The 72,089-nt window shown below is 35.8% G+C and overlaps 2 protein-coding genes across 2 annotated transcripts; both read left to right on the forward strand.

The window, feature by feature from the left end:
• Nucleotides 1-24,979: 24,979 nt before the first annotated feature.
• Nucleotides 24,980-26,643, forward strand: LOC135122189 (uncharacterized). The gene is made up of 2 exons (XM_064046395.1): nucleotides 24,980-25,252; nucleotides 25,744-26,643. Exons 1-2 carry the CDS (start codon nucleotides 24,980-24,982, stop codon nucleotides 26,641-26,643), a joined length of 1,173 nt encoding a protein of 390 aa, XP_063902465.1.
• Nucleotides 26,644-45,995: 19,352 nt separating this feature from the next.
• Nucleotides 45,996-62,488, forward strand: LOC135122188 (piggyBac transposable element-derived protein 4-like). The gene is made up of 2 exons (XM_064046394.1): nucleotides 45,996-46,087; nucleotides 60,685-62,488. Exons 1-2 carry the CDS (start codon nucleotides 45,996-45,998, stop codon nucleotides 62,486-62,488), a joined length of 1,896 nt encoding a protein of 631 aa, XP_063902464.1.
• The last annotated feature ends 9,601 nt before the right edge of the window (nucleotides 62,489-72,089 follow it).

Raw genomic sequence — 72,089 nt, forward strand, 5'->3', positions numbered from 1 at the left:
CACTTTCCGAGCCCGTAGGGTATCTGAGTGGCTTAAAAGTACAAGAAAACACTTCAAAAGTGACGTTTCTGAAGAATTTTAACAGTTTTCTTGTATCTACGAACGCCAGAATGCATAAAATTGACCTAAACGTCTCCTTTTCCTATTCTGAGTCGATTCTGCATGCTTTAAGTGTGTTTGGTGGCTCAGAACCATCAAAAAACGTTGAAATATAGTTCAAATTCAATAAAAATCGACAAAAATACAGTTTCTAGCTATAATTTGATGGTTTCGTTGCACTTTCCGAGCCCGTAGGGTATCTGAGTGGCTTAAAAGTACAAGAAAACACTTCAAAAGTGACGTTTCTGAAGAATTTTAAAAGTTTTCTTGTATCTACGAACGCCAGAATGCATAAAATTGACCTAAACGTCTCCTTTTCCTATTCTGAGTCGATTCTGCATGCTTTAAGTGTGTTTGGTGGCTCAGAACCATCAAAAAAACGTTGAAATATAGTTCAAATTCAATAAAAATCGACAAAAATACAGTTTCTAGCTAAAATTTGATAGTTTCGTTGCACTTTCCGAGCCCGTAGGGTATCTGAGTGGCTTAAAAGTACAAGAAAACACTTCAAAAGTGACGTTTCTGAAGAATTTTAACAGTTTTCTTGTATCTACGAACGCCAGAATGCATAAAATTGACCTAAACATCTCCTTTTCCTATTCTGAGTCGATTCTGCATGCTTTAAGTGTGTTTGGTGGGTCAGAACCATCAAAAAACGTTGAAATATAGTTCAAATTCAATAAAAATCGACAAAAATACAGCTTCAAGCTAAAATTTGATGGTTTCGTTGCACTTTCCGAGCCCGTAGGGTATCTGAGTGGCTTAAAAGTACAAGAAAACACTCCAAAAGTGACGTTTCTGAAGAATTTTAACAGTTTTCTTGTATCTACGAACGCCAGAATGCATAAAATTGACCTAAACGTCTCCTTTTCCTATTCTGAGTCGATTCTGCATGCTTTAAGTGTGTTTGGTGGCTCAGAACCATCAAAAAACGTTGAAATATAGTTCAAATTCAATAAAAATCGACAAAAATACAGTTTCTAGCTAAAATTTGATGGTTTCGTTGCACTTTCCGAGCCCGCAGGGTATCTGAGTGGCTTAAAAGTACAAGAAAACACTTCAAAAGTGACGTTTCTGAAGAATTTTAACAGTTTTCCTGTATCTACGAACGCCAGAATGCATAAAATTGACCTAAACGTCTCCTTTTCCTATTCTGAGTCGATTCTGCATGCTTTAAGTGTGTTTGGTGGCTCAGAACCATCAAAAAACGTTGAAATATAGTTCAAATTCAATAAAAATCGACAAAAATACAGTTTCTAGCTAAAATTTGATGGTTTCGTTGCACTTTCCGAGCCCGTAGGGTATCTGAGTGGCTTAAAAGTACAAGAAAACACTTCAAAAGTGACATTTCTGAAGAATTTTAACAGTTTTCTTGTATCTACGAACGCCAGAATGCATAAAATTGACCTAAACGTCTCCTTTTCCTATTCTGAGTCGATTCTGCATGCTTTAAGTGTGTTTGGTGGCTCAGAACCATCAAAAAACGTTGAAATATAGTTCAAATTCAATAAAAATCGACAAAAATACAGTTTCTAGCTAAAATTTGATGGTTTCGTTGCACTTTCCGAGCCCGTAGGGTATCTGAGTGGGTTAAAAGTACAAGAAAACACTTCAAAAGTGACGTTTCTGAAGAATTTTAACAGTTTTCTTGTATCTACGAACGCCAGAATGCATAAAATTGACCTAAACGTCTACTTTTCCTATTCTGAGTCGATTCTGCATGCTTTAAGTGTGTTTGGTGGCTCAGAACCATAAAAAAACGTTGAAATATAGTTCAAATTCAATAAAAATCGACAAAAATACAGTTTCTAGCTAAAATTTGATGGTTTCGTTGCACTTTCCGAGCCCGTAGGGTATCTGAGTGGCTTAAAAGTACAAGAAAACACTTCAAAAGTGACGTTTCTGAAGAATTTTAACAGTTTTCTTGTATCTACGAACGCCAGAATGCATAAAATTGGCCTAAACGTCTCCTTTTCCTATTCTGAGTCGATTCTGCATGCTTTAAGTGTGTTTGGTGGCACAGAACCATCAAAAAACGTTGAAATATAGTTCAAATTCAATAAAAATCGACAAAAATACAGTTTCTAGCTAAAATTTGATGGTTTCGTTGCACTTTCCGAGCGCGTAGGGTATCTGAGTGGCTTAAAAGTACAAGAAAACACTTCAAAAGTGACGTTTCTGAAGAATTTTAACAGTTTTCTTGTATCTACGAACGCCAGAATGCATAAAATTGACCTAAACGTCTCCTTTTCCTATTCTGAGTCGATTCTGCATGCTTTAAGTGTGTTTGGTGGCTCAGAACCATCAAAAAACGTTGAAATACAGTTCAAATTCAATAAAAATCGACAAAAATACAGTTTCTAGCTAAAATTTGATGGTTTCGTTGCACTTTCCGAGCCCGTAGGGTATCTGAGTGGCTTAAAAGTACAAGAAAACACTTCAAAAGTGACGTTTCTGAAGAATTTTAACAGTTTTCTTGTATCTACGAACGCCAGAATGCATAAAATTGACCTAAACGTCTCCTTTTCCTATTCTGAGTCGATTCTGCATGCTTTAAGTGTGTTTGGTGGCTCAGAACCATCAAAAAACGTTGAAATTTAGTTCAAATTCAATAAAAATCGACAAAAATACAGTTTCTAGCTAAAATTTGATGGTTTCGTTGCACTTTCCGAGCCCGTAGGGTATCTGAGTGGCTTAAAAGTACAAGAAAACACTTCAAAAGTGACGTTTCTGAAGAAGTTTAACAGTTTTCTTGTATCTACGAACGCCAGAATGCATAAAATTGACCTAAACGTCTCCTTTTCCTATTCTGAGACGATTCTGCATGCTTTAAGTGTGTTTGGTGGCTCAGAACCATCAAAAAACGTTGAAATATAATTCAAATTCAATAAAAATCGACAAAAATACAGTTTCTAGCTAAAATTTGATGGTTTCGTTGCACTTTCCGAGCCCGTAGGGTATCTGAGTGGGTTAAAAGTACAAGAAAACACTTCAAAAGTGACGTTTCTGAAGAATTTTAACAGTTTTCTTGTATCTACGAACGCCAGAATGCATAAAATTGACCTAAACGTCTCCTTTTCCTATTCTGAGTCGATTCTGCATGCTTTAAGTGTGTTTGGTGGCTCAGAACCATCAAAAAACGTTGAAATATAGTTCAAATTCAATAAAAATCGACAAAAATGCAGTTTCTAGCTAAAATTTGATGGTTTCGTTGCACTTTCCGAGCCCGTAGGGTATCTGAGTGGCTTAAAAGTACAAGAAAACACTTCAAAAGTGACGTTTCTGAAGAATTTTAACAGTTTTCTTGTATCTACGAACGCCAGAATGCATAAAATTGACCTAAACGTCTCCTTTTCCTATTCTGAGTTGATTCTGCAGGCTTTAAGTGTGTTTGGTGGCTCAGAACCATCAAAAAACGTTGAAATATAGTTCAAATTCAATAAAAATCGACAAAAATACAGTTTCTAGCTAAAATTTGATGGTTTCGTTGCACTTTCCGAGCCCGTAGGGTATCTGAGTGGCTTAAAAGTACAAGAAAACACTTCAAAAGTGACGTTTCTGAAGAATTTTAACAGTTTTCTTGTATCTACGAACGCCAGAATGCATAAAATTGACCTAAACGTCTCCTTTTCCTATTCTGAGTCGATTCTGCATGCTTTAAGTGTGTTTGGTGGCTCAGAACCATCAAAAAACGTTGAAATATAGTTCAAATTCAATAAAAATCGACAAAAATACAGTTTCTAGCTAAAATTTGATGGTTTCGTTGCACTTTCCGAGCCCGTAGGGTATCTGAGTGGCTTAAAAGTACAAGAAAACACTTCAAAAGTGACGTTTCTGAAGAATTTTAACAGTTTTCTTGTATCTACGAACGCCAGAATGCATAAAATTGACCTAAACGTCTCCTTTTCCTATTCTGAGTCGATTCTGCATGCTTTAAGTGTGTTTGGTGGCTCAGAACCATCAAAAAACGTTGAAATATAGTTCAAATTCAATAAAAATCGACAAAAATACAGTTTCTAGCTAAAATTTGATGGTTTCGTTGCACTTTCCGAGCCCGTAGGGTATCTGAGTGGCTTAAAAGTACAAGAAAACACTTCAAAAGTGACGTTTCTGAAGAATTTTAACAGTTTTCTTGTATCTACGAACGCCAGAATGCATAAAATTGACCTAAACGTCTCCTTTTCCTATTCTGAGTCGATTCTGCATGCTTTAAGTGTGTTTGGTGGCTCAGAACCATCAAAAAACGTTGAAATATAGTTCAAATTCAATAAAAATCGACAAAAATACAGTTTCTAGCTAAAATTTGATGGTTTCGTTGCACTTTCCGAGCCCGTAGGGTATCTGAGTGGCTTAAAAGTACAAGAAAACACTTCAAAAGTGACGTTTCTGAAGAATTTTAACAGTTTTCTTGTATCTACGAACGCCAGAATGCATAAAATTGACCTAAACGTCTCCTTTTCCTATTCTGAGTCGATTCTGCATGCTTTAAGTGTGTTTGGTGGCTCAGAACCATCAAAAAACGTTGAAATATAGTTCAAATTCAATAAAAATCGACAAAAATACAGTTTCTAGCTAAAATTTGATGGTTTCGTTGCACTTTCCGAGCCCGTAGGGTATCTGAGTGGCTTAAAAGTACAAGAAAACACTTCAAAAGTGACGTTTCTGAAGAATTTTAACAGTTTTCTTGTATCTACGAACGCCAGAATGCATAAAATTGACCTAAACGTCTCCTTTTCCTATTCTGAGTCGATTCTGCATGCTTTAAGTGTGTTTGGTGGCTCAGAACCATCAAAAAACGTTGAAATATTATTATTATTATTATTATTATTATTATTATTAGCAAATACCCCAACAGATAAAAATCCAATTACTGGGGCATATATTACAAAACAGAGCAAAGAAAAACATAGTGATTAATGATTATTTTACATTACATTATTGCCTTTTTTATGATCCTTTTATTGCAGTAAAATATATCGAACTTATTTTGGTGTAGATTATAATTTTGACACATCCTGAGAATAGGAGAAAACATTTTAACGTTAGTCCTGGCCGTGCCGATATAGAAAGTATCTTGATTACGACTGTTTAAGCGTGGAATTCGTAGATTTATTTTTCCAAGTAAATCACTGCAATCTAATAGTCCATTCACTATTTTATGTAAAAAAGATATAGAGAAATAATTTCGTCTGCTCTCTAAAGTTTGAATCCCGAATAGTTTTAAAAGTTCGTCTTGCGGAAAGCCTTTTTGAGGGTACATACCAAATACTTTTAGGTGAAGAAATTTCAAAACCTTTCTTTGCAACTTTTCTATATTATTGATATAGACATTGTAACCTGGACTCCAGATTATGCATCCATATTCCAATTTGGTTCTTACAAGTGTAACATATAACATAAGGATAGTTTCCCAATTCTTAAAATGTTGACTATTTCGGAAAACAAAACCTATTGATTTAGAAGCAGAGATAAGCATAATTTCAATATGTTTACTAAAGGATAATTTTTTGTCGAAGATAATTCCCAGATCTTTTACTTCCTCAAAACGTTGAACGTAATTGTCATGGAGCTTGTAATTATATAAGAGATTGTTATGTTTTAGTGAAAAAGTCATAACTCCACATTTGTCGTGATTAAGAGAGAGACCGTTATTTATACACCATAGTTCAAATTTTATAATGTCTTTCTGTAATTGTAGACAATCATTCACACTAACAATTTTCCGAAATATCTTCAAATCATCAGCATATAGCAGACACTGAGATTCCAAAGTAGATGTGATGTCATTAACAAACAGTGAGAAGAGCAACGGGCCAAGTATCGAACCTTGTGGTACCCCAGATGTTACTTTTATTTCTTTAGATCTAAATCCACGATAGGTTACTATTTGTGTTCTATCTCTGAAATAGGAACGGAAGAGTTTTATAACATTAGCAGACAGTCCAAAAATGTTTAGTTTATCCAGCAACTTATAATGATCTATTCTGTCAAATGCTTTGGTGAAATCGGTGTACACCGAATCCACCTGATACCCTGCATCAAAAGCATCAGCCACAAACTGAGTGAAGACACATAAATTGGTGTCTATTGAACGCTTCTTAAAAAATCCATGCTGAGATGAACATATGTATGGGCTCACATGATTCATAATACTATCATGCAACAAGAACTCAAACACTTTGGAGAAATTACACAGTAAAGTTATAGTTATATATAAAAATATAGTTCAAATTCAATAAAAATCGACAAAAATACAGTTTCTAGCTAAAATTTGATGGTTTCGTTGCATTTTCCGAGCCCGTAGGGTATCTGAGTGGCTTAAAAGTACAAGAAAACACTTCAAAAGTGACGTTTCTGAAGAATTTTAACAGTTTTCTTGTATCTACGAACGCCAGAATGCATAAAATTGACCTAAACGTCTCCTTTTCCTATTCTGAGTCGATTCTGCATGCTTTAAGTGTGTTTGGTGGCTCAGAACCATCAAAAAACGTTGAAATATAGTTCAAATTCAATAAAAATCGACAAAAATACAGTTTCTAGCTAAAATTTGATGGTTTCGTTGCACTTTCCGAGCCCGTAGGGTATCTGAGTGGCTTAAAAGTACAAGAAAACACTTCAAAAGTGACGTTTCTGAAGAATTTTAACAGTTTTCTTGTATCTACGAACGCCAGAATGCATAAAATTGACCTAAACGTCTCCTTTTCCTATTCTGAGTCGATTCTGCATGCTTTAAGTGTGTTTGGTGGCTCAGAACCATCAAAAAACGTTGAAATATAGTTCAAATTCAATAAAAATCGACAAAAATACAGTTTCTAGCTAAAATTTGATGGTTTCGTTGCACTTTCCGAGCCCGTAGGGTATCTGAGTGGCTTAAAAGTACAAGAAAACACTTCAAAAGTGACGTTTCTGAAGAATTTTAACAGTTTTCTTGTATCTACGAACGCCAGAATGTATAAAATTGACCTAAACGTCTCCTTTTCCTATTCTGAGTCGATTCTGCATGCTTTAAGTGTGTTTGGTGGCTCAGAACCATCAAAAAACGTTGAAATATAGTTCAAATTCAATAAAAATCTACAAAAATACAGTTTCTAGCTAAAATTTGATGGTTTCGTTGCACTTTCCGAGCCCGTAGGGTATCTGAGTGGCTTAAAAGTACAAGAAAACACTTCAAAAGTGACGTTTCTGAAGAATTTTAACAGTTTTCTTGTATCTACGAACGCCAGAATGCATAAAATTGACCTAAACGTCTCCTTTTCCTATTCTGAGTCGATTCTGCATGCTTTAAGTGTGTTTGGTGGCTCAGAACCATCAAAAAACGTTGAAATATAGTTCAAATTCAATAAAAATCGACAAAAATACAGTTTCTAGCTAAAGTTTGATGGTTTCGTTGCATTTTCCGAGCCCGTAGGGTATCTGAGTGGCTTAAAAGTACAAGAAAACACTTCAAAAGTGACGTTTCTGAAGAATTTTAACAGTTTTCTTGTATCTACGAACGCCAGAATGCATAAAATTGACCTAAACGTCTCCTTTTCCTATTCTGAGTCGATTCTGCATGCTTTAAGTGTGTTTGGTGGCTCAGAACCATCAAAAAACGTTGAAATATAGTTCAAATTCAATAAAAATCGACAAAAATACAGTTTCTAGCTAAAATTTGATGGTTTCGTTGCACTTTCCGAGCCCGTTGGGTATCTGAGTGGCTTAAAAGTACAAGAAAACACTTCAAAAGTGACGTTTCTGAAGAATTTTAACAGTTTTCTTGTATCTACGAACGCCAGAATGCATAAAATTGACCTAAACGTCTCCTTTTCCTATTCTGAGTCGATTCTGCATGCTTTAAGTGTGTTTGGTGGCTCAGAACCATCAAAAAACGTTGAAATATAGTTCAAATTCAATAAAAATCGACAAAAATACAGTTTCTAGCTAAAATTTGATGGTTTCGTTGCACTTTCCGAGCCCGTAGGGTATCTGAGTGGCTTAAAAGTACAAGAAAACACTTCAAAAGTGACGTTTCTGAAGAGTTTTAACAGTTTTCTTGTATCTACGAACGCCAGAATGCATAAAATTGACCTAAACGTCTCCTTTTCCTATTCTGAGTCGATTCTGCATGCTTTAAGTGTGTTTGGTGGCTCAGAACCATCAAAAAACGTTGAAATATAGTTCAAATTCAATAAAAATCGACAAAAATACAGTTTCTAGCTAAAATTTGATGGTTTCGTTGCACTTTCCGAGCCCGTAGGGTATCTGAGTGGCTTAAAAGTACAAGAAAACACTTCAAAAGTGACGTTTCTGAAGAATTTTAACAGTTTTCTTGTATCTACGAACGCCAGAATGCATAAAATTGACCTAAACGTCTCCTTTTCCTATTCTGAGTCGATTCTGCATGCTTTAAGTGTGTTTGGTGGCTCAGAACCATCAAAAAACGTTGAAATATAGTTCAAATTCAATAAAAATCGACAAAAATACAGTTTCTAGCTAAAATTTGATGGTTTCGTTGCACTTTCCGAGCCCGTAGGGTATCTGAGTGGCTTAAAAGTACAAGAAAACACTTCAAAAGTGACGTTTCTGAAGAATTTTAACAGTTTTCTTGTATCTACGAACGCCAGAATGCATAAAATTGACCTAAACGTCTCCTTTTCCTATTCTGAGTCGATTCTGCATGCTTTAAGTGTGTTTGGTGGCTCAGAACCATCAAAAAACGTTGAAATATAGTTCAAATTCAATAAAAATCGACAAAAATACAGTTTCTAGCTAAAATTTGATGGTTTCGTTGCACTTTCCGAGCCCGTAAGGTATCTGAGTGGCTTAAAAGTACAAGAAAACACTTCAAAAGTGACGTTTCTGAAGAATTTTAACAGTTTTCTTGTATCTACGAACGCCAGAATGCATAAAATTGACCTAAACGTCTCCTTTTCCTATTCTGAGTCGATTCTGCATGCTTTAAGTGTGTTTGGTGGCTCAGAACCATCAAAAAACGTTGAAATATAGTTCAAATTCAATAAAAATCGACAAAAATACAGTTTCTAGCTAAAATTTGATGGTTTCGTTGCATTTTCCGAGCCCGTAGGGTATCTGAGTGGCTTAAAAGTACAAGAAAACACTTCAAAAGTGACGTTTCTGAAGAATTTTAACAGTTTTCTTGTATCTACGAACGCCAGAATGCATAAAATTGACCTAAACGTCTCCTTTTCCTATTCTGAGTCGATTCTGCATGCTTTAAGTGTGTTTGGTGGCTCAGAACCATCAAAAAACGTTGAAATATAGTTCAAATTCAATAAAAATCGACAAAAATACAGTTTCTAGCTAAAATTTGATGGTTTCGTTGCACTTTCCGAGCCCGTAGGGTATCTGAGTGGCTTAAAAGTACAAGAAAACACTTCAAAAGTGACGTTTCTGAAGAATTTTAACAGTTTTCTTGTATCTACGAACGCCAGAATGCATAAAATTGACCTAAACGTCTCCTTTTCCTATTCTGAGTCGATTCTGCATGCTTTAAGTGTGTTTGGTGGCTCAGAACCATCAAAAAACGTTGAAATATAGTTCAAATTCAATAAAAATCGACAAAAATACAGTTTCTAGCTAAAATTTGATGGTTTCGTTGCACTTTCCGAGCCCGTAGGGTATCTGAGTGGCTTAAAAGTACAAGAAAACACTTCAAAAGTGACGTTTCTGAAGAATTTTAACAGTTTTCTTGTATCTACGAACGCCAGAATGCATAAAATTGACCTAAACGTCTCCTTTTCCTATTCTGAGTCGATTCTGCATGCTTTAAGTGTGTTTGGTGGCTCAGAACCATCAAAAAACGTTGAAATATAGTTCAAATTCAATAAAAATCTACAAAAATACAGTTTCTAGCTAAAATTTGATGGTTTCGTTGCACTTTCCGAGCCCGTAGGGTATCTGAGTGGCTTAAAAGTACAAGAAAACACTTCAAAAGTGACGTTTCTGAAGAATTTTAACAGTTTTCTTGTATCTACGAACGCCAGAATGCATAAAATTGACCTAAACGTCTCCTTTTCCTATTCTGAGTCGATTCTGCATGCTTTAAGTGTGTTTGGTGGCTCAGAACCATCAAAAAACGTTGAAATATAGTTCAAATTCAATAAAAATCGACAAAAATACAGTTTCTAGCTAAAGTTTGATGGTTTCGTTGCATTTTCCGAGCCCGTAGGGTATCTGAGTGGCTTAAAAGTACAAGAAAACACTTCAAAAGTGACGTTTCTGAAGAATTTTAACAGTTTTCTTGTATCTACGAACGCCAGAATGCATAAAATTGACCTAAACGTCTCCTTTTCCTATTCTGAGTCGATTCTGCATGCTTTAAGTGTGTTTGGTGGCTCAGAACCATCAAAAAACGTTGAAATATAGTTCAAATTCAATAAAAATCGACAAAAATACAGTTTCTAGCTAAAATTTGATGGTTTCGTTGCACTTTCCGAGCCCGTAGGGTATCTGAGTGGCTTAAAAGTACAAGAAAACACTTCAAAAGTGACGTTTCTGAAGAATTTTAACAGTTTTCTTGTATCTACGAACGCCAGAATGCATAAAATTGACCTAAACGTCTCCTTTTCCTATTCTGAGTCGATTCTGCATGCTTTAAGTGTGTTTGGTGGCTCAGAACCATCAAAAAAACGTTGAAATATAGTTCAAATTCAATAAAAATCGACAAAAATACAGTTTCTAGCTAAAATTTGATGGTTTCGTTGCACTTTCCGAGCCCGTAGGGTATCTGAGTGGCTTAAAAGTACAAGAAAACACTTCAAAAGTGACGTTTCTGAAGAATTTTAACAGTTTTCTTGTATCTACGAACGCCAGAATGCATAAAATTGACCTAAACGTCTCCTTTTCCTATTCTGAGTCGATTCTGCATGCTTTAAGTGTGTTTGGTGGCTCAGAACCATCAAAAAACGTTGAAATATAGTTCAAATTCAATAAAAATCGACAAAAATACAGTTTCTAGCTAAAATTTGATGGTTTCGTTGCACTTTCCGAGCCCGTAGGGTATCTGAGTGGCTTAAAAGTACAAGAAAACACTTCAAAAGTGACGTTTCTGAAGAATTTTAACAGTTTTCTTGTATCTACGAACGCCAGAATGCATAAAATTGACCTAAACGTCTCCTTTTCCTATTCTGAGTCGATTCTGCATGCTTTAAGTGTGTTTGGTGGCTCAGAACCATCAAAAAACGTTGAAATATAGTTCAAATTCAATAAAAATCGACAAAAATACAGTTTCTAGCTAAAATTTGATGGTTTCGTTGCACTTTCCGAGCCCGTAAGGTATCTGAGTGGCTTAAAAGTACAAGAAAACACTTCAAAAGTGACGTTTCTGAAGAATTTTAACAGTTTCCTTGTATCTACGAACGCCAGAATGCATAAAATTGACCTAAACGTCTCCTTTTCCTATTCTGAGTCGATTCTGCATGCTTTAAGTGTGTTTGGTGGCTCAGAACCATCAAAAAACGTTGAAATATAGTTCAAATTCAATAAAAATCGACAAAAATACAGTTTCTAGCTAAAGTTTGATGGTTTCGTTGCATTTTCCGAGCCCGTAGGGTATCTGAGTGGCTTAAAAGTACAAGAAAACACTTCAAAAGTGACGTTTCTGAAGAATTTTAACAGTTTTCTTGTATCTACCAACGCCAGAATGCATAAAATTGACCTAAACGTCTCCTTTTCCTATTCTGAGTCGATTCTGCATGCTTTAAGTGTGTTTGGTGGCTCAGAACCATCAAAAAACGTTGAAATATAGTTCAAATTCAATAAAAATCGACAAAAATACAGTTTCTAGCTAAAATTTGATGGTTTCGTTGCACTTTCCGAGCCCGTAGGGTATCTGAGTGGCTTAAAAGTACAAGAAAACACTTCAAAAGTGACGTTTCTGAAGAATTTTAACAGTTTTCTTGTATCTACGAACGCCAGAATGCATAAAATTGACCTAAACGTCTCCTTTTCCTATTCTGAGTCGATTCTGCATGCTTTAAGTGTGTTTGGTGGCTCAGAACCATCAAAAAACGTTGAAATATAGTTCAAATTCAATAAAAATCGACAAAAAATACAGTTTCTAGCTAAAATTTGATGGTTTCGTTGCACTTTCCGAGCCCGTAGGGTATCTGAGTGGCTTAAAAGTACAAGAAAACACTTCAAAAGTGACGTTTCTGAAGAATTTTAACAGTTTTCTTGTATCTACGAACGCCAGAATGCATAAAATTGACCTAAACGTCTCCTTTTCCTATTCTGAGTCGATTCTGCATGCTTTAAGTGTGTTTGGTGGCTCAGAACCATCAAAAAACGTTGAAATATAGTTCAAATTCAATAAAAATCGACAAAAATACAGTTTCTAGCTAAAATTTGATGGTTTCGTTGCACTTTCCGAGTCCGTAGGGTATTTGAGTGGCTTAAAAGTACAAGAAAACACTTCAAAAGTGACGTTTCTGAAGAATTTTAACAGTTTTCTTGTATCTACGAACGCCAGAATGCATAAAATTGACCTAAACGTCTCCTTTTCCTATTCTGAGTCGATTCTGCATGCTTTAAGTGTGTTTGGTGGCTCAGAACCATCAAAAAACGTTGAAATATAGTTCAAATTCAATAAAAATCGACAAAAATACAGTTTCTAGCTAAAATTTGATGGTTTCGTTGCACTTTCCGAGCCCGTAGGGTATCTGAGTGGCTTAAAAGTACAAGAAAACACTTCAAAAGTGACGTTTCTGAAGAATTTTAACAGTTTTCTTGTATCTACGAACGCCAGAATGCATAAAATTGACCTAAACGTCTCCTTTTCCTATTCTGAGTCGATTCTGCATGCTTTAAGTGTGTTTGGTGGCTCAGAACCATCAAAAAACGTTGAAATATAGTTCAAATTCAATAAAAATCGACAAAAATACAGTTTCTAGCTAAAATTTGATGGTTTCGTTGCACTTTCCGAGCCCGTAAGGTATCTGAGTGGCTTAAAAGTACAAGAAAACACTTCAAAAGTGACGTTTCTGAAGAATTTTAACAGTTTCCTTGTATCTACGAACGCCAGAATGCATAAAATTGACCTAAACGTCTCCTTTTCCTATTCTGAGTCGATTCTGCATGCTTTAAGTGTGTTTGGTGGCTCAGAACCATCAAAAAACGTTGAAATATAGTTCAAATTCAATAAAAATCGACAAAAATACAGTTTCTAGCTAAAGTTTGATGGTTTCGTTGCATTTTCCGAGCCCGTAGGGTATCTGAGTGGCTTAAAAGTACAAGAAAACACTTCAAAAGTGACGTTTCTGAAGAATTTTAACAGTTTTCTTGTATCTACCAACGCCAGAATGCATAAAATTGACCTAAACGTCTCCTTTTCCTATTCTGAGTCGATTCTGCATGCTTTAAGTGTGTTTGGTGGCTCAGAACCATCAAAAAACGTTGAAATATAGTTCAAATTCAATAAAAATCGACAAAAATACAGTTTCTAGCTAAAATTTGATGGTTTCGTTGCACTTTCCGAGCCCGTAGGGTATCTGAGTGGCTTAAAAGTACAAGAAAACACTTCAAAAGTGACGTTTCTGAAGAATTTTAACAGTTTTCTTGTATCTACGAACGCCAGAATGCATAAAATTGACCTAAACGTCTCCTTTTCCTATTCTGAGTCGATTCTGCATGCTTTAAGTGTGTTTGGTGGCTCAGAACCATCAAAAAACGTTGAAATATAGTTCAAATTCAATAAAAATCGACAAAAATACAGTTTCTAGCTAAAATTTGATGGTTTCGTTGCACTTTCCGAGCCCGTAGGGTATCTGAGTGGCTTAAAAGTACAAGAAAACACTTCAAAAGTGACGTTTCTGAAGAATTTTAACAGTTTTCTTGTATCTACGAACGCCAGAATGCATAAAATTGACCTAAACGTCTCCTTTTCCTATTCTGAGTCGATTCTGCATGCTTTAAGTGTGTTTGGTGGCTCAGAACCATCAAAAAACGTTGAAATATAGTTCAAATTCAATAAAAATCGACAAAAATACAGTTTCTAGCTAAAATTTGATGGTTTCGTTGCACTTTCCGAGCCCGTAGGGTATCTGAGTGGCTTAAAAGTACAAGAAAACACTTCAAAAGTGACGTTTCTGAAGAATTTTAACAGTTTTCTTGTATCTACGAACGCCAGAATGCATAAAATTGACCTAAACGTCTCCTTTTCCTATTCTGAGTCGATTCTGCATGCTTTAAGTGTGTTTGGTGGCTCAGAACCATCAAAAAACGTTGAAATATAGTTCAAATTCAATAAAAATCGACAAAAATACAGTTTCTAGCTAAAATTTGATGGTTTCGTTGCACTTTCCGAGTCCGTAGGGTATTTGAGTGGCTTAAAAGTACAAGAAAACACTTCAAAAGTGACGTTTCTGAAGAATTTTAACAGTTTTCTTGTATCTACGAACGCCAGAATGCATAAAATTGACCTAAACGTCTCCTTTTCCTATTCTGAGTCGATTCTGCATGCTTTAAGTGTGTTTGGTGGCTCAGAACCATCAAAAAACGTTGAAATATAGTTCAAATTCAATAAAAATCTACAAAAATACAGTTTCTAGCTAAAATTTGATGGTTTCGTTGCACTTTCCGAGCCCGTAGGGTATCTGAGTGGCTTAAAAGTACAAGAAAACACTTCAAAAGTGACGTTTCTGAAGAATTTTAACAGTTTTCTTGTATCTACGAACGCCAGAATGCATAAAATTGACCTAAACGTCTCCTTTTCCTATTCTGAGTCGATTCTGCATGCTTTAAGTGTGTTTGGTGGCTCAGAACCATCAAAAAACGTTGAAATATAGTTCAAATTCAATAAAAATCTACAAAAATACAGTTTCTAGCTAAAATTTGATGGTTTCGTTGCACTTTCCGAGCCCGTAGGGTATCTGAGTGGCTTAAAAGTACAAGAAAACACTTCAAAAGTGACGTTTCTGAAGAATTTTAACAGTTTTCTTGTATCTACGAACGCCAGAATGCATAAAATTGACCTAAACGTCTCCTTTTCCTATTCTGAGTCGATTCTGCATGCTTTAAGTGTGTTTGGTGGCTCAGAACCATCAAAAAACGTTGAAATATAGTTCAAATTCAATAAAAATCGACAAAAATACAGTTCCTAGCTAAAATTTGATGGTTTCGTTGCATTTTCCGAGCCCGTTGGGTATCTGAGTGGCTTAAAAGTACAAGAAAACACTTCAAAAGTGACGTTTCTGAAGAATTTTAACAGTTTTCTTGTATCTACGAACGCCAGAATGCATAAAATTGACCTAAACGTCTCCTTTTCCTATTCTGAGTCGATTCTGCATGCTTTAAGTGTGTTTGGTGGCTCAGAACCATCAAAAAACGTTGAAATATAGTTCAAATTCAATAAAAATCGACAAAAATACAGTTCCTAGCTAAAATTTGATGGTTTCGTTGCATTTTCCGAGCCCGTAGGGTATCTGAGTGGCTTAAAAGTACAAGAAAACACTTCAAAAGTGATGTTTCTGAAGAATTTTAACAGTTTTCTTGTATCTACGAACGCCAGAATGCATAAAATTGACCTAAACGTCTCCTTTTCCTATTCTGAGTCGATTCTGCATGCTTTAAGTGTGTTTGGTGGCTCAGAACCATCAAAAAACGTTGAAATATAGTTCAAATTCAATAAAAATCGACAAAAATACAGTTTCTAGCTAAAATTTGATGGTTTCGTTGCACTTTCCGAGCCCGTAGGGTATCTGTGTGGCTTAAAAGTACAAGAAAACACTTCAAAAGTGACGTTTCTGAAGAATTTTAACAGTTTTCTTGTATCTACGAACGCCAGAATGCATAAAATTGACCTAAACGTCTCCTTTTCCTATTCTGAGTCGATTCTGCATGCTTTAAGTGTGTTTGGTGGCTCAGAACCATCAAAAAACGTTGAAATATAGTTCAAATTCAATAAAAATCCACAAAAATACAGTTTCTAGCTAAAATTTGATGGTTTCGTTGAACTTTCCGAGCCCGTAGGGTATCTGAGTGGCTTAAAAGTACAAGAAAACACTTCAAAAGTGACGTTTCTGAAGAATTTTAACAGTTTTCTTGTATCTACGAACGCCAGAATGCATAAAATTGACCTAAACGTCTCCTTTTCCTATTCTGAAACGATTCTGCATGCTTTAAGTGTGTTTGGTGGCTCAGAACCATCAAAAAACGTTGAAATATAGTTCAAATTCAATAAAAATCGACAAAAATACAGTTTCTAGCTAAAATTTGATGGTTTCGTTGCACTTTCCGAGCCCGTAGGGTATCTGAGTGGCTTAAAAGTACAAGAAAACACTTCAAAAGTGACGTTTCTGAAGAATTTTAACAGTTTTCTTGTATCTACGAACGCCAGAATGCATAAAATTGACCTAAACGTCTCCTTTTCCTATTCTGAGTCGATTCTGCATGCTTTAAGTGTGTTTGGTGGCTCAGAACCATCAAAAAACGTTGAAATATAGTTCAAATTCAATAAAAATCGACAAAAATACAGTTTCTAGCTAAAATTTGATGGTTTCGTTGCATTTTCCGAGACCGTAGTGTATCTGAGTGGCTTAAAAGTACAAGAAAACACTTCAAAAGTGACGTTTCTGAAGAATTTTAACAGTTTTCTTGTATCTACGAACGCCAGAATGCATAAAATTGACCTAAACGTCTCCTTTTCCTATTCTGAGTCGATTCTGCATGCTTTAAGTGTGTTTGGTGGCTCAGAACCATCAAAAAACGTTGAAATATAGTTCAAATTCAATAATAATCGACAAAAATACAGTTTCTAGCTAAAATTTGATGGTTTCGTTGCACTTTCCGAGCCCGTAGGGTATCTGAGTGGCTTAAAAGTACAAGAAAACACTTCAAAAGTGACGTTTCTGAAGAATTTTAACAGTTTTCTTGTATCTACGAACGCCAGAATGCATAAAATTGACCTAAACGTCTCCTTTTCCTATTCTGAGTCGATTCTGCATGCTTTAAGTGTGTTTGGTGGCTCAGAACCATCAAAAAACGTTGAAATATAGTTCAAATTCAATAAAAATCGACAAAAATACAGTTTCTAGCTAAAATTTGATGGTTTCGTTGCATTTTCCGAGCCCGTAGGGTATCTGAGTGGCTTAAAAGTACAAGAAAACACTTCAAAAGTGACGTTTCTGAAGAATTTTAACAGTTTTCTTGTATCTACGAACGCCAGAATGCATAAAATTGACCTAAACGTCTCCTTTTCCTATTCTGAGTCGATTCTGCATGCTTTAAGTGTGTTTGGTGGCTCAGAACCATCAAAAAACGTTGAAATATAGTTCAAATTCAATAAAAATCGACAAAAATACAGTTTCTAGCTAAAATTTGATGGTTTCGTTGCACTTTCCGAGCCCGTAGGGTATCTGAGTGGCTTAAAAGTACAAGAAAACACTTCAAAAGTGACGTTTCTGAAGAATTTTAACAGTTTTCTTGTATCTACGAACGCCAGAATGCATAAAATTGACCTAAACGTCTCCTTTTCCTATTCTGAGTCGATTCTGCATGCTTTAAGTGTGTTTGGTGGCTCAGAACCATCAAAAAACGTTGAAATATAGTTCAAATTCATTAAAAATCTACAAAAATACAGTTTCTAGCTAAAATTTGATGGTTTCGTTGCACTTTCCGAGCCCGTTGGGTATCTGAGTGGCTTAAAAGTACAAGAAAACACTTCAAAAGTGACGTTTCTGAAGAATTTTAACAGTTTTCTTGTATCTACGAACGCCAGAATGCATAAAATTGACCTAAACGTCTCCTTTTCCTATTCTGAGTCGATTCTGCATGCTTTAAGTGTGTTTGGTGGCTCAGAACCATCAAAAAACCTTGAAATATAGTTCAAATTCAATAAAAATCGACAAAAACACAGTTTCTAGCTAAAATTTGATGGTTTCGTTGCACTTTCCGAGCCCGTAGGATATCTGAGTGGCTTAAAAGTACAAGAAAACACTTCAAAAGTGACGTTTCTGAAGAATTTTAACAGTTTTCTTGTATCTACGAACGCCAGAATGCATAAAATTGACCTAAACGTCTCCTTTTCCTATTCTGAGTCGATTCTGCATGCTTTAAGTGTGTTTGGTGGCTCAGAACCATCAAAAAACGTTGAAATATAGTTCAAATTCAATAAAAATCGACAAAAATACAGTTTCTAGCTAAAATTTGATGGTTTCGTTGCACTTTCCGAGCCCGTAGGGTATCTGAGTGGCTTAAAAGTACAAGAAAACACTTCAAAAGTGACGTTTCTGAAGAATTTTAACAGTTTTCTTGTATCTACGAACGCCAGAATGCATAAAATTGACCTAAACGTCTCCTTTTCCTATTCTGAGTCGATTCTGCATGCTTTAAGTGTGTTTGGTGGCTCAGAACCATCAAAAAACGTTGAAATATAGTTCAAATTCAATAAAAATCGACAAAAATACAGTTTCTAGCTAAAATTTGATGGTTTCGTTGCACTTTCCGAGCCCGTAGGGTATCTGAGTGGCTTAAAAGTACAAGAAAACACTTCAAAAGTGACGTTTCTGAAGAATTTTAACAGTTTTCTTGTATCTACGAACGCCAGAATGCATAAAATTGACCTAAACGTCTCCTTTTCCTATTCTGAGTCGATTCTGCATGCTTTAAGTGTGTTTGGTGGGGCTCAGAACCATCAAAAAACATTGAAATATAGTTCAAATTCAATAAAAATCGACAAAAATACAGTTTCTAGCTAAAATTTGATGGTTTCGTTGCACTTTCCGAGCCCGTAGGGTATCTGAGTGGCTTAAAAGTACAAGAAAACACTTCAAAAGTGACGTTTCTGAAGAATTTTAACAGTTTTCTTGTATCTACGAACGCCAGAATGCATAAAATTGACCTAAACGTCTCCTTTTCCTATTCTGAGTCGATTCTGCATGCTTTAAGTGTGTTTGGTGGCTCAGAACCATCAAAAAACGTTGAAATATAGTTCAAATTCAATAAAAATCGACAAAAATACAGTTTCTAGCTAAAATTTGATGGTTTCGTTGCACTTTCCGAGCCCGTAGGGTATCTGAGTGGCTTAAAAGTACAAGAAAACACTTCAAAAGTGACGTTTCTGAAGAATTTTAACAGTTTTCTTGTATCTACGAACGCCAGAATGCATAAAATTGACCTAAACGTCTCCTTTTCCTATTCTGAGTCGATTCTGCATGCTTTAAGTGTGTTTGGTGGCTCAGAACCATCAAAAAACGTTGAAATATAGTTCAAATTCAATAAAAATCGACAAAAATACAGTTTCTAGCTAAAATTTGATGGTTTCGTTGCACTTTCCGAGCCCGTAGGGTATCTGAGTGGCTTAAAAGTACAAGAAAACACTTCAAAAGTGACGTTTCTGAAGAATTTTAACAGTTTTCTTGTATCTACGAACGCCAGAATGCATAAAATTGACCTAAACGTCTCCTTTTCCTATTCTGAGTCGATTCTGCATGCTTTAAGTGTGTTTGGTGGCTCAGAACCATCAAAAAACGTTGAAATATAGTTCAAATTCAATAAAAATCGACAAAAATACAGTTTCTAGCTAAAATTTGATGGTTTCGTTGCACTTTCCGAGCTCGTAGGGTATCTGAGTGGCTTAAAAGTACAAGAAAACACTTCAAAAGTGACGTTTCTGAAGAATTTTAACAGTTTTCTTGTATCTACGAACGCCAGAATGCATAAAATTGACCTAAACGTCTCCTTTTCCTATTCTGAGTCGATTCTGCATGCCTTAAGTGTGTTTGGTGGCTCAGAACCATCAAAAAACGTTGAAATATAGTTCAAATTCAATAAAAATCGACAAAAATACAGTTTCTAGCTAAAATTTGATGGTTTCGTTGCACTTTCCGAGCCCGTAGGGTATCTGAGTGGCTTAAAAGTACAAGAAAACACTTCAAAAGTGACGTTTCTGAAGAATTTTAACAGTTTTCTTGTATCTACGAACGCCAGAATGCATAAAATTGACCTAAACGTCTCCTTTTCCTATTCTGAGTCGATTCTGCATGCTTTAAGTGTGTTTGGTGGCTCAGAACCATCAAAAAACGTTGAAACATAGTTCAAATTCAATAAAAATCGACAAAAATACAGTTTCTAGCTAAAATTTGATGGTTTCGTTGCACTTTCCGAGCCCGTAGGGTATCTGAGTGGCTTAAAAGTACAAGAAAACACTTCAAAAGTGACGTTTCTGAAGAATTTTAACAGTTTTCTTGTATCTACGAACGCCAGAATGCATAAAATTGACCTAAACGTCTCCTTTTCCTATTCTGAGTCGATTCTGCATGCTTTAAGTATGTTTGGTGGCTCAGAACCATCAAAAAACGTTGAAATATAGTTCAAATTCAATAAAAATCGACAAAAATACAGTTTCTAGCTAAAATTTGATGGTTTCGTTGCACTTTCCGAGCCCGTAGGGTATCTGAGTGGCTTAAAATTACAAGAAAACACTTCAAAAGTGACGTTTCTGAAGAATTGTAACAGTTTTCTTGTATCTACGAACGCCAGAATGCATAAAATTGACCTAAACGTCTCCTTTTCCTATTCTGAGTCGATTCTGCATGCTTTAAGTGTGTTTGGTGGCTCAGAACCATCAAAAAACGTTGAAATATAGTTCAAATTCAATAAAAATCGACAAAAATACAGTTTCTAGCTAAAATTTGATGGTTTCGTTGCACTTTCCGAGCCCGTAGGGTATCTGAGTGGCTTAAAAGTACAAGAAAACACTTCAAAAGTGACGTTTCTGAAGAATTTTAACAGTTTTCTTGTATCTACGAACGCCAGAATGCATAAAATTGACCTAAACGTCTCCTTTTCCTATTCTGAGTCGATTCTGCATGCTTTAAGTGTGTTTGGTGGCTCAGAACCATCAAAAAACGTTGAAATATAGTTCAAATTCAATAAAAATCGACAAAAATACAGTTTCTAGCTAAAATTTGATGGTTTCGTTGCACTTTCCGAGCCCGTAGGGTATCTGAGTGGCTTAAAAGTACAAGAAAACACTTCAAAAGTGACGTTTCTGAAGAATTTTAACAGTTTTCTTGTATCTACGAACGCCAGAATGCATAAAATTGACCTAAACGTCTCCTTTTCCTATTCTGAGTCGATTCTGCATGCTTTAAGTGTGTTTGGTGGCTCAGAACCATCAAAAAACGTTGAAATATAGTTCAAATTCAATAAAAATCGACAAAAATACAGTTTCTAGCTAAAATTTGATGGTTTCGTTGCACTTTCCGAGCCCGTAGGGTATCTGAGTGGCTTAAAAGTACAAGAAAACACTTCAAAAGTGACGTTTCTGAAGAATTTTAACAGTTTTCTTGTATCTACGAACGCCAGAATGCATAAAATTGACCTAAACGTCTCCTTTTCCTATTCTGAGTCGATTCTGCATGCTTTAAGTGTGTTTGGTGGCTCAGAACCATCAAAAAACGTTGAAATATAGTTCAAATTCAATAAAAATCGACAAAAATACAGTTTCTAGCTAAAATTTGATGGTTTCGTTGCACTTTCCGAGCCCGTGGGGTATCTGAGTGGCTTAAAAGTACAAGAAAACACTTCAAAAGTGACGTTTCTGAAGAATTTTAACAGTTTTCTTGTATCTACGAACGCCAGAATGCATAAAATTGACCTAAACGTCTCCTTTTCCTATTCTGAGTCGATTCTGCATGCTTTAAGTGTGTTTGGTGGCTCAGAACCATCAAAAAACGTTGAAATATAGTTCAAATTCAATAAAAATCGACAAAAATACAGTTTCTAGCTAAAATTTGATGGTTTCGTTGCACTTTCCGAGCCCGTAGGGTATCTGAGTGGCTTAAAAGTACAAGAAAACACTTCAAAAGTGACGTTTCTGAAGAATTTTAACAGTTTTCTTGTATCTACGAACGCCAGAATGCATAAAATTGACCTAAACGTCTCCTTTTCCTATTCTGAGTCGATTCTGCATGCTTTAAGTGTGTTTGGTGGCTCAGAACCATCAAAAAACGTTGAAATATAGTTCAAATTCAATAAAAATCGACAAAAATACAGTTTCTAGCTAAAATTTGATGGTTTCGTTGCACTTTCCGAGCCCGTAGGGTATCTGAGTGGCTTAAAAGTACAAGAAAACACTTCAAAAGTGACGTTTCTGAAGAATTTTAACAGTTTTCTTGTATCTACGAACGCCAGAATGCATAAAATTGACCTAAACGTCTCCTTTTCCTATTCTGAGTCGATTCTGCATGCTTTAAGTGTGTTTGGTGGCTCAGAACCATCAAAAAACGTTGAAATATAGTTCAAATTCAATAAAAATCGACAAAAATACAGTTTCTAGCTAAAATTTGATGGTTTCGTTGCACTTTCCGAGCCCGTAGGGTATCTGAGTGGCTTAAAAGTACAAGAAAACACTTCAAAGGTGACGTTTCTGAAGAATTTTAACAGTTTTCTTGTATCTACGAACGCCAGAATGCATAAAATTGACCTAAACGTCTCCTTTTCCTATTCTGAGTCGATTCTGCATGCTTTAAGTGTGTTTGGTGGCTCAGAACCATCAAAAAACGTTGAAATATAGTTCAAATTCAATAAAAATCGACAAAAATACAGTTTCTAGCTAAAATTTGATGGTTTCGTTGCACTTTCCGAGCCCGTAGGGTATCTGAGTGGCTTAAAAGTACAAGAAAACACTTCAAAAGTGACGTTTCTGAAGAATTTTAACAGTTTTCTTGTATCTACGAACGCCAGAATGCATAAAATTGACCTAAACGTCTCCTTTTCCTATTCTGAGTCGATTCTGCATGCTTTAAGTGTGTTTGGTGGCTCATTACCATCAAAAAACGTTGAAATATAGTTCAAATTCAATAAAAATCGACAAAAATACAGTTTCTAGCTAAAATTTGATGGTTTCGTTGCACTTTCCGAGCCCGTAGGGTATCTGAGTGGCTTAAAAGTACAAGAAAACACTTCAAAAGTGACGTTTCTGAAGAACTTTAACAGTTTTCTTGTATCTACGAACGCCAGAATGCATAAAATTGACCTAAACGTCTCCTTTTCCTATTCTGAGTCGATTCTGCATGCTTTAAGTGTGTTTGGTGGCTCAGAACCATCAAAAAACGTTGAAATATAGTTCAAATTCAATAAAAATCGACAAAAATACAGTTTCTAGCTAAAATTTGATGGTTTCGTTGCACTTTCCGAGCCCGTAGGGTATCTGAGTGGCTTAAAAGTACAAGAAAACACTTCAAAAGTGACGTTTCTGAAGAATTTTAACAGTTTTCTTGTATCTACGAAAACCAGAATGCATAAAATTGACCTAAACGTCTCGTTTTCCTATTCTGAGTCGATTCTGCATGCTTTAAGTGTGTTTGGTGGCTCAGAACCATCAAAAAACGTTGAAATATAGTTCAAATTCAATAAAAATCGACAAAAATACAGTTTCTAGCTAAAATTTGATGGTTTCGTTGCACTTTCCGAGCCCGTAGGGTATCTGAGTGGCTTAAAAGTACAAGAAAACACTTCAAAAGTCGCAACTGATGAGATCCCGCTCATTCATATAAAAAATACTTTGCAGGGAAACTCTGAGAGTTTTAATTTTAAAAAATCTGAATCTACACTAATAACCATTAATGAAAGCTCGTTACTAAACTATAACAGACTTCTTAGCACATCTATAAGTAAACTTGGCCAAATATCGGAAACACTAAATGTAGACGATCAAATTATCCATTCAAGTCTAAAACAAAAATCTTTTAATTTGGGATCTGATGTAAATTTAGCACTTTACTATCAAAACGTGCGAGGTATGAATTCAAAATTGTCTAATATTTTGGTAAATTCCTTGGAGCTATTAGAATTTGATTTACTTGTCTTAACTGAAACCTGGCTTAATCCAAACGTTAGCAATGGTGAATTCTTAGACTTGAACACTTTCGATGTTATTCGGAAAGATCGGGACTTCTCTGCAACCTCAAGTAAGCGAGGTGGTGGTATATTAATTGCATTTAAAAAACATTTACAGGTATCGATTATTGCGCTTGAACTATTTAGTCAAAACTTTAATGATTTGAAACATATAGATATCTTAGCTATCAAGCTTAGAGTGGGATATCAGTATATCCATATTATCGTATTATACATACCACCTTCAACGACACTCAATGATTACACAGTTTTATTTGAGTCTCTGTTATTAATTAATATTTTGTATGATTCGAAAATCATAATTCTAGGAGATTTTAATATACCCGAATTCTATAATTGTGCAACAGGTATAACAAATCCATCAAATTTATTCACCACCTGTAAAGACTTTTCAAATTTTCTTGGTTTAACACAAAATAATGGCATAAGGAACAGTAATGGTCGCCTTTTAGATTTGGTTTTTTCCAATATTAAAATCCAGATTACTCACTCATCAGACTTATTGACTTCTGAAGATCGTCATCACCCAGCACTAAATATTACTATCGATATCCGCAGGAAGCAAATACCTTGTTTGCTGGCTAAAAGTAATAATGAATTTAATTTTAGGAAAGCAAACTTTCTTCATTTGTATGAAAATATGTGTTCTGCTGACTTTTCTCATATATATTGTGTATCTGAAGTTAACAATGCTGTGCGGTCTTTATATGACACTTTGTATTGCATTTTCAATTCCTGGGTACCACTAAAAAAATCGCAGCGTGGATGCTATCCGAAATGGTTTGACAGTGACATAATATACATTCTACGTGAAAAACATAAGGCCTGGACTCGATATAAAAGAAATCAGAGTAATGACAATTATAGCGCTTTTAAATCATTGAGGAGTAGAACAAAGATATTATTGAAAAATGCTTACAGTGTGTACTTAAAAAAAAATACTTCAGAGATTAGAACGGATCCAAAGAAATTCTGGGCCTTTATAAAAAACAAAAAAATGCAGTCGGGTATTCCTTCTACTATGTATTATGAAAATGTTGAGCTATCTTCTCCACAGGACATTGTCAATGGATTTTCGAAACATTTCAGACAATCGCTGTCTGTAAAGTCAAGTCAGTCAAATTCATTTGAATTTATTCTGGACAATATTAACACCTTTGACATTAAACAAATAACTGAAAGTGAGGTATATAATGCGTTAAGACAACTGAAGCCTACAGTGACAGCAGGTCCGGATGCTGTTCCTTCTTTTCTGGTTAAGGATTGTGCTGCTATTTTGACCAAGCCATTGTCTGTGATCTACAATTTAATAATAAAGCAGTCAATATTTCCGACTATCTGGAAGAATCACGAATTGTCCCAATTCATAAATCAGGCAGGAGACAGGAAATCACTAACTATCGACCCATTACATTGATAAATAATTTTGCCAAGGTTTTTGAGATTGTCTTGCATTCCCGTATGTACTCACATGTTGCTAACTACCTATCTCCGCGGCAGCACGGTTTTGTTAAGGGCAGATCGACAGTTACAAATTTGTTCTTAAAAACACAGTTTCTAGCAGATCGTCTTGATAGGGGAGGACAGGTCGACTGCGTTTATGTCGATTTTTCAAAGGCGTTCGACCGTATTAGTCATGAGTTGTTGCTGCATAAGATGATGAGTTTTGGTTTTTCCAAATCACTAATTCTTCTTTTCGATTCATATCTCTCAGATAGGTACCAATATGTATTTTACAACGGTCATTCATCTGACAGGTTTATTCAAATATCTGGTGTTCCACAGGGTTCGGTTTTGGGTCCTTTGTTTTTTAATATATATGTTAACGACATAGTAAAACAGGTCAATATAGAATGCCTATTATATGCGGATGACCTGAAGATATTTCTTGAAATTAAATCTCCTGACGATTGCCATGTTCTTCAGCGGAATTTAGATTTAATAAATGAGTGGTCCATCACCAACCAAATGCCGTTGAGCAAGGATAAATGTTGTGTTAAAACGTACTCCAGAAAGTTATCCCTAATTAGTTTCAATTATAGTTTGCAAGGAGTTGATTTAAAACGACCTGAATTCATTCGAGATCTTGGAGTTACATTTGACTCAAAACTTAGTTTTGTTGAACACATCAGGATAATAGAGGACTCAGCTAACAAATGTCTGGGATTTGTCATCCGCAACACCAAAGAATTTCAAGAAGTTCACATTGTGAAATTGTTGTATTTTGCTTATGTCCGCTCCCGACTTGAGTACTGTTCTGTGGTTTGGAGTCCTATTTATCAGGCTCATATCAGCACACTAGAGAGAATTCAGCGCCGTGCTTTAAAATATATGCTGTATAAAATTGACGGCTTATATCCTCTTAGAGGAGTGCCGAATCAAACTCTGTATGAACGTCTCAATGTCAAGAGCTTATTGTCTAGAAGAAGCAATGCCTACATTATAATGTTGCATAATATAATTAGTTACACAATTAAATGTGAAGATTTGATTGCTATGATTGGACTAAGAACACCTACTATGAATGTAAGAAATTACTTCTTATTTGAGCAAAAATTTCCTAGATCTAACGTGATGAAAGCATCCCCGTTTTATCAAATGCTAGAAAGCTATAAAAAATCTCAATGTAACATTGATATATTTAATTGCAAACTGAGAGAGCTAAAAACGGAAATTAAGAAATAAAAGAAATTTGCGAAATAACTGATCCGTACTAATTGTTGTATGTTGTTCTAGAATATTTTTGGTATGATTCATCTTTTTATTTAATCTCTTTTTTCTAGATATATTCCCCTTCAAATAATTTCAATTTCTTCAATTTTTTCTTTTTTCAAATTTTTTATTTTTTTTTCTAATTTTTTATTTTTTTTATTTTTTTTTCTCTCGCCTCTTCGTTATTGGGCACTCAGCCTGTTAAGAGGCGTAATCATAATAATAATAATAATAATAATAATAATAATAAGAAAACACTTCAAAAGTGACGTTTCTGAAGAATTTTAACAGTTTTCTTGTATCTACGAACGCCAGAATGCATAAAATTGACCTAAACGTCTCCTTTTCCTATTCTGAGTCGATTCTGCATGCTTTAAGTGTGTTTGGTGGCTCAGAACCATCAAAAAACGTTGAAATATAGTTCAGATTCAATAAAAATCGACAAAAATACAGTTTCTAGCTAAAATTTTATGGTTTCGTTGCACTTTCCGAGCCCGTAGGGTATCTGAGTGGCTTAAAAGTACAAGAAAACACTTCAAAAGTGACGTTTCTGAAGAATTTTTACAGTTTTCTTGTATCTACGAACGCCAGAATGCATAAAATTGACCTAAACGTCTCCTTTTCCTATTCTGAGTCGATTCTGCATGCTTTAAGTGTGTTTGGTGGCTCAGAACCATCAAAAAACGTTGAAATATAGTTCAAATTCAATAAAAATCGACAAAAATACAGTTTCTAGCTAAAATTTGATGGTTTCGTTGCACTTTCCGAGCCCGTAGGGTTTCTGAGTGGCTTAAAAGTACAAGAAAACACTTCAAAAGTGACGTTTCTGAAGAATTTTAACAGTTTTCTTGTATCTACGAACGCCAGAATGCATAAAATTGACCTAAACGTCTCCTTTTCCTATTCTGAGTCGATTCTGCATGCTTTAAGTGTGTTTGGTGGCTCAGAACCATCAAAAAACGTTGAAATATAGTTCAAATTCAATAAAAATCGACAAAAATACAGTTTCTAGCTAAAATTTGATGGTTTCGTTGCACTTTCCGAGCCCGTAGGGTATCTGAGTGGCTTAAAAGTACAAGAAAACACTTCAAAAGTGACGTTTCTGAAGAATTTTAACAGTTTTCTTGTATCTACGAACGCCAGAATGCATAAAATTGACCTAAACGTCTCCTTTTCCTATTCTGAGTCGATTCTGCATGCTTTAAGTGTGTTTGGTGGCTCAGAACCATCAAAAAACATTGAAATATAGTTCAAATTCAATAAAAATCGACAAAAATACAGTTTCTAGCTAAAATTTGATGGTTTCGTTGCACTTTCCGAGCCCGTAGGGTATCTGAGTGGCTTAAAAGTACAAGAAAACACTTCAAAAGTGACGATTCTGAAGAATTTTAACAATTTTCTTGTATCTACGAACGCCAGAATGCATAAAATTGACCTAAACGTCTCCTTTTCCTATTCTGAGACGATTCTGCATGCTTTAAGTGTGTTTGGCGGCTCAGAACCATCAAAAAACTTTGAAATATAGTTCAAATTCAATAAAAATCGACAAAAACACAGTTTCTAGCTAAAATTTGATGGTTTCGTTGCACTTTCCGAGCCCGTTGAGTATCTGAGTGGCTTAAAAGTACAAGAAAACACTTCAAAAGTGACGTTTCTGAAGAATTTTAAAAATTTTCTTGTATCTACGAACGCCAGAATGCATAAAATTGACCTAAACGTCTCCTTTTCCTATTCTGAGACGATTCTGCATGCTTTAAGTGTGTTTGGTGGCTCAGAACCATCAAAAAACGTTGAAATATAGTTCAGATTCAATAAAAATCGACAAAAATACAGTTTCTAGCTAAAATTTTATGGTTTCGTTGCACTTTCCGAGCCCATAGGATATCTGAGTGGCTTAAAAGCACAAGAAAACACTTCAAAAGCGACGTTTCTGAAGAATTTTAACAATTTTCTTGTACCTATGAACGCCAGAATGCATAAAATTGACCTAAACGTCTCCTTTTCCTATTCTGAGACGATTCTGCATGCTTTAAGTGTGTTTGGTGGTTCAGAACCATCAAAAAACGTTGAAATACAGTTGAAATTCAATAAAAATCGACAAAAATACAGTTTCTAGCTAAAATTTGATGGTTTCGTTGCACTTTCCGAGCCCGTAGGGTATCTGAGTGGCTTAAAAGTACAAGAAAATACTTCAAAAGTGACGTTTCTGCAGAATTTTCACAATCTTCTTGTATCTACGAACGCCAGAATGCATAAAATAGACCTAAACGTCTCCTTTTCCTATTCTGAGACGATTCTGCATGTTTTAAGTGTGTTTGGTGGCTCAGAATCATCAAAAAACGTTGAAATATAGTTCAAATTCAATAAAAATCGACAAAAATACAGTTTCTAGCTAAAATTTGATGGTTTCGTTGCACTTTCCGAGCCCGTTGGGTATCTGAGTGGCTTAAAAGTACAACGAAAACACTTCAAAAGTGACGTTTCTGAAGAATTTTAACAATTTTCTTGTATCTACGAAAGCCAGAATGCATAAAATCGACCCAAACGTCTCCTTTTCCTATTCTGAGATGATTCTGCATGTTTTAAGTGTGTTTGGTGGCTCAGAATCATCAAAAAACTTTGAAACATAGTTCAAATTTAATAAAAATCGACAAAAATACAGTTTTTAGCCAAAATTTGATGGTTTCGTTGCACTTTCCGAGCCCGTAGGGTATCTGAGTTTCTTAAAAGTACAAGAAAATACATCAAAAGTGACGTTTCTGCAGAATTTTCACAATTTTCTTGTGTCTACGAACGCCAGAATGCATAAAATTGACCTAAACCTCTCCTTTTCCTACTCTGAGACGATTCTGCATGCTTTAAGTGTGTTTGGTGGCTCAGAACCATCAAAAAACGTTGAAATATAGTTCAAATTCAATAAAAATCGACAAAAATACAGTTTCTAGCCAAAATTTGATGGTTTCGTTGCACTTTCCGAGCCCGTAGTGTATCTGAGTGGCTAAAAAGTACAAGAAAACACTTCAAAAGTGACGTTTCTGAAAAATTTTAACAATTTTCTTGTATCTACGAACGCCAGAATGCATAAAATTGACCTAAACGTCTCCTTTTCCTATTCTGAGACGATTCTGTATGCTTTAAGTGTGTTTGGTGGCTCAGAACCATCAAAAAACTTTGAAATACAGTTCAAATTCAATAAAAATCGACAAAAATACAGTTTCGAGCTAAAATTTGTAGGTTTCGTTGCACTTTCCGAGCCCGTAGGGTATCTGAGTGGCTTAAAAGTACAAGAAAACACTTCAAAAGTGACGTTTCTGAAGAATTTTTACAGTTTTCTTGTATCTACGAAAGCCAGAATGCATAAAATTGACCTAAACTTCTCCTTTTCCTATTCTGATACGATTCTGCATGCTTTAAGTGGGTTTGGTAGGTCAGAACCATCAAAAAACGTTGAAATATTGTTCAAATTCAATAAAAATCGACAAAAATACAGTTTCTACCTAAAATTTGATGGTTTCGTTGCACTTTCCGAGCCCGTAGGGTATCTGAGTGGCTTAAAAGTACAAGAAAACACTTCAAAAGTGACGTTTCTGAAGAATTTTAACAATTTTCTTTTATCAACGAACGCCAGAATGCATAAAATTGACCTAAACGTCTCCTTTTCCTATTCTGAGACGATTCTGCATGCTTTAAATGTGTTTGGTGGCTCAGAACCATCAAAAAACTTTGAAATATAGTTCAAATTCAATAAAAATCGACAAAAATACAGTTTCTAGCTAAAATTTGATGGTTTCGTTGCACTTTCCGAGCCCGTAGGGTATCTGAGTGGCTTAAAAGTACAAGAAAACACTTCAAAAGTGACGATTCTGAAGAATTTTAACAATTTTCTTGTATCTACGAACGCCAGAATGCATAAAATTGACCTAAACGTCTCCTTTTCCTATTCTGAGACGATTCTGCATGCTTTAAGTGTGTTTGGTGGCTCAGAACCATCAAAAAACTTTGAAATATAGTTCAAATTCAATAAAAATCGACAAAAACACAGTTTCTAGCTAAAATTTGATGGTTTCGTTGCACTTTCCGAGCCCGTTGAGTATCTGAGTGGCTTAAAAGTACAAGAAAACACTTCAAAAGTGACGTTTCTGAAGAATTTTAAAAATTTTCTTGCATCTACGAACGCCAGAATGCATAAAATTGACCTAAACGTCTCCTTTTCCTATTCTGAGACGATTCTGCATGCTTTAAGTGTGTTTGGTGGCTCAGAACCATCAAAAAACGTTGAAATATAGTTCAGATTCAATAAAAATCGACAAAAATACAGTTTCTAGCTAAAATTTGATGGTTTCGTTGCACTTTCCGAGCCCGTAGGATATCTGAGTGGCTTAAAAGTACAAGAAAACACTTCAAAAGTGACGTTTCTGAAGAATTTTAACAATTTTCTTGTATCTACGAACGCCAGAATGCTTAAAATTGACCTAAACGTCTCCTTTTCCTATTCTGAGACGATTCTGCATGCTTTAAGTGTGTTTGGTGGCTCAGAACCATCAAAAAACTTTGAAAAATAGTTCAAATTCAATAAAAATCGACAAAAATACAGTTTCTAGCTAAAATTTCATGGTTTCTTTTCACTTTCCTAGCCCGTTGGGTATCTGAGTGGCTTAAAAGTACAAGAAAACACTTCAAAAGTGACGTTTCTGAAGAATTTTAACAATTTTCTTGTATCTACGAACGCCAGAATGCATAAAATTGACCTAAACGTCTACTTTTCCTATTCTGAGACGATTCTGCATGCTTTAAATGTATTTGGTGGCTCAGAACCATCAAAAAACGTTGAAATATAGTTCAAATTCAATAAAAATCGACAAAAATACAGTTTCTAGCTAAAATTTGATGGTTTCGTTGCACTTTCCGAGCCCGTAGGGTATCTGAGTGGCTTAAAAGTACAAGAAAACACTTCAAAAGTGACGTTTCTGAAGAATTTTAACAATTTTCTTGTATCTACGAACGCCAGAATGCATAAAATTGATCTAAACGTCGCCTTTTCCTATTCTGAGACGATTCTGCATGCTTTAAGTGTGTTTGGTGGCTCAGAACCATCAAAAAACGTTGAAAAATAGTTCAAATTCAATAAAAATCGACAAAAATACAGTTTCTAGCTAAAATTTCATGGTTTCGTTTCACTTTCCTAGCCCGTAGGGTATCTGAGTGGCTTAAAAGTTCAAGAAAACACTTCAAAAGTGACGTTTCTGAAGAATTTTAACAATTTTCTTGTATCTACGAACGCCAGAAAGCATAAATTTTACCTAAACGTCTCCTTTTCCTATTCCGAGACGATTCTGCATGCTTTAAGTGTGTTTGGTGGCTCAGAACCATCAAAAAACGTTGAAATATAGTTTAAATTCAATAAAAATCCACCAAAATACAGTTTCTAGCTAAAATTTTATGGTTTCGTTGCACTTTCCGAGCCCGTAGGGTATCTGAGTGGCTTAAAAGTACAAGAAAACACTTCAAAAGTGACGTTTCTGAAGAATTTTTACAGTTTTCTTGTATCTACGAAAGCCAGAATGCATAAAATTGACCTAAACTTCTCCTTTTCCTATTCTGATACGATTCTGCATGCTTTAAGTGGGTTTGGTAGCTCAGAACCATCAAAAAACGTTGAAATATTGTTCAAATTCAATAAAAATCGACAAAAATACAGTTTCTACCTAAAATTTGATGGTTTCGTTACACTTTCCGAGCCCGTTGGGTATCTGAGTGGCTTAAAAGTACAAGAAAACACTTCAAAAGTGACGTTTCTGAAGAATTTTAACAATTTTCTTTTATCAACGAACGCCAGAATGCATAAAATTGACCTAAACGTCTCCTTTTCCTATTCTGAGACGATTCTGCATGCTTTAAATGTGTTTGGTGGCTCAGAACCATTAAAAAACGTTGAAATATAGTTCAAATTCAATAAAAATCGGCAAAAATACAGTTTCTAGCTAAAATTTGATGGTTTCGTTGCACTTTCCGAGCCCGTTCGGTATCTGAGTGGCTTAAAAGTACAAGAAAACACTTCAAAAGTGACGTTTCTGAAGAATTTTAACCATTTTCTTGTATCTACGAACGCCAGAATGCATAAAATTGACCTAAACGTCTCCTTTTCCTATTCTGAGACGATTCTGCATGCTTTAAGTGTGTTTGGTGGCTCAGAACCATCAAAAAACGTTGAAATATAGTCAAATTCAATAAAAATCGACAAAAATACAGTTTCTAGCTAAAATTTGATGGTTTCGTTGCACTTTCCGAGCACGTTGGGTATCTGAGTGGCTTAAAAGTACAAGAAAACACTTCAAAAGTGATGTTCCTGAAGAATTTTAACAATTTTCTTGTATCTACGAATGCCATAATGCATAAAATTGACCTAAACGTCTCCTTTTGCTATTCTGAGACGATTCTGCATGCTTTAAGTGTGTTTGGTGGCTCAGAACCATCAAAAAACGTTGAAATATAGTTCAAATTCAATAAAAATCGACAAAAATACAGTTTCTAGCTAAAATTTGATGGTTTCGTTGCGCTTTCCGAGCCCGTAGGGTATCTGAGTGGCTTAAAAGTACAAGAAAACACTTCAAAAGTGACGTTTCTGAAGAATTTTAACAATTTTCTTGTATCTACGAACGCCAGAATGCATAAAATTGACCCAAACGTCTCCTTTTCCTATTCTGAGACGATTCTGCAATCTTTAAGTGTGTTTGGTGGCTCAGAACCCTCAAAAAACGTTGAAATATAATTTGATGGTTTCGTTGCACTTTCCGAGCCCGTAGGGTATCTGAGTGGCTTAAAAGTACAAGAAAACACTTCAAAAGTGACGTTTCTGAAGAATTTTAACAATTTTCTTGTATCTACGAACGCCAGAATGCATAAAATTGACCCAAACGTCTCCTTTTCCTATTCTGAGACGATTCTGCAATCTTTAAGTGTGTTTGGTGGCTCAGAACCATCAAAAAACGTTGAAATATAGTTCAAATTCAATAAAAATCGACAAAAATACAGTTTCTAGCTAAAATTTGATGGTTTCGTTGCACTTTCCGAGCCCGTCGGGTATCTCAGTGGCTTAAAAGTACAAGAAAACACTTCAAAAGTGACGTTTCTGAAGAATTTTAACAATTTTCTTGTATCTACGAACGCCAGAATGCATAAAATTGACCCAAACGTCTCCTTTTCCTATTCTGAGACGATTCTGCAATCTTTAAGTGTGTTTGGTGGCTCAGAACCATCAAAAAACGTTGAAATATAGTCCAAATTCAATAAAAATCGACAAAAATACGGTTTCTAGCTAAAATTTGATGGTTTCGTTGCACTTTCCGAGCCCGTTGGGTATCTGAGTGGCTTAAAAGTACAAGAAAACACTTCAAAAGTGACGTTTTTGAAGAATTTTAACAATTTTCTTGTATCTACGAACGCCAGAATGCATAAAATTGACCTAAACGTCTCCTTTTCCTATTCTGAGACGATTCTGCATGCTTTAAGTGTGTTTGGTGGCTCAGAACCATCAAAAAACGTTGAAATATAGTTCAAATTCAATAAAAATCGACAAAAATACAGTTTCTAGCTAAAATTTGATGGTTTCGTTGCACTTTCCGAGCCCGTTAAGTATCTGAGTGGCTTAAAAGTACAAGAAAACACTTCAAAAGTGACGTTTCTGAAGAATTTTAACAATTTTCTTGTATCTACGAACGCCAGAATGCATAAATTTGACCCAAACGTCTCCTTTTCCTATTCTGAGACGATTCTGCAATCTTTAAGTGTGTTTGGTGGCTCAGAACCCTCAAAAAACGTTGAAATATAGTTCAAATTCAATAAAAATCGACAAAAATACAGTTTCTAGCTAAAATTTGATGGTTTCGTTGCACTTTCCGAGCCCGTAGGGTATCTGAGTGGCTTAAAAGTACAAGAAAACACTTCAAAAGTGACGTTTCTGAAGAATTTTAACAATTTTCTTGTATCTACGAACGCCAGAATGCATAAAATTGACCCAAACGTCTCCTTTTCCTATTCTGAGACGATTCTGCAATCTTTAAGTGTGTTTGGTGGCTCAGAACCATCAAAAAACGTTGAAATATAGTTCAAATTCAATAAAAATCGACAAAAATACAGTTTCTAGCTAAAATTTGATGGTTTCGTTGCACTTTCCGAGCCCGTAGGGTATCTCAGTGGCTTAAAAGTACAAGAAAACACTTCAAAAGTGACGTTTCTGAAGAATTTTAACAATTTTCTTGTATCTACGAACGCCAGAATGCATAAAATTGACCCAAACGTCTCCTTTTCCTATTCTGAGACGATTCTGCAATCTTTAAGTGTGTTTGGTGGCTCAGAACCATCAAAAAACGTTGAAATATAGTCCAAATTCAATAAAAATCGACAAAAATACGGTTTCTAGCTAAAATTTGATGGTTTCCTTGCAGTCTCCGAGCCCGTAGGGTATCTGAGTGGCTTAAAAGTACAAGAAAACACTTCAAAAGTGACGTTTCTGAAGAATTTTAACAATTTTCTTGTATCTACGAACGCCAGAATGCATAAAATTGACCCAAACGTCTCCTTTTCCTATTCTGAGACGATTCTGCAATCTTTAAGTGTGTTTGGTGGCTCAGAACCCTCAAAAAACGTTGAAATATAGTTCAAATTCAATAAAAATCGACAAAAATACAGTTTCTAGCTAAAATTTGATGGTTTCGTTGCACTTTCCGAGCCCGTAGGGTATCTGAGTGGCTTAAAAGTACAAGAAAACACTTCAAAAGTGATGTTCCTGAAGAATTTTAACAATTTTCTTGTATCTACGAATGCCATAATGCATAAAATTGACCTAAACGTCTCCTTTTGCTATTCTGAGACGATTCTGCATGCTTTAAGTGTGTTTGGTGGCTCAGAACCATCAAAAAACGTTGAAATATAGTTCAAATTCAATAAAAATCGACAAAAATACAGTTACTAGCTAAAATTTGATGGTTTCGTTGCGCTTTCCGAGCCCGTAGGGTATCTGAGTGGCTTAAAAGTACAAGAAAACACTTCAAAAGTGACGTTTCTGAAGAATTTTAACAATTTTCTTGTATCTACGAACGCCAGAATGCATAAAATTGACCCAAACGTCTCCTTTTCCTATTCTGAGACGATTCTGCAATCTTTAAGTGTGTTTGGTGGCTCAGAACCCTCAAAAAACGTTGAAATATAATTTGATGGTTTCGTTGCACTTTCCGAGCCCGTAGGGTATCTGAGTGGCTTAAAAGTACAAGAAAACACTTCAAAAGTGACGTTTCTGAAGAATTTTAACAATTTTCTTGTATCTACGAACGCCAGAATGCATAAAATTGACCCAAACGTCTCCTTTTCCTATTCTGAGACGATTCTGCAATCTTTAAGTGTGTTTGGTGGCTCAGAACCATCAAAAAACGTTGAAATATAGTTCAAATTCAATAAAAATCGACAAAAATACAGTTTCTAGCTAAAATTTGATGGTTTCGTTGCACTTTCCGAGCCCGTCGGGTATCTCAGTGGCTTAAAAGTACAAGAAAACACTTCAAAAGTGAAGTTTCTGAAGAATTTTAACAATTTTCTTGTATCTACGAACGCCAGAATGCATAAAATTGACCCAAACGTCTCCTTTTCCTATTCTGAGACGATTCTGCAATCTTTAAGTGTGTTTGGTGGCTCAGAACCATCAAAAAACGTTGAAATATAGTCCAAATTCAATAAAAATCGACAAAAATACGGTTTCTAGCTAAAATTTGATGGTTTCGTTGCACTTTCCGAGCCCGTTGGGTATCTGAGTGGCTTAAAAGTACAAGAAAACACTTCAAAAGTGACGTTTTTGAAGAATTTTAACAATTTTCTTGTATCTACGAACGCCAGAATGCATAAAATTGACCTAAACGTCTCCTTTTCCTATTCTGAGACGATTCTGCATGCTTTAAGTGTGTTTGGTGGCTCAGAACCATCAAAAAACGTTGAAATATAGTTCAAATTCAATAAAAATCGACAAAAATACAGTTTCTAGCTAAAATTTGATGGTTTCGTTGCACTTTCCGAGCCCGTTAAGTATCTGAGTGGCTTAAAAGTACAAGAAAACACTTCAAAAGTGACGTTTCTGAAGAATTTTAACAATTTTCTTGTATCTACGAACGCCAGAATGCATAAATTTGACCCAAACGTCTCCTTTTCCTATTCTGAGACGATTCTGCAATCTTTAAGTGTGTTTGGTGGCTCAGAACCCTCAAAAAACGTTGAAATATAGTTCAAATTCAATAAAAATCGACAAAAATACAGTTTCTAGCTAAAATTTGATGGTTTCGTTGCACTTTCCGAGCCCGTAGAGTATCTGAGTGGCTTAAAAGTACAAGAAAACACTTCAAAAGTGACGTTTCTGAAGAATTTTAACAATTTTCTTGTATCTACGAACGCCAGAATGCATAAAATTGACCCAAACGTCTCCTTTTCCTATTCTGAGACGATTCTGCAATCTTTAAGTGTGTTTGGTGGCTGAGAACCATCAAAAAACGTTGAAATATAGTTCAAATTCAATAAAAATCGACAAAAATACAGTTTCTAGCTAAAATTTGATGGTTTCGTTGCACTTTCCGAGCCCGTAGGGTATCTCAGTGGCTTAAAAGTACAAGAAAACACTTCAAAAGTGACGTTTCTGAAGAATTTTAACAATTTTCTTGTATCTACGAACGCCAGAATGCATAAAATTGACCCAAACGTCTCCTTTTCCTATTCTGAGACGATTCTGCAATCTTTAAGTGTGTTTGGTGGCTCAGAACCATCAAAAAACGTTGAAATATAGTCCAAATTCAATAAAAATCGACAAAAATACGGTTTCTAGCTAAAATTTGATGGTTTCCTTGCAGTCTCCGAGCCCGTAGGGTATCTGAGTGGCTTAAAAGTACAAGAAAACACTTCAAAAGTGACGTTTCTGAAGAATTTTAACAATTTTCTTGTATCTACGAACGCCAGAATGCATAAAATTGACCCAAACGTCTCCTTTTCCTATTCTGAGACGATTCTGCAATCTTTAAGTGTGTTTGGTGGCTCAGAACCCTCAAAAAACGTTGAAATATAGTTCAAATTCAATAAAAATCGACAAAAATACAGTTTCTAGCTAAAATTTGATGGTTTCGTTGCACTTTCCGAGCCCGTAGGGTATCTGAGTGGCTTAAAAGTACAAGAAAACACTTCAAAAGTGACGTTTCTGAAGAATTTTAACAATTTTCTTGTATCTACGAACGCCAGAATGCATAAAATTGACCCAAACGTCTCCTTTTCCTATTCTGAGACGATTCTGCAATCTTTAAGTGTGTTTGGTGGCTCAGAACCATCAAAAAACGTTGAAATATAGTTCAAATTCAATAAAAATCGACAAAAATACAGTTTCTAGCTAAAATTTGATGGTTTCGTTGCACTTTCCGAGCCCGTAGGGTATCTCAGTGGCTTAAAAGTACAAGAAAACACTTCAAAAGTGACGTTTCTGAAGAATTTTAACAATTTTCTTGTATCTACGAACGCCAGAATGCATAAAATTGACCCAAACGTCTCCTTTTCCTATTCTGAGACGATTCTGCAATCTTTAAGTGTGTTTGGTGGCTCAGAACCATCAAAAAACGTTGAAATATAGTCCAAATTCAATAAAAATCGACAAAAATACGGTTTCTAGCTAAAATTTGATGGTTTCGTTGCACTCTCCGAGCCCGTAGGGTATCTGAGTGGCTTAAAAGTACAAGAAAACACTTCAAAAGTGACGTTTCTGAAGAATTTTTACAATTTTCTTATATCTACGAACGCCAGAATGCATAAAATTAACCTAAACGTCTCCTTTTCCTATTCTGAGACGATTCTGCATGCTTTAAGTGTGTTTGGTGGCTCGGAAACATCAAAAAACTTTGAAACATAGTTCAAATTCAATAAAAATCGACAAAAATACAGTTTCTAGCTAAAATTTGATGGTTTCGTTGCACTTTCCGAGCCCGTTGGGTATCTGAGTGGCTTAAAAGTACAAGAAAACACTTCAAAAGTGACGTTTCTGAAGAATTTTAACAATTTTCTTGTATCTACGTACGCCAGAATGCATAAAATTGACCTAAACATCTCCTTTTCCTATTCTGGGACGATTCTGCATGCTTTAAGTGTGTTTGGTGGCTCAGAAACATCAAAAAACGTTGAAATATAGTTCAAATTCAATAAAAATCGACAAAAATACAGTTTCTAGCTAAAATTTGATGATTTCGTTGCAATTTCCCAGCCCGTGGGGAATCTGAGTGGCTTAAAAGTACAAGAAAACACTTCAAAAGTGACGTTTCTGAAGAATTTTAACAATTTTCTTGTATCTACGAACGCCAGAATGCATAAAATTGACCTAAGTCTCCTTTTCCTATTCTGAGACGATTCTGCATGCTTTAAGTGTGTTTGGTGGCTCAGAACCATCAAAAAGCGTTGAAATATTGTTCAAATTCAATAAAAATCGACAAAAGTACAGTTTCTTGCTAAAATTTGATGGTTTCATTGCACTTTCCGAGCCCGTAGGTTATCTGAGTGGCTTAAAAGTACAAGAAATCACTTCAAAAGTGTGCGGCCGTGCCTGAGAGCCCCAAGAACCCGGAATAATAACACTTAGGGGTAGCTGCTTTTTATTATCACTCCTAACTGTCTAACCTCTATCTCACAATCACCAGCGCGCACTCGCTTAGTGCCCGCGCTGCCAACTTAACATATCAAGCATCCCTACATCCCCCCTCTTTTGTATTATTCTTTACTTTAAACTAGATTTACAAAACTAAGATATAACTATTAAAATAACAACGTATCTAAATAATATAATACTAGAAAGTGGTTCAATTTATCACAAAATCTTTAAATCTGCCTGGTGGTTTTTTCGTGCGGTTTGGTCTCGCAGAGACGGGAGGTGTTGGCGTTTTTGGTTGTTTGTTGGTTGGTGAAGACATGATCTCTGGCTCAGAATTTCTTGGGGGATTTTCACCCAGCTCTGGTAGTTTTTGCAAATGTTGTCGGTTTCTTCTGACCTGGCCATGAGGAGTCTTTACCCAGTATGATCTTGGTGTTTCATGTGGCGTCTGCACCATTCCCTCTTCTTTTCGATGAATAAGCCACACTCGATCACCAGCCTTCAGCTCCGCATTATCTTTCGTGCGATGCCGTCTATCGTAGTGATGTTTTTGTCGTTGTTTTTCTGCCTCCATTTCTCTCCTAATTGCTTGATGGTTTGGCAGCTTTGGTACCAATCTTCTGCTTATTGCTGGCACCCTGTCCCGTAACTGCCTGCCAAACAACAGCTGGGCTGGGGAGGCTCCGCAGGATAAGGGAGTATTTCTGTAGGCCAGCATGCCCAGAAATGGATCCTCGTTCTTCTTCAAGATGGTTTTCAATAGTTTGACTGCACTTTCTGCTTGTCCATTACTCTGCTGGAATTCCGGGCTGCTGCTCACCCATCGAAATCCGTAGTCCTTGGCAAAAGTTCTGAACTCGAGGCTGTCGAACTGTTTACCGTTATCGCTTCTTAATTCTTCCGGAATTCCATGGTGCGAGAATATGTCCTTGAGATATTCTATTGTTTCTAAGCTAGTCAGTTTTTTCAGCTTGCGAATTTCAGGGTATTTCGAGTAATAGTCCTGCACCACTAGGTAATTCTTTCCATTGTAGTAGGCGAGGTCCGCACCTAGGACTTTCCACGGACGGGATGGTACTGTGGAAGGGATCATTGGCTCGACTACAGGCTGGCGGTGCTTGATACAAGTCTCGCAGTTTTCAACCATATCCTTCAGATGTCGGCGTATTTCAGGCCACCAAACTGTTGTCTTCGCTTTTTCCAGACATTTGGGCGTGCCCAGGTGTCCATCGTGTAGTACTCGCAAACATTGCTTGCGGAGGGCCCTGGGGATTACTAAGCGATCTCTATAACAGATTAGGTTATTGTGGATTTTTAATTCGTTACGAAATTTAAAGTATGGTGTCACGGCAGTAGGTGGTTTTCCTGGCCATGTTTCTACTACAAATTTCTTCAATAGTTGCATTTCTTGATCTTCCTCCTGATGTTTCCGTACCACCTCTTCTGAGCAGGAACTCGATGATAGTTCTGTCAACACTGCGTTTTATTTCCTGGTCCTTAAGCGCTGAATCGCCGTCGCGGACGCCTTCGTGTAGAGGTGCGCGAGATAACGCGTCGGGTACATGGAATGTTTTTCCCGGGACATATTGCACATCATAATTAAACTTTAACAACCGCATTCTTAGTCTTTGTAATCGGTTGGAGAGTTTATTAATTTCTTTCGTCGTTAATATCACTAACAGCGGTTTGTGGTCCGTTAGCACTAAAAAACGCGATCCTATGAGAAATTGCTCTAACCGTTCGCATGCCCACGTGGCTGCGAGTGCTTCTTTTTCGATCTGAGCATACCGTTGCTCCGCGTCACTTAAGGTTTTGGAACAAAAGTACACTGGTTTCCAGTTGTCGTCATTTTGCTGTTGTTCCAACACAGCTCCAATTCCAAATGCTGAGGCGTCGGCTGCGACTCGTCTTGGTTTGTCGACGTCATATTTTGCTAATACGGGAGCTGATGCTATAGTTTCCTTTAAATTCTGGAATTCTTCCTCGTGTTTTTCTGTCCATACAAATGACGTGCTGTTTTTTATCGTCTCTCGTAGATACTTGGTTTTCTCGGCAACATTGCTAATAAATTTCGCGACATAATTTACCATACCAAGAAATCGTTTGACTTCTGTTGGGTTGTTGGGTGCTGGATAGTCACGAATAGCTGCTATGCTTTTTGGGTCAATTTTGATATCTTCCGCTCCAACCACATATCCCAAGTAAGAGGTTTCTGATTTGTTGAATTCACATTTGTCTTTGTTGAGCGTTAAACCGTGTTTCTTCACTACTGTTAGCACTTTGTCCAAATTTTCATTGTGTTCTTGACTGTTTCTGCCCGTGACTAGAATATCGTCAGCATGCACGTGTATCCAGTCAGACTGAAGTTCTTGTATTATTCCATACAGTGTTTTTTGAAATATTTCTGGAGCCGATGTTATACCGAAAGGTATTCTTCGATACATGTATCTTCCAAAAGGTGTTATGAACGTGGTGTATTTTCGTGATTCCGGTGTAATTTCCAGTTGCCAAAACCCGGAAGAGAAATCTAATTTCGAAAATAACTTGGCTTCCCTCAATTTGGCAAGCGTTTCGTCCACTGATGGGAGCTGATACCGTTCGCGTCTCACGAACTGATTTAATTGCGTGAAGTCTGCACACACACGTACTTTACCGTTTTTCTTTTGTGCTACCACCATAGGTGCACACCACTCTGTTGGACTGTCCACACGTTCGATCACTTTTTGTGTTACCATTTTGTTTATTTCTTTTTCCACTTGCTTCATTAACGGAAGGGGTATTCTTCCCCAAACCTTTGAATACTTCAGGCCATTTTGCGAGAATTTCTTCTTTGGTTGATCGCTTATTTTCTAGCCTCACTTGATCGATCATTTTTATCTCGTTTCCCAACCGCTGTACGATCTGTAGTTTCAGCAAAGCTGGTTCTCCCAGAAGGTTTTCGTTCGTGTCAGCGACGTAGGCTTTAATGACTTCTTGTCTCCCACCTATTTCTAAGGGAATTTTTATTTTGCCCAGTACGGGACATCTGTTTTGGCCCAAACCTGCTAATACTGTTCGAGTAGGTTTCAATCTGTAATGATTTTTTAATTTCTCTTCATAGTCTTTTGAGGTTATGACCGATACCTCAGCCCCTGTGTCAAGTTTAAAGACTAATTTTATTTCACCACAGTTGAGAGTCATGCGAAACCGGCTGGATCGCTGCACTCTGTTCACCTTAATAACTCGATAAAGCTCATAGTCACTGTTGTCAGTGCTACTTTGATCTGCTTGTACATTTTCATTAATTCGTTTCGTTCGGCACTCAGACCCATAGTGACCAATCAGTCGACATTTTCTGCATTTTTGGTTGTTGGCTGGACATTCTGTTCTGGGATGGCTTGGTTCTTTACCACAGCGCATACATTTGTTTCTGTTTTTCTTTTTTTTCTGGTCGATTCCTTTGTTCTCGACTACTTTTCTGCTTTTGTGGCTTTTTGTTCTTGACAGCGCCTATATGCACCCCCTCTCTGAGCTCTTGGTTTTCTGTTTTGATCGTCTCAGCTTGCATAATTTCATTTACCGTCATTTCTAGGGTTAATTTTTCAGTCAATTGTAGTGACTCGGATAATTTTTGATCCCGTATGCCCACTACAAGTCGGTCACGAACCAATTCGTCCTCTAACTGTCCGTATTTACAGTCTTTACCTAGAGCAACAATGGCAGTAATATATTCTTGTGCGGACTCACCTTCTTTTTGGTTTCTCCGATTGAACTTGGCTCTTGCATAAATTATATTTGTAGTTCCAACAAAGTAGCCAGTAAAAAATTGTTTCGCCTCTGCGTACGTGTCGAATGAATACTCCTCTTTCTTTTTCGTTTCGAGAATCTTCGTGACTTTCTGGCCCATGTGGAGCAAAAGACTATTTATTTGTACTTTCTCGTCTGCTGTGTCCAAATTTGTCGTTATTCTGTAGCGTTCATTATGCGTTAGCCATGCCGTCCATTCGTTTTTGTCGAAACTAAATGCTTCGGGAGCCGGCACTGAATTAATTACGCTTGGTTTTGCAGTTGAGTGCAGATTCTGGAGCATTTGTTGTAGGACGTTCAGTTGTTGGCGTAGGTCAGCGATTTCCTGCTTATCGTCGCCGTTGTCCGTCATTTTGTGGATTTTCTTGTTTGTTTCTTTTTCGAACTTATCCGTTGGTTGTTTTCACACCTGACACCATGTGCGGCCGTGCCTGAGAGCCCCAAGAACCCGGAATAATAACACTTAGGGGTAGCTGCTTTTTATTATGACTCCTAACTGTCTAACTTCTATCTCACAATCACCAGCGCGCACTCGCTTAGTGCCCGCGCTGCCAACTTAACATATCAAGCATCCCTACAAAAAGTGACGTTTCTGAAGAATTTTAACAATTTTCTTGTATCTACGAACGCCAGAATGCATAAAATTGACCTAAACGTCTCATTTTCCTATTCTGAGACGATTCTGCATGCTTTAAGTGTGTTTGGTGGATCAGAACCATAAAAAAACTTTGAAATATAGTTCAAATTCAATAAAAATCGACAAAAATACAGTTTCTAGCTAAAATTTGATGGTTTCGTTGCACTTTCCGAGCCCGTCGGGTATCTGAGTGGCTTAAAAGTAAATAAATAAATAAATAAATAAATAAATAAATAAAGTTTATTGCCCAACAGAACTACACATTCCAGTTACAGGACAATTATAAAGAATATAAAAACAATGACAACAATTCAGAATCAAAGAAAATAACAAATTAATAAATTAAATGCATAAATAATCAAAGATCTCAATATAATGAAACATAAGAACAGTAACTTAACTTAAATAAAATTAAAATAGAAATAAATGAATGAATGAATAAATTAAAGCCGAAATAAATACCTACATTTATCTGCAATATCAAAAATCAAACACACAATCTGTAAATCTAGGCATATACATCAAGAAATAAATAACTTAAATTAAAATACAACAGTATGAAAACCATATCTGAAAGTAAAGTGTAAACTACTTAAGCTTAATTCTAACAGTGTCTTTTATAGACTTAAGGCTAGTGTTAAAAATGTCAAAATCGGAATTCATTTCTATTTCTTTTAAAAAATAGCTTATTAGATATATCGGTGCTTTTCTCCCAAAATTAGTTCTAGCAATGCTAGTGTATAATGTTACAGAATGCCTGCTGCTAGTTCTAGGTACCAGAAAGGACAAAGAATTAGTTAAGGCCCTGCAATCAATTTGATTATTTAATAATTTATATAAAAAGACGATAACGCCAGTAACACGTCTACAAAATAATGAACTCATATCAAATTTTTCTAGTAGAGCTGTTTGCGGATAATTTCTCGTTGGCCATGTTTTCTGTTCCTTAAAATAGAGGTACTTTAAAAATCTGCGCTGTATGTTCTCAAGGCATACTACTTGATAGTTGTAATAAGGAAACCAAGCTAACGCACAGTATTCTAATTTAGAGCGCACCAAAGCATAGAACAAAGTTTTCAAAGCTTGAATGCTAGTGAAATCTTTGCAGTTTCTAATAAGGAACCCTAGTGATCTTTTAGCTTGTGAAGTAATGCTCTCCACATGTTCTGCAAAACTGAACTTATTATCATACAAAACACCTAAATCCAAAATGGAAGAGCATTTCTGTAAGCTGTGATGATTGATTTTGTAATCAAACTCGCATACATTAAGCTTGTGTGTGAACGAAATAATAAAGGATTTATTCTCATTTAAAGGTAAAAAGTTGAGCAATGACCAAGAAACCAAATTATTTATGTCTTTTTGAAGAAGCAAGGAGTCACTATTACCACTAATTTCACGGTATATTTTAATATCATCTGCGAAAATGAGAACTTTTGAGTAGCGAATACAATCTAGCACATCGTTAATAAATAATGTGAATAGCAAAGGACCAAGAGTGGAGCCCTGCGGCACTCCAGCAGCTGTGATGTAACTGTTGGACTTAAATCCATTTACTACCACAAAATTGTTGCGCTTAGTCAAATAAGATTCAAAAAGATTTGTGAGAGAATTAGAGAAACCAATATTCGACAGCTTTCTTAATAAGAGCTGGTGGTTGACTCTGTCAAAGGCCTTTGAAAAATCACCATACATCACGTCCAATTGACCTCTGTTATCCAAAGCCTGAGATATATCTTGGGAATAGCAAGTTAAATTCGTTAAAGTGGATCTGCCCATGGTAAACCCATGTTGGCCCTCATTTACTAACAACTTAGTTTGGAAGGAGATCTGATTAAAAAGAATACGTTCAAATATTTTTGAAAAATTGCACAGCAACGAAATAGGTCTATAATTGCTCACTGCTGAAACATCACCACTCTTGAAAATGGGCACAATCTTGGCGGTTTTCCACTTATCCGGAAAGCATGAAGTTTTTAAAATTATATTAAAGATATGCATTAGGGGCTTAACGAAAACATTACAACAGTCTTTAACCAGAAAACTGGGAACTTGATCATCTCCAGCAACTTGACTATCCTTAAGTAATTTTATTGCCCTGCTTACATCATCTTCAGAAATAACCACATTAATGCAACTATTACTAATACCTGTAAGCTGACTTGAATGAGCAAAACTATTCAATGAAGGATTATGAAAAGACGAAGAAAAGAATTTAGCAAAGCAATTAACAATATCAGCTGGGTTATCATGAAAATTATGGTTAAGGTGAACTTTATTGGGAATATTGGAGCGCCCCTTTTTTTCTTTGATATACGACCAGAAGTATTTAGGATCACGCAGTAAAGCATGCTGAACATTTTTAATGTAGTTATTAAAATCCCGACGCAAGAGTTGTTTAACAATACGACGTAAAGAACTGAAGTGATTTCGAAGATGACAGGAAGGCTTTCGTTTGATTTCTCTAAACACTTTATGCTTCAGAATGATTTGTTGTCTAAGTTCAGTAGTATACCAACTCGGGAAACTGAATTTGGAACATTTAAACAATGGTACATGTTTATCAAACAATGAGTACAATATTCTGTATAACGTCTCACAGGCACTATTCACATTAGTGGACTCATACAGGACATCCCAATTAGTGGTTAATAGACCATTATATAAAGAAACATAGTCCGCCTTTTTAAAGTTATAAGTTTTTACATCTGTACACATAGACAAATTTTCGTAGGTACCAGTTTTTAAAACCAAATTAATATTAAGCGCAGGATGGTGTCGATCTTCTGGCACAATAGGACAGGTGTCCTGTTCAACCAAACATTTGCCGTAATTGGTAAAAACTAAGTCCAGTAATACCTTATTACAGTTACGAATATTGTTATACTGTGTAAGGTTCAAAAAAGACATCATATTAAATACTAAATTAGATTTTGAATCCTTTACATTATTCGAAAAAGTAGGAGCATTGAAGTCACCAATTATAAGAATATTATCTAATTCAACAGCAATATTTTCAAAACATTCTAAAAATAATTCATATTCTTGAATGGACACATCCGGAGGAATATATATCACAAAAATAAATAAAGAACTACGTCCACAACATAACTTACAAGCAACTATATCAATAAGATGAAAAGCGTAGAAAACTGATAAATCAACACTCGACACAGGAAATTTGTCACTAAAAGTACAAGAAAACACTTCAAAAGTGACGTTTCTGAAGAATTTTAACAATTTTCTTGTATCTACGAACGCCAGAATGCATAAAATCGACCTAAACGTCTCCTTTTTTTATTCTGAGACGATTCTGCATGCTTTAAGTGTGTTTGGTGGCTCAGAACCATCAAAAAACGTTGAAATATAGTTCAAATTCAATAAAAATCGACAAAAATACTGTTTCTAGCTAAAATTTGATGGTTTCGTTGCACTTTCCGAGCCCGTATGGTATCTGAGTGGCTTAAAAGTACAAGAAAACACTTCAAAAGTGACGTTTCTGAAGAATTTTAACAATTTTCTTGTATCTACGAACGCCAGAATGCATAAAATTAACCTAAACGTCTCCTTTTCCTATTCTGAGACGATTCTGCATGCTTTAAGTGTGTTTGGTGGCTCGGAAACATCAAAAAACTTTGAAATATAGTTCAAATTCAATAAAAATCGACAAAAATACTGTTTCTAGCTAAAATTTGATGGTTTCGTTGCACTTTCCGAGCCCGTATGGTATCTGAGTGGCTTAAAAGTACAAGAAAACACTTCCAAAGTGACGTTTCTGAAGAATTTTAACAATTTTCTTGTATCTACGAACGCCAGAATGCATAAAATTAACCTAAACGTCTCCTTTTCCTATTCTGAGACGATTCTGCATGCTTTAAGTGTGTTTGGTGGCTCGGAAACATCAAAAAACTTTGAAATATAGTTCAAATTCAATAAAAATCGACAAAAATACAGTTTCTACCTAAAATTTGATGGTTTCGTTGCACTTTCCGAGCCCGTTGGGTATCTGAGTGGCTTAAAAGTACAAGAAAACACTTCAAAAGTGACGTATCTGAAGAATTTTAACAATTTTCTTGTATCTACGAACGCCAGAATGCATAAAATTGACCTAAACATCTCCTTTTCCTATTCTGGGACGATTCTGCATGCTTTAAGTGTGTTTGGTGGCTCAGAAACATCAAAAAACGTTGAAATATAGTTCAAATTCAATAAAAATCGACAAAAATACAGTTTCTAGCTAAAATTTGATGATTTCGTTGCAATTTCCGAGCCCGTGGGGAATCTGAGTGGCTTAAAAGTACAAGAAAACACTTCAAAAGTGACGTTTCTGAAGAATTTTAACAATTTTCTTGTATCTACGAACGCCAGAATGCATAAAATTGACCTAAACGTCTATTTTTCCTATTCTGAGACAATCCTGCATGCTTTAAATGTGTTTGGTGGCTCAGAACCATCAAAAAACGTTGAAATATAGCTCAAATTCAATAAAAATCGACAAAAATACAGTTTATAGCTAAAATTTGATGGTTTCGTTGCACTTTCCGAGCCCGTAGGATATCTGAGTGGCTTAAAAGTACAAGAAAACACTTCAAAAGTGACGTTTCTGAAGAATTTTAACAATTTTCTTGTATCTACGAACGCCAGAATGCATAAAATTAACCTAAACGTCTCCTTTTCCTATTCTGAGACGATTCTGCATGCTTTAAGTGTGTTTGGTGGCTCGGAAACATCAAAAAACTTTGAAATATAGTTCAAATTCAATAAAAATCGACAAAAATACAGTTTCTACCTAAAATTTGATGGTTTCGTTGCACTTTCCGAGCCCGTTGGGTATCTGAGTGGCTTAAAAGTACAAGAAAACACTTCAAAAGTGACGTTTCTGAAGAATTTTAACAATTTTCTTGTATCTACGAACGCCAGAATGCATAAAATTGACCTAAACATCTCCTTTTCCTATTCTGGGACGATTCTGCATGCTTTAAGTGTGTTTGGTGGCTCAGAAACATCAAAAAACGTTGAAATATAGTTCAAATTCAATAAAAACGACAAAAATACAGTTTCTAGCTAAAATTTGATGATTTCGTTGCAATTTCCGAGCCCGTGGGGAATCTGAGTGGCTTAAAAGTACAAGAAAACACTTCAAAAGTGACGTTTCTGAAGAATTTTAACAATTTTCTTGTATCTACGAACGCCAGAACGCATAAAATTGACCTAAACGTCTCCTTTTCCTATTCTGAGACGATTCTGCGTGCTTTAAGTGTGTTTGGTGGCTCAGAACCATCAAAAAACGTTCAAATATAGTTCAAATTCAATAAAAATCGACAAAAATACAGTTTCTAGCTAAAATTTGATGGTTTCGTTGCACTTTCCGAGCCCGTAGGGTACCTGAGTGGCTTAAAAGAACAAGAAAACACTTCAAAAGTGAGGTTTCTGAAGAATTTAAAAAATTTTCTTGTATCTAGGAACGCCAGAATGCATAAATTGACCTAAACGTCTCCTTTTCCTATTCTGAGACGATTCTGCATGCTTTAAGTGTGTTTATTGGCTCAGAACCATCAAAAAACGTTGAAATATAGTTCAAATTCAATAAAAATCGACAAAAATACAGTTTCTAGCTAAAATTTGATGGTTTCGTTGCACTTTCCGAGACCGTCGGGTATCTGAGTGGCTTAAAAGTACAAGAAAACACTTCAAAAGTGACGTTTCTGAAGAATTTTAACAATTTTCTTGTATCTACGAACGCCAGAATGCATAAAATTGACCTAAACGTCTCCTTTTCCTATTCTGAGACGATTCTGCATGCTTTAAGTGTGTTTGGTGGCTCAGAACCATCAAAAAACGTTGAAATATAGTTCAAATTCAATAAAAATCGACAAAAATACAGTTTCTAGCTAAAATTTGATGGTTTCGTTGCACTTTCCGAGCCCGTCGGGTATCTGAGTGGCTTAAAAGTACAAGAAAACACTTCAAAAGTGACGTTTCTGAAGAATTTTAACAATTTTCTTGTATCTACGAACGCCAGAATGCATAAAATTGACCTAAACGTCTCCTTTTCGTATTATGAGACGATTCTGCATGCTTTAAGTGTGTTTGGTGGCTCAGAACCATCAAAAAACGTTGAAATATAGTTCAAATTCAATAAAAATCGACAAAAATACAGTTTCTAGCTAAAATTTGATGGTTTCGTTGCACTTTCCGAGCCCATAGGGTATCTGAGTGGCTTAAAAGTACAAGAAAACACTTCAAAAGTGACGTTTCTGAAGAATTTTAACAATTTTCTGGTATCTACGAACGCCAGAATGCATAAAATTGACCTAAACGTCTCCTTTTCCTATTCTGAGACGATTCTGCATGATTTAAGTGTGTTTTGTGGCTCAGAACCATCAAAAAACGTTGAAATATAGTGCAAATTCAATAAAAATCGACAAAAATACAGTTTCTAGCTAAAATTTGATGGTTTCGTTGCACTTTCCGAGCCCGTAGGGTATCTGAGTGGCTTAAAAGTACAAGAAAATACTTCAAAAGTGACGTTTCTGAAGAATTTTAACAATTTTCTGGTATCTACGAACGCCAGAATGCATAAAATTGACCTAAACGTCTCCTTTTCCTATTCTGAGACGATTCTGCATGCTTTAAGTGTGTTTGGTGGCTCAGAACCAGTACCGAAACTAGCTATAGGCGGAGTAGGCCCTTGCCTAGGGGCGCCAACGACAAGGGGCGCCAAATTCGTCCAAAAATTATGTTGCACTAAACAAGAACAATTTTTTTTTTCTTTTTTTATATTTTATCATACTTAGTATCTGTTTTGTATACTCATTAAAAAATATAAACAAAATTGTTCTGTTAAATTGCATTTTTTATGTTTAAAGGAGGGGGCCTAACGCAAAGTTTGCCTATAGCTAAATATTCTCTAGTTTCAGCACTGCTCAGAACCATCAAAAAACGTTGAAATATAGTTCAAATTCAATAAAAATCGACAAAAATACAGTTTCTAGCTAAAATTTGATGGTTTCGTTGCACTTTCCGAGCTCGTAGGGTATCTGAGTGGCTTAAAAGGACAAGAAAACACTTCAAAAGTGACGTTTCTGAAGAATTTTAACAATTTTCTTGTATCTACGAACGCCAGAATGCATAAAATTGACCTAAACGTCTCCTTTTCCTATTCTGAGACGATTCTGCATGCTTTAAGAGTGTTTGGTGGCTCAGAACCATCAAAAAACGTTGAAAAATAGTTCAAATTCAATAAAAATCGACAAAAATACAGTTTCTAGCTAAAATTTGATGGTTTCGTTGCAGTTTCCGAGCCCGTTGGGTATCTGAGTGGCTTAAAAGTACAAGAAAACACTTCAAAAGTGAGGTTTGTGAAGAATTTTAACAATTTTCTTGTATCTACGAACGCCAGAATGCATAAAATTGACCTAAACGTCTCCTTTTTCTATTCTGAGACGATTCTGCATGCTTTAAGTGTGTTTGGTGGCTCAGAACCATCAAAAAACGTTGAAATATAGTTCAAATTCAATAAAGATCGACAAAAATACAGTTTCTAGCTAAAATTTGATGGTTTCGTTGCACATTCCGAGCCCGTTGGGTATCTGAGTGGCTTAAAAGTACAAGAAAACACTTCAAAAGTGGCGTTTCTGAAGAATTTTTACAATTTTCTTGTATCTACGAACGCCACAATGCATAAAATTGACCTAAACGTCTCCTTTTCCTATTCTGAGACGATTCTGCATGCTTTAAGTGTGTTTGGTGGCTCAGAACCATCAAAAAACGTTGAAATTTAGTTCAAATTCAATAAAAATCGACAAAAATACAGTTTATAGCTAAAATTTGATGGTTTCGTTGCACTTTCCGAGCCCCTAGGGTATCTGAGTGGCTTAAAAGTACAAGAAAACACTTCAAAAGTGACGTTTCTGAAGAATTTTAACAATTTTCTTGTATCTACGAACGCCAGAATGCATAAAATTGACCTAAACGTCTCCTTTTCCTATTCTGAGACGATTCTGCATGCTTTAAGTGTGTTTGATGGCTCAGAACCATCAAAAAACGTTGAAATATAGTTCAAATTCAATAAAAATCGACAAAAATAGAGTGTCTAGCTTAAATTTGATGGTTTCGTTGCACTTTCCGAGCCCGTTGGGTATCTGAGTGGCTTAAAAGTACAAGAAAACACTTCACAAGTGACGTTTCTGAAGAATTTTAACAGTTTTCTTGTATCTACGAACGCCAGAATGCATAAAATTGACCTAAACGTCTCCTTTTCCTATTCTGAGTCGATTCTGCATGCTTTAAGTGTGTTTGGTGGCTCAGAACCATCGAAAAACGTTGAAATATAGTTCAAATTAAAAAAAAATCGACAAAAATACAGTTTCTAGCTAAAATTTGATGGTTTCGTTGCACTTTCCGAGCCCGTAGGGTATCTAAGCGGCTTAAAAGTACAAGAAAACACTTCAAAAGTGACGTTTCTGAAGAATTTTAACAGTTTTTTTTATCTACGAACGCCAGAATGCATAAAATTGACCTAAACGTCTCCTTTTCCTATTCTGAGTCGATTCTGCATGCTTTAAGTGTGTTTGGTGGCTCAGAACCATCGAAAAACGTTGAAATATAGTTCAAATTCAATAACAATCGACAAAAATACAGTTTCTAGCTAAAATTTGATGGTTTCGTTGCACTTTCCGAGCCCGTAGGGTATCTGAGTGGCTTAAAAGTACAAGAAAACACATCAAAAGTGACGTTTCTGAAGAATTTTAACAGTTTTCTTGTATCTACGAACGCCAGAATGCATAAAATTGACCTAAACGTCTCCTTTTCCTATTCTGAGTCGATTCTGCATGCTTTAAGTGTGTTTGGTGGCTCAGAACCATCAAAAAACGTTGAAATATAGTTCAACTTCAATAAAAATCGACAAAAATACAGTTTCTAGCTAAAATTTGATGGTTTCGTTGCACTTTCCGAGCCCGTAGGGTATCTGAGTGGCTTAAAAGTACAAGAAAACACTTCAAAAGTGACGCTTCTGAAGAATTTTAACAGTTTTCTTGTATCTACGAACGCCAGAATGCATAAAAGTGACCTAAACGTCTCCTTTTCCAATTCTGAGTCGATTCTGCATGCCTTAAGTGTGTTTTGTGGCTCAGAACCATCAAAAAACGTTGAAAAATATTTCAAATTCAATAAAAATCGACAAAATACAGTTTCTAGCTAAAATTTGATGGTTTCGTTGCACTTTCCGAGCCCGTAGGGTATCTGAGTGGCTTAAAAGTACAAGAAAACACTTCTAAAGTGACGTTTCTGAAGAATTTTAACAGTTTTCTTGTATCTACGAACGCCAGAATGCATAAAATTGACCTAAACGTCTCCTTTTCCTATTCGGAGTCGATTCTGCATGCTTTAAGTGTGTTTGGTGGCTCAGAACCATCAAAAAACGTTGAAATATAGTTCAAATTCAATAAAAATCGACAAAAATACAGTTTCTAGCTAAAATTTGATGGTTTCGTTGCACTTTCCGAGCCCGCAGGGTATCTGAGTGGCTTAAAAGTACAAGAAAACACTTCAAAAGTGATGTTTCTGAAGAATTTTAACAGTTTTCTTGTATCTACGAACGCCAGAATGCATAAAATTGACCTAAACGTCTCCTTTTCCTATGCTGAGTCGATTTTGCATGCTTTAAGTGTGTTTGGTGGCTCAGAACCATCAAAAAACGTTGAAATATAGTTCAAATTCAATAAAAATCGACAAAAATACAGTTTCTAGCTAAAATTTGATGGTTTCGTTGCACTTTCCGAGCCCGCAGGGTATCTGAGTGGCTTAAAAGTACAAGAAAACACTTCAAAAGTGACGTTTCTGAAGAATTTTAACAGTTTTCTTGCATCTACGAACGCCAGAATGCATAAAATTGACCTAAACGTCTCCTTTTCCTATTCTGAGTCGATTCTGCATGCTTTAAGTGAGTTTGGTGGCTCAGAACCATCAAAAAACGTTGAAATATAGTTCAAATTCAATAAAAATCGACAAAAATACAGAGTCTAGCTAAAATTTGATGGTTTCGTTGCACTTTCCGAGCCCGTAGGGTATCTGAGTGGCTTAAAAGTAGAAGAAAACACTTCAAAAGTGACGTTTCTGAAGAATTTTAACAGTTTTCTTGTATCTACGAACGCCAGAATGCATAAAATTGACCTAAACGTCTCCTTTTCCTATTCTGAGTCGATTCTGCATGCTTTAAGTGTTTGGTGGCTCAGAACATCAAAAAACGTTGAAATATAGTTCAAATTCAATAAAAATCGACAAAAATACAGTTTCTAGCTAAAATTTGATGGTTTCGTTGCACTTTCCGAGCCCGCAGGGTATCTGAGTGGTTTAAAAGTACAAGAAAACACTTCAAAAGTGACGTTTCTGAAGAATTTTAACAGTTTTCTTGTATCTACGAACGCCAGAATGCATAAAATTGACCTAAACGTCTCCTTTTCCTATTCTGAGTCGATTCTGCATGCTTTAAGTGTGTTTGGTGGCTCAGAACCATCAAAAAACGTTGAAATATAGTTCAAATTCAATAAAAATCGACAAAAATACAGTTTCTAGCTAAAATTTGATGGTTTCGTTGCACTTTCCGAGCCCGTAGGGTATCTGAGTGGCTTAAAAGTACAAGAAAACACTTCAAAAGTGACGTTTCTGAAGAATTTTAACAGTTTTCTTGTATCTACGAACGCCAGAATGCATAAAATTGACCTAAACGTCTCCTTTTTCTATTCTGAGTCGATTCTGCATGCTTTAAGTGTGTTTGGTGGCTCAGAACCATCAAAAAACGTTGAAATATAGTTCAAATTCAATTAAAAATCGACAAAAATACAGTTTCTAGCTAAAATTTGATGGTTTCGTTGCACTTTCCGAGCCCGTAGGGTATCTGAGTGGCTTAAAAGTACAAGAAAACACTTCAAAAGTGACGTTCCTGAAGAATTTTAACAGTTTTCTTGTATCTACGAACGCCAGAATGCATTAAATTGACCTAAACGTCTCCTTTTCCTATTCTGAGTCGATTCTGCATGCTTTAAGTGTGTTTGGTGGCTCAGAACCATCAAAAAACGTTGAAATATAGTTCACATTCAATAAAAATCGACAAAAATACAGTTTCTAGGTAAAATTTGATGGTTTCGTTGCACTTTCCGAGCCCGTAGGGTATCTGAGTGGCTTAAAAGTACAAGAAAACACTTCAAAAGTGACGTTTCTGAAGAATTTTAACAGTTTTCTTGTATCTACGAACGCCAGAATGCATAAAATTGACCTAAACGTCTCCTTTTCCTATTCTGAGTCGATTCTGCATGCTTTAAGTGTGTTTGGTGGCTCAGAACCATCAAAAAACGTTGAAATATAGTTCAAATTCAATAAAAATCGACAAAAATACAGCTTCTAGCTAAAATTTGATGGTTTCGTTGCACTTTCCGAGCCCGTAGAATATCTGAGTGGCTTAAAAGTACAAGAAAACACTTCAAAAGTGACGTTTCTGAAGAATTTTAACAGTTTTCTTGTATCTACGAACGCCAGAATGCATAAAATTGACCTAAACGTCTCCTTTTCCTATTCTGAGTCGATTCTGCATGCTTTAAGTGTGTTTGGTGGCTCAGAACCATCAAAAAACTTTGAAAAATAGTTCAAATTCAATAAAAATCGACCAAAATTCAGTTTCTAGCTAAAATTTGATGGTTTCGTTGCACTTTCCGAGCCCGCCGGGTACCTGAGTGGCTTAAAAGTACAAGAAAACACTTCAAAAGTGAAGTTTCTGAAGAATTTTAACAGTTTTCTTGTATCTACGAACGCCAGAATGCATAAAATTGACCTAAACGTCTCCTTTTCCTATTCTGAGTCGATTCTGCATGCTTTAAGTGTGTTTGGTGGCTCAGAACCATCAAAAAACGTTGAAATATAGTTCAAATTCAATAAAAATCGACAAAAATACAGTTTCTAGCTAAAATTTGATGGTTTCGTTGCACTTTCCGAGCCCATAGGGTATCTGAGTGGCTTAAAAGTACAAGAAAACACTTCAAAAGTGAAGTTTCTGAAGAATTTTAACAGTTTTCTTGTATCTACGAACGCCAGAATGCATAAAATTGACCTAAACGTCTCCTTTTCCTATTCTGAGTCGATTCTGCATGCTTTAAGTGTGTTTGGTGGCTCAGAACTATCAAAAAACGTTGAAAAATAGTTCAAATTCAATTAAAAATCGACAAAAATACAGTTTCTAGCTAAAATTTGATGGTTTCGTTGCACTTTCCGAGCCCGTAGGGTATCTGAGTGGCTTAAAAGTACAAGAAAACACTTCAAATGTGACGTTCCTGAAGAATTTTAACAGTTTGCTTGTATCTACGAACGCCAGAATGCATAAAATTGACCTAAACGTCTCCTTTTCCTATTCTGAGTCGATTCTGCATGCTTTAAGTGTGTTTGGTGGCTCAGAACCATCAAAAAACGTTGAAATATAGTTCAAATTCAATAAAAATCGACGAAAATACAGTTTCTAGCTAAAATTTGATGGTTTCGTTGCACTTTCCGAGCCCGTAGGGTATCTGAGTGGCTTAAAAGTACAAGAAAACACTTCAAAAGTGACGTTTCTGAAGAATTTTAACAGTTTTCTTGTATCTACGAACGCCAGAATGCATAAAATTGACCTAAACGTCTCCTTTTCCTATTCTGAGTCGATTCTGCATGCTTTAAGTGTGTTTGGTGGCTCAGAACCATCAAAAAACTTTGAAAAATAGTTCAAATTCAATAAAAATCGACCAAAATTCAGTTTCTAGCTAAAATTTGATGGTTTCGTTGCACTTTCCGAGCCCGCCGGGTACCTGAGTGGCTTAAAAGTACAAGAAAACACTTCAAAAGTGAAGTTTCTGAAGAATTTTAACAGTTTTCTTGTATCTACGAACGCCAGAATGCATAAAATTGACCTAAACGTCTCCTTTTCCTATTCTGAGTCGATTCTGCATGCTTTAAGTGTGTTTGGTGGCTCAGAACCATCAAAAAACGTTGAAATATAGTTCAAATTCAATAAAAATCGACAAAAATACAGTTTCTAGCTAAAATTTGATGGTTTCGTTGCACTTTCCGAGCCCATAGGGTATCTGAGTGGCTTAAAAGTACAAGAAAACACTTCAAAAGTGAAGTTTCTGAAGAATTTTAACAGTTTTCTTGTATCTACGAACGCCAGAATGCATAAAATTGACCTAAACGTCTCCTTTTCCTATTCTGAGTCGATTCTGCATGCTTTAAGTGTGTTTGGTGGCTCAGAACTATCAAAAAACGTTGAAAAATAGTTCAAATTCAATTAAAAATCGACAAAAATACAGTTTCTAGCTAAAATTTGATGGTTTCGTTGCACTTTCCGAGCCCGTAGGGTATCTGAGTGGCTTAAAAGTACAAGAAAACACTTCAAATGTGACGTTCCTGAAGAATTTTAACAGTTTGCTTGTATCTACGAACGCCAGAATGCATAAAATTGACCTAAACGTCTCCTTTTCCTATTCTGAGTCGATTCTGCATGCTTTAAGTGTGTTTGGTGGCTCAGAACCATCAAAAAACGTTGAAATATAGTTCAAATTCAATAAAAATCGACGAAAATACAGTTTCTAGCTAAAATTTGATGGTTTCGTTGCACTTTCCGAGCCCGTAGGGTATCTGAGTGGCTTAAAAGTACAAGAAAACACTTCAAAAGTGAAGTTTCTGAAGAATTTTAACAGTTTTCTTGTATCTACGAACGCCAGAATGCATAAAATTGACCTAAACGTCTCCTTTTCCTATTCTGAGTCGATTCTGCATGCTTTAAGTGTGTTTGGTGGCTCAGAACTATCAAAAAACGTTGAAATATAGTTCAAATTCAATTAAAAATCGACAAAAATACAGTTTCTAGCTAAAATTTGATGGTTTCGTTGCACTTTCCGAGCCCGTAGGGTATCTGAGTGGCTTAAAAGTACAAGAAAACACTTCAAATGTGACGTTCCTGAAGAATTTTAACAGTTTTCTTGTATCTACGAACGCCAGAATGCATAAAATTGACCTAAACGTCTCCTTTTCCTATTCTGAGTCGATTCTGCATGCTTTAAGTGTGTTTGGTGGCTCAGAACCATCAAAAAACGTTGAAATATAGTTCACATTCAATAAAAATCGACAAAAATACAGTTTCTAGCTAAAATTTGATGGTTTCGTTGCACTTTCCGAGCCCGTAGGGTATCTGAGTGGCTTAAAAGTACAAGAAAACACTTCAAAAGTGACGTTTCTGAAGAATTTTAACAGTTTACTTGTATCTACGAACGCCAGAATGCATAAAATTGACCTAAACGTCTCCTTTTCCTATTCTGAGTCGATTCTGCATGCTTTAAGTGTGTTTGGTGGCTCAGAACCATTAAAAAACGTTGAAATATATTTCAAATTCAATAAAAATCGACAAAAATACAGTTTCTAGCTAAAATTTGATGGTTTCGTTGCATTTTCCGAGCCCGTTGGGTATCTGAGTGGCTTAAAAGTACAAGAAAACACTTCAAAAGTGACGTTTCTGAAGAATTTTAACAGTTTTCTTGTATCTACGAACGCCAGAATGCATAAAATTGACCTAAACGTCTCCTTTTCCTATTCTGAGTCGATTCTGCATGCTTTAAGTGTGTTTGGTGGCTCAGAACCATCAAAAAACGTTGAAATATAGTTCAAATTCAATAAAAATCGACAAAAATACAGCTTCTAGCTAAAATTTGATGGTTTCGTTGCACTTTCCGAGCCCGTAGAGTATCTGAGTGGCTTAAAAGTACAAGAAAACACTTCAAAAGTGACGTTTCTGAAGAATTTTAACAGTTTTCTTGTATCTACGAACGCCAGAATGCATAAAATTGACCTAAACGTCTCCTTTTCCTATTCTGAGTCGATTCTGCATGCTTTAAGTGTGTTTGGTGGCTCAGAACCATCAAAAAACTTTGAAAAATAGTTCAAATTCAATAAAAATCGACCAAAATACAGTTTCTAGCTAAAATTTGATGTTTTCGTTGCACTTTCCGAGCCCGCCGGGTACCTGAGTGGCTTAAAAGTACAAGAAAACACTTCTAAAGTGACGTTACTGAAGAATTTTAACAGTTTTCTTTAATCTACGAACGCCAGAATGCATAAAATTGACCTAAACGTCTCCTTTTCCTATTCTGAGTCGATTCTGCATGCTTTAAGTGTGTTTGGTGGCTCAGAACCATCAAAAAACGTTGAAATATAGTTCAAATTCAATAAAAATCGACAAAAATACAGCTTCTAGCTAAAATTTGATGGTTTCGTTGCACTTTCCGAGCCCGTAGAGTATCTGAGTGGCTTAAAAGTACAAGAAAACACTTCAAAAGTGACGTTTCTGAAGAATTTTAACAGTTTTCTTGTATCTACGAACGCCAGAATGCATAAAATTGACCTAAACGTCTCCTTTTCCTATTCTGAGTCGATTCTGCATGCTTTAAGTGTGTTTGGTGGCTCAGAACCATCAAAAAACTTTGAAAAATAGTTCAAATTCAATAAAAATCGACCAAAATACAGTTTCTAGCTAAAATTTGATGTTTTCGTTGCACTTTCCGAGCCCGCCGGGTACCTGAGTGGCTTAAAAGTACAAGAAAACACTTCTAAAGTGACGTTACTGAAGAATTTTAACAGTTTTCTTTAATCTACGAACGCCAGAATGCATAAAATTGACCTAAACGTCTCCTTTTCCTATTCTGAGTCGATTCTGCATGCTTTAAGTGTGTTTGGTGGCTCAGAACCATCAAAAAACGTTGAAATATAGTTCAAATTCAATAAAAATCGACAAAAATACAGTTTCTAGCTAAAATTTGATGGTTTCGTTGCACTTTCCGAGCCCGTAGGGTATCTGAGTGGCTTAAAAGTACAAGAAAACACTTCAAAAGTGAAGTTTCTGAAGAATTTTAACAGTTTTCTTGTATCTACGAACGCCAGAATGCATAAAATTGACCTAAACGTCTCCTTTTCCTATTCTGAGTCGATTCTGCATGCTTTAAGTGTGTTTGGTGGCTCAGAACTATCAAAAAACGTTGAAATATAGTTCAAATTCAATTAAAAATCGACAAAAATACAGTTTCTAGCTAAAATTTGATGGTTTCGTTGCACTTTCCGAGCCCGTAGGGTATCTGAGTGGCTTAAAAGTACAAGAAAACACTTCAAATGTGACGTTCCTGAAGAATTTTAACAGTTTGCTTGTATCTACGAACGCCAGAATGCATAAAATTGACCTAAACGTCTCCTTTTCCTATTCTGAGTCGATTCTGCATGCTTTAAGTGTGTTTGGTGGCTCAGAACCATCAAAAAACGTTGAAATATAGTTCAAATTCAATAAAAATCGACAAAAATACAGTTTCTAGCTAAAATTTGATGGTTTCGTTGCACTTTCCGAGCCCGTAGGGTATCTGAGTGGCTTAAAAGTACAAGAAAACACTTCAAAAGTGAAGTTTCTGAAGAATTTTAACAGTTTTCTTGTATCTACGAACGCCAGAATGCATAAAATTGACCTAAACGTCTCCTTTTCCTATTCTGAGTCGATTCTGCATGCTTTAAGTGTGTTTGGTAGCTCAGAACTATCAAAAAACGTTGAAATATAGTTCAAATTCAATTAACCCTTAATTACTCGCATGCGTGTATAAAATACACGCAGTTGACGTTTTTGTCGGCCATTTGCTAAAAACTATTTCAATGCGCAAGCGCTTCTAGGTATTCCTCATTTATCTTTCTTATAAGCATTTGAGGTTAAGAACAGCGACCGTACAGTGTGTTATTGCTAATTAAATTAGTTTGATTTTGTCCTGTGTACAAATTACACCGTGCGACTTAATATGTAAGTATTAATTGTGTAAAGTATAAAACATACATCGAATAAAATTTGATCAAAAACTGATTACAAAAATATTTTTTCACTTGAAAACAGGTTTCCAATCCAAGTGAGGAATCCCAATTGTTTGACTGATGAAGAATTAGCTGCTTTTCATGATGAAGATCTATCTGAAGAACAAATAGTGGGTGGAGACGATTCAGCAGATTCCGAAGAACAATTCGAACTTAGTGAACATGAAAGCAATTCAGAACAAGAGGCTAGTGGCGATAACAATGTCGATAATTTGGTAAATGAAGATGAACATTCAGATTATTCAGTTACGGCAACAACAGCTCTTCAAAATGCAAACGATGGCGATGGTCCAGTTTACAAAACAAAGCATAACTTGGAATGGAGCAAATTGCCTCTGAAGAAAAAGTCAAAGACACCTGCAAAAAACATTTGTAAAGAACGTTGTCATCCCCTCGTCCCAAAAAGTGAGATATCAAACGAAATATCTGCTTTTGAGAAATTTATAAATGCTGCGATGGTTGAAGAGATTGTAAGATGTACAAATATTTTTATCAGAAGAAAACAGGAAAATTATGCGCGAGAGAGAGATGCACGTGAGACAAATAAGGAAGAATTTTTGGCATTCTTGGGACTGCTGATTCTCTCCGGTGTAAAAAAACAAGGTCATACCAATTTTCACGAATTGTTTAGCGCCGACGGAACGGGAATAGAAATATTTCGAGCTTGTATGAGCGCAAACCGTTTCTTGTTTCTTCTTTCTGTAGTCCGATTTGACGATGTGGGCACTAGAGAAAACAGACGCATAACCGACAAAATGGCAGCAATACGACATATATTTGATGCATTTGTTGCAAACTGCAAGGGCTCTTATTGCGTTGGAGAGTTTATGACAATTGACGAGATGCTGATTCCTTTCCGAGGAAGATGCAGTTTTATTCAGTATATGCCAAACAAGCCGGCAAAGTATGGACTAAAAATTTTTGCTTTATGCGATTCCAAAACATTTTACTTGTCTAATTTAGAGCTTTACTGTGGCAAGCAGCCAGACGGACCTTATGTCTGTGAAAATTCTCCACAAGCAGTTGTCAGTAGGTTGACAAACGACTACGTTGGAAAAAATAGAAACTTGACGACTGACAATTGGTACACGAGTTACCCACTTGCAGAGGATTTACTAAACAAAAAAACCACATTAGTTGGCACATTGAGAAAAAATAAAAAAGAGATACCTGCCGAACTATTACCTAATAAATCACGACCAATTCCATCTTCAATATTTGCGTTTCGGAAGGATATGACGCTAGTATCCTATTGCCAAAAAAAAAATAAAGCTGTGATACTACTCTCGACTATGCACGCCGACGATATTGTCGACAGATCTTCAAATAAGCCTGATATCGTTTTGTTTTACAATTCTACTAAAGGCGGAATTGACACCGTTGACGAAATGTGTGGTAATTATTCGGTACAAAAACGAACAAGACGCTGGCCTCTGGTTCTTTTTTTCCAAATGATTAATATTGCGGGAATAAACTCTAACATAATTTATAAATACTTTCACATAGACTCCAATAAACAGCCACGACGTATTTTTCTGAAAAACGTTGCATTGTCTTTGATGAAGCCTCATCTGGAAACTCGAGCAAACATTGAGACGCTTCCTATAGATATAAAAGGCTTTCTTTCTAAATATAAAAAAACTTCAACGAACATTGAGAGGAATGTTACAAGAAATCGAGGTAAATGTGTCTTTTGCGAAAGTAAGAAAAATCGCGTTACAACCATCACATGCGACTTGTGTGGTAGACTAGCATGTAAAGAACACGTAGTAAAAACACAAGAATGCGTAAGCTGTCGTAAAAGTAGAACAGAAGAGCAAGAATAAAGTCTTATTCTCATTGTTTTAGAATTGAATTTTTGTTTTTTGTTTCTCATTTTTGTGAATTTAAAGTTATTTTATGTTGTATGTTCTAAATTTAAATAAAACCCTAGAGTATTTTTGAATTTGAATTTTGAATTGTTGAATTTTTCTTATTGTACAAGTTGGTTAAAATCATAAAAATTATAAAACTGAAATAAAAGAAAAGCTTAAAAAGTCCAAAAACGTGATGGTGTATAAAATACACTGTGCGACCAATTAATAAACAAGACAAAGCGCGAGTAATTAAGGGTTAAAAATCGACAAAAATACAGTTTCTAGCTAAAATTTGATGGTTTCGTTGCACTTTCCGAGCCCGTAGGGTATCTGAGTGGCTTAAAAGTACAAGAAAACACTTCAAATGTGACGTTCCTGAAGAATTTTAACAGTTTTCTTGTATCTACGAACGCCAGAATGCATAATATTGACCTAAACGTCTCCTTTTCCTATTCTGAGTCGATTCTGCATGCTTTAAGTGTGTTTGGTGGCTCAGAACCATCAAAAAACGTTGAAATATAGTTCACATTCAATAAAAATCGACAAAAATACAGTTTCTAGCTAAAATTTGATGGTTTCGTTGCACTTTCCGAGCCCGTAGGGTATCTGAGTGGCTTAAAAGTACAAGAAAACACTTCAAAAGTGACGTTTCTGAAGAATTTTAACAGTTTACTTGTATCTACGAACGCCAGAATGCATAAAATTGACCTAAACGTCTCCTTTTCCTATTCTGAGTCGATTCTGCATGCTTTAAGTGTGTTTGGTGGCTCAGAACCATTAAAAAACGTTGAAATATATTTCAAATTCAATAAAAATCGACAAAAATACAGTTTCTAGCTAAAATTTGATGGTTTCGTTGCATTTTCCGAGCCCGTTGGGTATCTGAGTGGCTTAAAAGTACAAGAAAACACTTCAAAAGTGACGTTTCTGAAGAATTTTAACAGTTTTCTTGTATCTACGAACGCCAGAATGCATAAAATTGACCTAAACGTCTCCTTTTCCTATTCTGAGTCGATTCTGCATGCTTTAAGTGTGTTTGGTGGCTCAGAACCATCAAAAAACGTTGAAATATAGTTCAAATTCAATAAAAATCGACAAAAATACAGCTTCTAGCTAAAATTTGATGGTTTCGTTGCACTTTCCGAGCCCGTAGAGTATCTGAGTGGCTTAAAAGTACAAGAAAACACTTCAAAAGTGACGTTTCTGAAGAATTTTAACAGTTTTCTTGTATCTACGAACGCCAGAATGCATAAAATTGACCTAAACGTCTCCTTTTCCTATTCTGAGTCGATTCTGCATGCTTTAAGTGTGTTTGGTGGCTCAGAACCATCAAAAAACGTTGAAATATAGTTCAAATTCAATAAAAATCGACAAAAATACAGTTTCTAGCTAAAATTTGATGGTTTCGTTGCACTTTCCGAGCCCGTAGGGTATCTGAGTGGCTTAAAAGTACAAGAAAACACTTCAAAAGTGACGCTTCTGAAGAATTTTAACAGTTTTCTTGTATCTACGAACGCCAGAATGCATAAAATTGACCTAAACGTCTCCTTTTCCAATTCTGAGTCGATTCTGCATGCTTTAAGTGTGTTTGGTGGCTCAGAACCATCAAAAAACGTTGAAATATAGTTCAAATTCAATAAAAATCGACAAAAATACAGTTTCTAGCTAAAATTTGATGGTTTCGTTGCACTTTCCGAGCCCGCAGGGTATCTGAGTGGCTTAAAAGTACAAGAAAACACTTCAAAAGTGACGTTTCTGAAGAATTTTAACAGTTTTCTTGCATCTACGAACGCCAGAATGCATAAAATTGACCTAAACGTCTCCTTTTCCTATTCTGAGTCGATTCTGCATGCTTTAAGTGAGTTTGGTGGCTCAGAACCATCAAAAAACGTTGAAATATAGTTCAAATTCAATAAAAATCGACAAAAATACAGAGTCTAGCTAAAATTTGATGGTTTCGTTGCACTTTCCGAGCCCGTAGGGTATCTGAGTGGCTTAAAAGTACAAGAAAACACTTCAAAAGTGACGTTTCTGAAGAATTTTAACAGTTTTCTTGTATCTACGAACGCCAGAATGCATAAAATTGACCTAAACGTCTCCTTTTCCTATTCTGAGTCGATTCTGCATGCTTTAAGTGTTTGGTGGCTCAGAACATCAAAAAACGTTGAAATATAGTTCAAATTCAATAAAAATCGACAAAAATACAGTTTCTAGCTAAAATTTGATGGTTTCGTTGCACTTTCCGAGCCCGCAGGGTATCTGAGTGGTTTAAAAGTACAAGAAAACACTTCAAAAGTGACGTTTCTGAAGAATTTTAACAGTTTTCTTGTATCTACGAACGCCAGAATGCATAAAATTGACCTAAACGTCTCCTTTTCCTATTCTGAGTCGATTCTGCATGCTTTAAGTGTGTTTGGTGGCTCAGAACCATCAAAAAACGTTGAAATATAGTTCAAATTCAATAAAAATCGACAAAAATACAGTTTCTAGCTAAAATTTGATGGTTTCGTTGCACTTTCCGAGCCCGTAGGGTATCTGAGTGGCTTAAAAGTACAAGAAAACACTTCAAAAGTGACGTTTCTGAAGAATTTTAATAGTTTTCTTGTATCTACGAACGCCAGAATGCATAAAATTGACCTAAACGTCTCCTTTTCCTATTCTGAGTCGATTCTGCATGCTTTAAGTGTGTTTGGTGGCTCAGAACCATCAAAAAACGTTGAAATATAGTTCAAATTCAATTAAAAATCGACAAAAATACAGTTTCTAGCTAAAATTTGATGGTTTCGTTGCACTTTCCGAGCTCGTAGGGTATCTGAGTGGCTTAAAAGTACAAGAAAACACTTCAAAAGTGACGTTCCTGAAGAATTTTAACAGTTTTCTTGTATCTACGAACGCCAGAATGCATAAAATTGACCTAAACGTCTCCTTTTCCTATTCTGAGTCGATTCTGCATGCTTTAAGTGTGTTTGGTGGCTCAGAACCATCAAAAAACGTTGAAATATAGTTCACATTCAATAAAAATCGACAAAAATACAGTTTCTAGCTAAAATTTGATGGTTTCGTTGCACTTTCCGAGCCCGTAGGGTATCTGAGTGGCTTAAAAGTACAAGAAAACACTTCAAAAGTGACGTTTCTGAAGAATTTTAACAGTTTTCTTGTATCTACGAACGCCAGAATGCATAAAATTGACCTAAACGTCTCCTTTTCCTATTCTGAGTCGATTCTGCATGCTTTAAATGTGTTTGGTGGCTCAGAACCATCAAAAAACGTTGAAATATAGTTCAAATTCAATAAAAATCGACAAAAATACAGCTTCTAGCTAAAATTTGATGGTTTCGTTGCACTTTCCGAGCCCGCAGGGTATCTGAGTGGCTTAAAAGTACTAGAAAACACTTCAAAAGTGACGTTTCTGAAGAATTTTAACTGTTTTCTTGCATCTACGAACGCCAGAATGCATAAAATTGACCTAAACGTCTCCTTTTCCTATTCTGAGTCGATTCTGCATGCTTTAAGTGAGTTTGGTGGCTCAGAACCATCAAAAAACGTTGAAATATAGTTCAAATTCAATAAAAATCGACAAAAATACAGAGTCTAGCTAAAATTTGATGGTTTCGTTGCACTTTCCGAGCCCGTAGGGTATCTGAGTGGCTTAAAAGTACAAGAAAACACTTCAAAAGTGACGTTTCTGAAGAATTTTAACAGTTTTCTTGTATCTACGAACGCCAGAATGCATAAAATTGACCTAAACGTCTCCTTTTCCTATTCTGAGTCGATTCTGCATGCTTTAAGTGTGTTTGGTGGCTCAGAACCATCAAAAAACGTTGAAATATAGTTCACATTCAATAAAAATCGACAAAAATACAGTTTCTAGCTAAAATTTGATGGTTTCGTTGCACTTTCCGAGCCCGTAGGGTATCTGAGTGGCTTAAAAGTACAAGAAAACACTTCAAAAGTGACGTTTCTGAAGAATTTTAACAGTTTTCTTGTATCTACGAACGCCAGAATGCATAAAATTGACCTAAACGTCTCCTTTTCCTATTCTGAGTCGATTCTGCATGTTTTAAGTGTGTTTGGTGGCTCAGAACCATCAAAAAACGTTGAAATATAGTTCAAATTCAATAAAAATCGACAAAAATACAGCTTCTAGCTAAAATTTGATGGTTTCGTTGCACTTTCCGAGCCCGTAGAGTATCTGAGTGGCTTAAAAGTACAAGAAAACACTTCAAAAGTGACGTTTCTGAAGAATTTTAACAGTTTTCTTGTATCTACGAACTCCAGAATGCATAAAATTGACCTAAACGTCTCCTTTTCCTATTCTGAGTCGATTCTGCATGCTTTAAGTGTGTTTGGTGGCTCAGAACCATCAAAAAACGTTGAAATATAGTTCAAATTCAATAAAAATCGACAAAAATACAGTTTCTAGCTAAAATTTGATGGTTTCGTTGCACTTTCCGAGCCCGTAGGCTATCTGAGTGGCTTAAAAGTACAAGAAAACACTTCAAAAGTGACGTTTCTAAAGAATTTTAACAGTTTTCTTGTATCTACGAACGCCAGAATGCATAAAATTGACCTAAACGTCTCCTTTTCCAATTCTGAGTCGATTCTGCATGCTTTAAGTGTGTTTGGTGGCTCAGAACCATCAAAAAACGTTGAAATATAGTTCAAATTCAATTAAAAATCGACAAAAATACAGTTTCTAGCTAAAATTTGATGGTTTCGTTGCACTTTCCGAGCCCGTAGGGTATCTGAGTGGCTTAAAAGTACAAGAAAACACTTCAAAAGTGACGTTCCTGAAGAATTTTAACAGTTTTCTTGTATCTACGAACGCCAGAATGCATAAAATTGACCTAAACGGCTCCTTTTCCTATTCTGAGTCGATTCTGCATGCTTTAAGTGTGTTTGGTGGCTCAGAACCATCAAAAAACGTTGAAATATAGTTCACATTCAATAAAAATCGACAAAAATACAGTTTCTAGCTAAAATTTGATGGTTTCGTTGCACTTTCCGAGCCCGTAGGGTATCTGAGTGGCTTAAAAGTACAAGAAAACACTTCAAAAGTGACGTTTCTGAAGAATTTTAACAGTTTTCTTGTATCTACGAACGCCAGAATGCATAAAATTGTCCTAAACGTCTCCTTTTCCTATTCTGAGTCGATTCTGCATGCTTTAAGTGTGTTTGGTGGCTCAGAACCATCAAAAAACGTTGAAATATAGTTCAAATTCAATAAAAATCGACAAAAATACAGCTTCTAGCTAAAATTTGATGGTTTCGTTGCACTTTCCGAGCCCGTAGAGTATCTGAGTGGCTTAAAAGTACAAGAAAACACTTCAAAAGTGACGTTTCTGAAGAATTTTAACAGTTTTCTTGTATCTACTAACGCCAGAATGCATAAAATTGACCTAAACGTCTCCTTTTCCTATTCTGAGTCGATTCTGCATGCTTTAAGTGTGTTTGGTGGCTCAGAACCATCAAAAAACGTTGAAAAATAGTTCAAATTCAATAAAAATCGACCAAAATACAGTTTCTAGCTAAAATTTGATGGTTTCGTTGCACTTTCCGAGCCCGTCGGGTATCTGAGTGGCTTAAAAGTACAAGATAACACTTCTAAAGTGACGTTTCTGAAGAATTTTAACAGTTTTCTTGTATCTACGAACGCCAGAATGCATAAAATTGACCTAAACGTCTCCTTTTCCTATTCTGAGTCGATTCTGCATGCTTTAAGTGTGTTTGGTGGCTCAGAACCATCAAAAAACGTTGAAATATTGTTCAAATTCAATTAAAAATCGACAAAAATACAGTTTCTAGCTAAAATTTGATGGTTTCGTTGCACTTTCCGAGCCCGTAGGGTATCTGAGTGGCTTAAAAGTACAAGAAAACACTTCAAAAGTGACGTTCCTGAAGAATTTTAACAGTTTTCTTGTATCTACGAACGCCAGAATGCATAAAATTGACCTAAACGGCTCCTTTTCCTATTCTGAGTCGATTCTGCATGCTTTAAGTGTGTTTGGTGGCTCAGAACCATCAAAAAACGTTGAAATATAGTTCACATTCAATAAAAATCGACAAAAATACAGTTTCTAGCTAAAATTTGATGGTTTCGTTGCACTTTCCGAGCCCGTAGGGTATCTGAGTGGCTTAAAAGTACAAGAAAACACTTCAAAAGTGACGTTTCTGAAGAATTTTAACAGTTTTCTTGTATCTACGAACGCCAGAATGCATAAAATTGTCCTAAACGTCTCCTTTTCCTATTCTGACTCGATTCTGCATGCTTTAAGTGTGTTTGGTGGCTCAGAACCATCAAAAAACGTTGAAATATAGTTCAAATTCAATAAAAATCGACAAAAATACAGCTTCTAGCTAAAATTTGATGGTTTCGTTGCACTTTCCGAGCCCGTAGAGTATCTGAGTGGCTTAAAAGTACAAGAAAACACTTCAAAAGTGACGTTTCTGAAGAATTTTAACAGTTTTCTTGTATCTACTAACGCCAGAATGCATAAAATTGACCTAAACGTCTCCTTTTCCTATTCTGAGTCGATTCTGCATGCTTTAAGTGTGTTTGGTGGCTCAGAACCATCAAAAAACGTTGAAAAATAGTTCAAATTCAATAAAAATCGACCAAAATACAGTTTCTAGCTAAAATTTGATGGTTTCGTTGCACTTTCCGAGCCCGTCGGGTATCTGAGTGGCTTAAAAGTACAAGATAACACTTCTAAAGTGACGTTTCTGAAGAATTTTAACAGTTTTCTTGTATCTACGAACGCCAGAATGCATAAAATTGACCTAAACGTCTCCTTTTCCTATTCTGAGTCGATTCTGCATGCTTTAAGTGTGTTTGGTGGCTCAGAACCATCAAAAAACGTTGAAATATAGTTCAAATTCAATTAAAAATCGACAAAAATACAGTTTCTAGCTAAAATTTGATGGTTTCGTTGCACTTTCCGAGCCCGTTGGGTATCTGAGTGGCTTAAAAGTACAAGAAAACACTTCAAATGTGACGTTCCTGAAGAATTTTAACAGTTTTCTTGTATCTACGAACGCCAGAATGCATAAAATTGACCTAAACGTCTCCTTTTCCTATTCTGAGTCGATTCTGCATGCTTTAAGTGTGTTTGGTGGCTCAGAACCATCAAAAAACGTTGAAATATAGTTCAAATTCAATTAAAAATCGACAAAAATACAGTCTCTAGCTAAAATTTGATGGTTTCGTTGCACTTTCCGAGCCCGTAGGGTATCTGAGTGGCTTAAAAGTACAAGAAAACATTTCAAATGTGACGTTCCTGAAGAATTTTAACAGTTTTCTTGTATCTACGAACGCCAGAATGCATAAAATTGACCTAAACGTCTCCTTTTCCTATTCTGAGTCGATTCTGCATGCTTTAAGTGTGTTTGGTGGCTCAGAACCATCAAAAAACGTTGAAATATAGTTCACATTCAATAAAAATCGACAAAAATACAGTTTCTAGCTAAAATTTGATGGTTTCGTTGCACTTTCCGAGCCCGTAGGGTATCTGAGTGGCTTAAAAGTACAAGAAAACACTTCAAAAGTGACGTTTCTGAAGAATTTTAACAGTTTTCTTGTATCTACGAACGCCAGAATGCATAAAATTGACCTAAACGTCTCCTTTTCCTATTCTGAGTCGATTCTGCATGCTTTAAGTGTGTTTGGTGGCTCAGAACCATCAAAAAACGTTGAAATATAGTTCAAATTCAATAAAAATCGACCAAAATACAGTTTCTAGCTAAAATTTGATGGTTTCGTTGCACTTTCCGAGCCCGTCGGGTATCTGAGTGGCTTAAAAGTACAAGAAAACACTTCTAAAGTGACGTTTCTGAAGAATTTTAACAGTTTTCTTGTATCTACGAACGCCAGAATGCATAAAATTGACCTAAACGTCTCCTTTTCCTATTCTGAGTCGATTCTGCATGCTTTAAGTGTATTTGGTGGCTCAGAACCATTAAAAAACGTTGAAATATAGTTCAAATTCAATAAAAATCGACAAAAATACAGTTTCTAGCTAAAATTTGATGGTTTCGTTGCATTTTCCGAGCCCGTTGGGTATCTGAGTGGCTTAAAAGTACAAGAAAACACTTCAAAAGTGACGTTTCTGGAGAATTTTAACAGTTTTCTTGTATCTACGAACGCCAGAATGCATAAAATTGACCTAAACGTCTCCTTTTCCTATTCTGAGTCGATTCTGCATGCTTTAAGTGTGTTTGGTGGCTCAGAACCATCAAAAAACGTTGAAATATAGTTCACATTCCATAAAAATCGACAAAAATACAGTTTCTAGCTAAAATTTGATGGTTTCGTTGCACTTTCCGAGCCCGTAGGGTATCTGAGTGGCTTAAAAGTACAAGAAAACACTTCAAAAGTGACGTTTCTGAAGAATTTTAACAGTTTTCTTGTATCTACGAACGCCAGAATGCATAAAATTGACCTAAACGTCTCCTTTTCCTATTCTGAGTCGATTCTGCATGCTTTATGTGTGTTTGGTGGCTCAGAACCATCAAAAAACGTTGAAATATAGTTCAAATTCAATAAAAATCGATAAAAATACAACTTCTAGCTAAAATTTGATGGTTTCGTTGCACTTTCCGAGCCCGTAGAGTATCTGAGTGGCTTAAAAGTACAAGAAAACACTTCAAAACTAAAGTTTCTGAAGAATTTTAACAGTTTTCTTGTATCTACGAACGCCAGAATGCATAAAATTGACCTAAACGTCTCCTTTTCCTATTCTGAGTCGATTCTGCATGCTTTAAGTGTGTTTGGTGGCTCAGAACCATCAAAAAACGTTGAAATATAGTTCAAATTCAATAAAAATCGACCAAAATACAGTTTCTAGCTAAAATTTGATGGTTTCGTTGCACTTTCCGAGCCCGTCGGGTATCTGAGTGGCTTAAAAGTACAAGAAAACACTTCTAAAGTGACGTTTCTGAAGAATTTTAACAGTTTTCTTGTATCTACGAACGCCAGAATGCATAAAATTGACCTAAACGTCTCCTTTTCCTATTCTGAGTCGATTCTGCATGCTTTAAGTGTGTTTGGTGGCTCAGAACCATTAAAAAACGTTGAAATATAGTTCAAATTCAATAAAAATCGACAAAAATACAGTTTCTAGCTAAAATTTGATGGTTTCGTTGCATTTTCCGAGCCCGTTGGGTATCTGAGTGGCTTAAAAGTACAAGAAAACACTTCTAAAGTGACGTTTCTGAAGAATTTTAACAGTTTTCTTGTATCTACGAACGCCAGAATGCATAAAATTGACCTAAACGTTTCCTTTTCCTATTCTGAATCGATTCTGCATGCTTTAAGTGTGTTTGGTGGCTCAGAACCATCAAAAAACGTTGAAATATTTTTTAAGACCCACCACTGACCCGGAAATGACCGGCATTCAGGCAAGACTTCTATCATTACGGGTACTAAGACCAAGTAATGATATGCATTGATTAGATTAACAGAACAACTTTCGAGATTCTAGAATTACAGCATACAAATTAGTCTGCTATTATTCTCTAATCTCACCCCATCCCCAAAAGTCCAGCGTAACTACCGACCATTTATCCGCGCATC

Source organism: Zophobas morio, unplaced genomic scaffold (genome assembly GCF_036711695.1).
Source record: "Zophobas morio isolate AGI-343-1 ecotype UQ-CSIRO unplaced genomic scaffold, CSIRO_AGI_Zmor_V1 ptg000949l, whole genome shotgun sequence".
In the NCBI taxonomy this organism is placed as follows: domain Eukaryota; kingdom Metazoa; phylum Arthropoda; class Insecta; order Coleoptera; family Tenebrionidae; genus Zophobas; species Zophobas morio.

Coding starts and splice junctions, on each gene's coding strand:
- LOC135122188 (XM_064046394.1), top strand. CDS start 45,996: ATGAAAATTATGGTTAAGGTGAACTTTATTGGGAATATTGGAGCGCCC. Junction 46,088..60,684: donor GAAGTATTTAGGATCACGCA/GTAAAGCATGCT, acceptor ACTTGAAAACAG/GTTTCCAATCCAAGTGAGGA.
- LOC135122189 (XM_064046395.1), top strand. CDS start 24,980: ATGTATTATGAAAATGTTGAGCTATCTTCTCCACAGGACATTGTCAAT. Junction 25,253..25,743: donor TTTTGACCAAGCCATTGTCT/GTGATCTACAAT, acceptor GGTGTTCCACAG/GGTTCGGTTTTGGGTCCTTT.